Source organism: Pleurodeles waltl, chromosome 6 (assembly GCF_031143425.1).
Source record: "Pleurodeles waltl isolate 20211129_DDA chromosome 6, aPleWal1.hap1.20221129, whole genome shotgun sequence".
Lineage (NCBI taxonomy): Eukaryota > Metazoa > Chordata > Amphibia > Caudata > Salamandridae > Pleurodeles > Pleurodeles waltl.
The window spans coordinates 171,181,659-171,253,747 of record NC_090445.1 but is presented as its reverse complement, the minus strand read 5'-3'; the positions used below and the strand labels follow the sequence as shown (position 1 = coordinate 171,253,747).

Sequence of the window (72,089 nt, the reverse complement as noted above, 5' to 3'; positions counted from 1 at the left end):
GACACATGAGCCACCTGTTCAATGGTTACAACAGTTGAGGTCCCTAGCCTACCCCTCTCAGGAATGAAGTCCAAGTTGTAGGCCACACTGGCCCCACCGCCCTACAACTGGCCTGGTGTTGTTAAAAAGAATCTAGAGACTCTGCAGCTGCCATGCAGTTCCACATTGATGCAGTAAATTAATGATCTTTGATCGCCTCAATGACCAAGGAAGCTTGTTAGCAAGACATGTTTACTCATCTCAACCATTTAGCTGATAATGGGCATACTGTCTCTCCCGAGAAATTACAATACTGTCAAAAGGAGGTGAGCTACCTGGGACATCAAACAGAAAAGGGAGCGAGGCGAGTGTCTCATGAATGCATAGAAGTCGTTCTTAAGATGAAGTTTCCAATCACACAGAGAGAAGTGTAAATGTTCTTGGTCATGGTTGGCTACTGCCAACAATTGATCCCAAACCTTTCCTATGTTGGGAAGACTTTACTGAGGCTGATGCACATTGATGTTAATGACCTCGTACTAAGGGATGATGAAAGCATGGAAGCCTTACAGGAGCTTAAAAATCAACTTTGTAGTGCACCTGCTCATGGAATGCTAGACTATACAAAAGAATTCATGATCAGAAATGCTGAGCTAACATCCTATGTATGGATAAGCATGGTGATAGCTATATCACTAGCATTACAAACACAACGCATGTATTAACTGATCTAAAAGAGTCAGATGCCTGGGAAGGATTAGGATCTATATTTAGAGCCATTGGAAAGGGGCTTGAATCTATATTCAGTACTCATTGGAAAGGGATTTGCTGAGATAGGAGAGTGGCTTAGTAGCGCAGGCGGTGGACATTTTTAATTGCTTTTGATCCCTCTTTTGATTATATGAATTGGCTTTACATGTGTGCTTATTTTTATAAAATTTTGCTAAGGAATTTCATCATGGAATAGTATGGATTGTGGGTGTGAGAAGCTGTCTGCAATGAAAGAAAGAAAGAGAAAGAGACTTGATGTAAAGTTTTGTTGTATAGCTATTTTAACTGTGTTTTAGACATGTTGGGGGTCATTCTGACCGCGGCGGACGGCGGTCGCCGCCCGCCACGCGGTTCCCGCCGAAAGACCGCGGCGGTCATTCTGGCTTTCCCACTGGGCTGGCGGGCGACCGCCGAAAGTCCGCCCGCCAGCCCAGCGGGAAACACCCTTCCCACGAGGACGCCGGCTCAGAATTGAGCCGGCGGTGTGGGAAGGTGCGACGGGTGCAGTTGCACCCGTCGCGAATTTCAGTGTCTGCTAGGCAGACACTGAAATTCTTTTTGGGGCCCTCTTACGGGGGCCCCTGCAGTGCCCATGCCATTGGCATGGGCACTGCAGGGGCCCCCAGGGGCCCCGCGGCACCCCCTACCGCCATCCTGTTCCTGGCGGGAGAACCGCCAGGAACTGGATGGCGGTAGGGGGTGTCAGAATCACCATGGCGGCGGAGCGCGCTCCGCAGCCATGGAGGATTCTCAAGGGCAGCGGAAAGTCGGCGGGACACCGCCGACTTTCCGTTTCTGGCCGCGGCTGAACTGCCACGGTCAGAATGCCCAGCGGTGCACCGCCAGCCTGTTGGCGGTGCTACCGCCGACCTCCGCCATGGCGGTAATTACCGCCAGGGTCAGAATGACCCCCGTTGTTTTATGTTAACTAGGCCTGCCGCTGTGCACGTTAGCCCTGTTACATTTTATTCAGCATTGTTTTATTTTCCTAGTAATAGCAACATTTGCGGTGCTGTTTTATTTTATTTACCTCATTGTACTTTCGCCTAGGGAAGCATTACATTCTTAGTAGAACATTTATTTCACTTTGTGATTTCTTCAAGGCTACAGTCAGATAGGGTTGCCGACAAATGTGGTATGCTGTGTCTCCAACATTCACAGAAAACACTCACTCATACGTGGGGACTATTTCTTAGAATGTCCGCTGTTTTATTATAAAAACACCCCTTTGTCCCAGACACGTTAGAGGGAGATTCCAGCCAGTTGACCACGACTGCATGCTGATTGCTGACCTCTTCGCTGCAGCTTCCTGCCTAGACGGCAAGACCACTGATCCACATGGGGACGGTGTTTCTCTGGACCACAGGCTTCTTCCTCCAGGTATGAGAGATGACGTACCCCCAGGGGGGAAACCCAAAGGATAGATTAGGCTTATCACGCTGTGCTGACATAGTTTAGTTAGGAGAAACATATACATCATTCCTAGTGACAGTATGGTAGGACTATTCTTGTGTTTTACTCTGTTAGCCACCTGTTTGCTTTTATTGTGTTTTATCATCCTAGTTATTGCAATACATGCCTTTTTATCTAAGATGCAGTTACTTAAATAAATACTTATTGAACTATATCCTGCCTCTGTTGTCTTTGCCTGTATGAGACTCTTTGGTAACTGAGAGAAAAGGATAGGATCTGATCGACCACGATTCCTCTAAGGAGTCTTCTTGTCATGCGCCCGGTTGCCACAATCATCTTGGACAGAGATGAGGTGCTGCTAGTTAACTGTAGAACCTGGATTAGGCCAACAGACGTCATGTGGTGTGGAATCATATTTAGTACCCCCCATCAATGTGATCCTGTCTCCCAAATCCAGTAGCATCATTAGCATAATGAGAACCTACGCAACATGGCGCCATCAACATTTGGTCAGGCACTAACATTCGCATTCTCCTAAGTATCTCTGTCTCATTTAAGGTTAAAGACACCTCAATACTATATATGGAGACGCCTGTGGTATTGAGGATTTCCTCCTCAGCTAAATAGGTAGTACCTATCTTGAGCTGTAGGTTGTTCAAGCTTGAACTCTAAAAGAACTAATCCCCACTAGGTGTCCATATCTCTGAACATACATCTACCATTAAAATGGAAAACCCACAATTGCAGTAAATAAGCGACCACCCCTTACTGCACATTTATTGGCAAAAGGCCTAAGAGACAAGGGGGGTCCAGTTACATTCGCTGTTGTGGCTCATCCAGCCTACAGAACAGAATTTTTTTATTCTTGGGTCATCTTTCCAGCAGCAGATGGGAACATAAAATATATTTCGCCACTATACACCTGCAAACACACCTGCACAATACAGAGCTTATAGATATTTAGAAATACCTTTATTTTATCAAGACCATAATAACTGGCTTGATGGCACCCTACAGCATACAATATTACCTGTTAGGTTGGGTCCTCTGAGTAATGATGGCCTAATCTGGCCTTTATTGGCCACATATACACCACACCCTGATGCATCAACCAGAGCGATAGCTGAAGTTTGCTGCTTATATTTAGAGCTCACATTAATATACAGATTATTAGCACAGTTTGTCATGCAAACATTAAATACTAACCCAGCACGTGCTGCCCCAGTGCAACAACATGCAGCCACGCCAGGCATTAACCCTACGACTGTACATTCGATCATGGGTAAAGTACCCATCAAGCCCACCAAGCGGGAGGAAATTCCATTTTGGTTTACTCCAAAAATAAATGCACTGGAAGCAGTTTTTCCATCTACAGGACCTCAGGACAAACATAGAATTCTAACTATGTGCTTGCAGTTTGGGATGGATCCCACAGTTGAGAATTGCAATACTTGGGGCACGGTATTTGCCACGCTCTATACTACAGCACACAGTACACCAACACTTGCCAATCTTCTGGAGGTGTTAAAATAAATGCAAGATTAATATGGGGCAGCCCCGGTGTAAACATCTGGGAAACACAGACGTGGACCGGACGTACCCCGGGGGCACATTCGAGTCCGTCAACCCTGACCTGGAAGTAATCGGAGCAGCTACAGCCAATCTACAGGGGACGAACGCGGAAGGAGAAGGGGTTTTAAAACCTATGCAGAACGAACAAGAGAGAGAGGAGTTTTCTCCCAGAGGAGAAGAGGTTGACGTGTCGGAGTGTCAGACGGGCAGACCGAAACAGACAGCAGGAGGAAGCCGACGCTGCGAGGAGAAGCCGAGCAACCTTGGAGAGAAGTGGGAGGAAGGCGATTGGGAGGAGATACGGAGCTAACAGACCGGCCACGCTCTGAGAAGAACGTGGCACAGGCAGGTACGGTCCTAAACCAAAGCGGTGACCGGGGAAAATGGGAATTGGGTTTAATGTCAGACAAGGGAAGGAGGGAAGTGGGAAACTGTAACATTTTAACCTGGGCACATCCACCACTACAATTTAGGTTTAGTTGTATTTTTTATTTATTTTTTGGTTTCCTTATAACGCTCAAGGATTCACAGGGCGCTAGAGGGAATTCTAGAAAGAGAAAATCTAACAACAAAAAAAAAGGACACAAAGGAAAGGAAAGTTCACATATACAAAAGAAACTACAAGGAAAGACAGACCAGATCAGTAATATAGGATAAAGAGACAGAGGGGTCTCGAGAAGTTCTTGAACCAAGGGAAAAAAGAAAGAAGACAGAAAAACAGGAATAGAGAAAAATGAGAAAAAAGAAAGGAAGAATATTAACGACCTAAGAACAGACATAACAGAGAGGAAAAGATAAACCCAAATGGAAGAAAAGAGAAGGACCGAAGACAGGAAAGAAAAGGGGCAGATAAGACGTAAGAGAGAGAGAGTAACACTAATAATACCTACCTCCTACAACCATCCCTCTATGCTCTTCTTTCCTCCTATGTGCCTCCCGAGTCACTACCTGGAAAAGAAGACAGAACAAAGTAAAGAAGTTGAAGAATGTATGAGAGGAAAGAGAAGAAAAGAAAGAGAGAGAAAAGAAAGGAAAAGAAACATTTGTATAACAAAAGACTGTATCATAACTACACAAAAAGAAATAAAAATTATAAACCACAGTAACACCTATCAGCCTCCATTACTCTGACTCTGTCACAACTGGATCTGGGGATGCAATTAATGGGCAACTTTGCCACAGTATCCTCAATAATATTAAGTAATCTTAGAGGGGAAGCTGTTGCACTAGCAGTACGCATGCGGCTCCGTGATGTTCCTCCACAGGATCAAGAACTGGAGCTACGAAAGATTATCACAGAGACCTATTCTAGTATTGGTCGAGATAGTCTGAGGCCAGACCGATTAAACCACAATTTCAGGGCAGATCTAATAAAGATACTACCAACCAAGCACCTGAAGGTTCCAAAAAACGCTGGGATAAAAAACAACAAACACCTAAAAAAGAAAGGGGAGAATCTCCTCATGCGGAGAACCCACAAAATAGGCATACCCTTAGAAATAGGGATAATATAAAAACGCCTGACAGATATCAATATACTGATACACGCCAATCTCGTTCCTTTCAGGACTCACTGGAAAAATGCAGTGAGAGAGGTGGGTGGTCAGAGCAGCGAAATGAGTACGTGAAACCGAGAAAGGACTCACAACGCTCGTCTGAAGTTTCTGTTAAAAAAGAAGAGAAACTTCCCAGCAAAAACCCCAGTTTAAAAAGAAAAGAGTGGCAACAGCTACAATTCGACATGCCACTCAAGAAGAGGGCTTTACTGAAAAACATAAAGTGGGCACTGGCACTGTTTGACAGTGCAGCAGAGGTCACAATAGTTCACCAGGATCTTCAAGAGCATCTGGAGGTGAAAGCAACTGTTGACTTCTCACAAGTTGAGACTGGGGGCATGAGTGTCTCCGCACCCAATAGGGTGTATAGAGTAACTATTCAGGCAGAAGGGGACATTGAACGCATAATTGATGCTATCTTTTGGGACTGTGTCATCTCTATTTATGATATTTTGATGGCTGAAAAAGATTGGCCACCAGAATTCATCCGCAATCGCTCTTATGGAGAGGATGTGATTGAAAAATCTTTCTTGCCCCTTGTTTCCAGAAAGCTTGTTGAAATGCATGCCATTGATTGGGCGATGCCACAGGCACCTGTGTTATATCGCAACCATGTAGGATGGGACAAAGATTCCCCCTACCACATAATACCAATAAAATCCCAACCACAACTGCAACCGCAATACCATATAAAATATGATGCTGGAGCACCTGTGAGGGAAATCCTCAATCAATTTGAGTACCAGGGTGTAATTGAACCCTCAAACGCATCCATGAATAATCCATTATTTCCAGTCACTCAACCCGACCATTCATGTGGAATAGTCTTAGACTATAGACATTTAAATAGTCACACAAAAATAGTTGCTATACAAAATGCACATAGCACAGCACTTATGAACAATATAATGCGCAGAAAATACAAGACAACCCTGGATATATCCAACCGTTTTTTCTGCCAAAATATAGTGCCTGAAAGTAGGGACCTAACAAGTTTTAGCTCCCTTGGCTCTCAGAAAAAATTCTGCTGACTCCCACAGGGGTACAAGAACAGCCCAGGACTGTTCTCAGCTCATGTAACATCAATCTTACACGACATCGACCCTGAGGTGTTGTCATATGTGGATGACATATACCTCACAGACGATGACCTCATGCAACATTTAAGATGGGTAGCCCGCATTGTTGTAGGATTTGCCAAAATTGGCTACAAATTCAATTAAAACAAATATATATAGCCTTCCTTAGTGTACTGTTTCTGGGATACAAAATGCCGGATGAAGGCAGGAGCCTGGCGTCCCAATTTTTTAAAAAATGCGCACAATTACAGCCTCCAAACACAATACAGAAGCTCCAGTCAGTATTGGGTTCCTTAAACATACATTCCGGATTATGCACAATGCATCAAACCATTGAGCGACTTAATACGTCTTGATTTTGCTGGTAAATTTTGGACAGTCGAACACACACACATTCTAAAAGCTTTGCAAAAAGAAGACATGCTTGAAGCAAAACACCTGCATACAAGGGACAATAAAAAACATTTGGTCATCAGAGTAATTGCTGGTTCCATTGGTTTCACCTATGTGACATTTAATGAGGGAGAGACCGTCCCATTTGTATATAAATCACACTTATAATCCACAGCTGAACAACGCTTTGTTCCCACTGAGAAAATCCTCACTGCTGTCCATATGGCGGTCCTTAATGAGAGGCCTCTTGCCCAGAAAAAAGCGCATTGATGTTGTATCCCCAATTTCAGCCCATGAGGCTGTTACTAAAGCGAGTGTTCCAAACGCTAAAGCACTACATCCGCGTTGGATACAATGGCCAACATCTCTGACAGCCACTGATGTTGATTACATCTTTGACTCCAAATTACAGACCCAAGAATTCTTACAATATGAACTTGAGTATCCAATTCCAGCAAATACATTGCCTATCGAACAATATCATAACATTTTGTACACTGATTGTTCAGCCCAACCAGCGATATGAACAAAACATCAATACTCAGCTGCTTGCGCAGTCGTGAGTGGTTACATGAAGAAAGGCAAGTTCCATAAAGAAAACACTTATACGCAGACTCTAGGAAATTGTCTGTGATTCGTACTATTGTGTCCAGTCCTTCAATGAATACCTGCATTACTGGCGCCAAAATGGGGTCAGAGATTCAAAAGACAACACCGTTAATCACAGACTTCTGTGGGAAAGGTAGTGGATCTGAAGGAAAAGCTACCCAATGTCCATGTTGTACACACACTAGGACATCAGCGTGTTGGAATACACATTGAAGGCAATACATTGGCTGATGAAGCAGCCAAATCAGCCGTGGCTATGGCTTCTGTAGCTGCAGTAACTTGTTCTAAGCTAGGAGTGGATGATAAAACACTGGCAACCGTGGGAGCTTTGGCTGACGGCATGCCTTTTCCTAAAGCATATCCTGCTAAATATTCCGACCGGATGGCAGGCTTGTTTGATACACAAGTAACACTACCAGGTGTGGGAGTTCGAATAATTCCCAATAAAGAACTACAACCTGCGTTAGTAAAAGCAGCACATGAGGGAGTTGCTTCCGCTCATGCTGGTGTGGCGGCTACAATTTCAATATTACAATCATGATATTGGTGACCAGGTCTATACAAACAGGCCAAGCAGTATGTCCTTTGTGTGACATCTGCCAGCAAATAAAAGGGTGCACCAGGAAATGCCCACCACAGACACCCTTCTTGATTTCCAACAAATCATAACAATGTGTGTACTTGGGCCATTGTGGTCCCCTGACACCAGATAGTGCATACAAATACATCCTAGTTGCTGCTGACTCATGCTGTAGGTTTCTGTGGGTTTGGCCACAAAACTCGGCTGACGCTCCAACTGTTATTAAAGATTTGTGAGTCTTTATCGCACATATGCAGTTGCGGCTTTTCACTCGGACGGGGCCATGCTTTTGCCTCAAGGGCTTACAGGGATGCCATGGCTTCATTAGGGGACCAAATGCATTACTTGTCTCCATTTCATCCTCAGGAAAATAGTGTCATGGAGCGACAAAACCGAGATTTAAAGCAATCCTTAACAGCTAGAGTATTAGGCACGGCTCGTACCTGGCTTAAACACCTATATGGAGTCCAGAGAGCACTTAACAATCTGCCTAGAAGGTCCCTATGTACATCCTACAAATGCCTTTTTGGAACTCAAATGTATGTTTCAAGATCTTGATGGTCCTGGCGTGGAGGCGGCGGAAACACCGTTTGACATAAATGATTGTGTCACTGTCTTGCAGGATTTACAACAGTGATGCAATGACAACGCATCTGCCAATGCTGCCTCCTTTGGAATCAGGGATGTATCAGTAACATCTACCGGCTGGATTCCTAAACATGGGGATCTGGTACATGAAAAGATTGCTGTGAAAAAGGAATTTGGTCCTTCTTATCGTGCACCTGTTCCAGTCCTGGGAATACACGGTACCAGATCTGTGATTCTACCACGGCTACCTGGCTCTAAAGAAAATTGCTTTGTCTCCATCGACAATGTCAAGCAACACCATGTGGCCAATCCTGCACAGCAGACTTAGAGGACTCTTGAGTAGTACCCAGATCCTTCCTACTACTGACCAGGATGTTCCCCTACAAGTCTTAAATAGCAACGTTGATACCTCTCCTACCTTGGGGAGGGTGGAAAACGAGCTTTCATTGGTTCCACTGTCAACTACTTCTACATTGATTTCTGCTAATATGTAACAACTTTCTACAAATACTGCACAAACGGATATTGTAACATACTGTACACCACTGAGGGATACTCCAGCAGCTTCGCCTCCTGAAAATACATCTCCAACATTTGTTTGCACAGGTGATGGTTATTTTGTCGATGTTGACGACTTTTCTTCTGACTCATCAGCCTCTACTGCAACAAAATTGTCAAAAGCACATAAATTGATGTATTGGATTAAGATTAACTATTTTATTCATCCATGGATTTATCTATGGCTTTTATTGACTGTACTTTCCTTTCTCCTATTGATTGGATTTGTTATTTTCTTTTTATCATTATGCATGGTCATTTTCTTCCTGAACGCTCTACAGTTGAACTGGTGGATGACTTGTCCCTAGTGAACATTACAGCAATATCAATTCCGGATGGGATTTTTTGAGACAAAGTATTATTCAAAATATATGGGCCTACTGAGGTCATTCAAATACCATATGTATTCAAATTTTCCATGACAGATGTGATCACACCCGGAGTGGGTTCTGCTGATTGGGATGTGAAAACAGTTGATGCAATGATGTCTGATCTAAAGTATTATACAATATTTGAAAATGAAGATGTGTACCAATTTAAAGGTAATTATGAAGACATGTTCTGTTATAATTATTATGGACATTATTACATTCACAGAGCAAGTACCCCAAAGACTATTTTTAAATATACACAATGGGATCACTGCCCGCTCCACCAATAGGCAGTTCTAAAACGTGTACTGAAAAATGTGCATATTTTTCTGGGCATAATGTTGAGAATGCTGAGGCTTATTATTTTAAATTGCCAGACATGGAAAATCAAAATGTTTTGTTGACAGATACTAAATTAATTTACTCTGACTCCTTTGTTTCTCAATTTGCTATAGAAGGCTATGAATACTGGTTGAAGTCAATTCACTTAAAAAGTGTGTGGGAAACAAACAATTGGCAAATAGGAGGAAAAGAGGCTTTATTTAGAGCATGTATGATTCCTGTTCAATTTATATTCTCAAACGAAACAGTACAACGAACAAGCTGTTTAGGCTTAGCGAACATTAAAGCACTGAGTGCGCCCAGTATTCCCACCCCTGCTAAATTTTACAAATGGCAAAAATATATATATGTGTCCATAGATGAGCTTAATAAATGGGTCCAGAATGGTACATTTAATGCACCACTTTCACGTCCTGGTGGGTGGTTATTGTGGCCTGTAGACACTGATGGGTGCCATACGTGTTTTGATAACTCCTCTGGGGGTTTAAGAATGAATAGGCCGTACCCTCTCTACATGTCCTCAGAACACTCGGGTATAGTGACAACATATAGTGTAGGGGAAGTATGCTAGCAATGGATGAAGGTCTCCTTACTGGATGATGTCAAGGAACATCTATGTCTCCTGTCCAATAACACAGATTTACAGGATTTCCTTTTAGGCCCCAGAAGACAACTCAGAAAGTGCATCTTATATGCTGCATATAATGAAATATGGAAGCTTTCCTAACAAGAGGCGGCTGCCCGGTTAAGGAAAATAGATCAGGAAAACTTACAGAAAACATTAGCCATTGTAGATAATGGGATTAATACCTTGTCCAAACGAATATACACCTTAGATAACATTGTATCCTCTGCAATAGATATAGTACAGAGTGATGTGTCATTTTTGCCACATGGACAAAGTCAGCTAAGATCCATTATGCAGTTAGTTTGGACACTACAAACATTGAAAGCAGGTCAAGTTCCCAGGCAACACGTGAGTGCAAGTGAGATTTTTTCTACATTTAATTTAACACAACAACAACAAATAATGGCTAAGAAACAAGCAACATATGTCATGTTGAATACTGAAAAGTTAGAAAAGTTGCCTTTTACTGTGGCTGAAATACCATCTGCTGCATGGCCAATACATGGGGTTATAAATCTGCCCATTTCAACAATTTACAACCTGTTTAAAATACATTCCAGTGGGTAGATATGAAAGGCTGGGAGATAGTTACATACACAAAGTGTGGGAGCTTCCTTTCTAGTACAAATGCTTCAATGGCATGAAAGAGGTCTTTCTTAGTGGTAGTGAATGCGAGACTTCTGTGAGCCATTCGATGGTTTGTAAACAGCTGTCCTTGCACGGGGCATGTAATGCCTCCGTGGCAAACTTAGCTTGTTATCCAAAGGGAGTCCTAGTCCCCTTGATTAGACATGCATTCCAGGTGCTCTCCAATGGCAGCTATGTGCTCCTTAACAGTGAAAGCTGTTGTGGGATGCAAGCCGGAATAGCTTATGTTGTTTCTGTCTACCAAATTGCTACTTGCTCGGGAATGTTCTTTTTCCCCCTACGCAGTTTCAAGGAGTAGCAGACGTTTGGCCTCACATTGCTACTTCTTATGTGAATTTTGACAAGCTGAGCAGACTTAAGGCTTTATTGTTTCAAAAACATGTGGCGCTTACACCTGCATGTGAGACTTATGCGCTTCAGGTTGCGAGGTCATCGGCAGAGATTCAATCCCTTTTAACTACAAATTTTCTGAGACAGTTTGGTGAACTTGTGGTACGAATATTTAAAGCGTCCAGTACTACTGGAAAGGACCACCTTTTTAAGGTTGTTGGCTCTAGTTTTGTTCACACCTTCTCCTCTATATTTGGTTTAATACCATCAGCCATACATTCTATGTTTTCAAGTGTTTTCAGGGGATTTCCGATTACTTTGGCTATAATAGGTGGCAGTTTGCTGTTGCTACTTTTTCTGTGCAATGGCTGAACTGTCACAGCAAGGAGCACAGAAAACGCTACCGCCAGCACAACTGTGTCGTGAACGCATGATGCAGTATTTCGGAGAACCACTCCTGGAACAACTGGAGTGTGACTGGTCTTTGTCATTCCGACCGGATTTGGATTGTGTGCAGCCCGTGTATTGATGCCTCTGGTGCCTCTTTGAATGTGCACTGAAAGTCTGTCTTTCTACGCAGCGATTGCTTTCATTGGACACTGATCTGTTGATGTTCTCACTGAGAGCTCATTATCAGACATGTGCGTTTGCTAAGGGAAGCCATTTACGAGTTGCCTTTTATGGATGCTGCAACTCTTAACTATATGGAGGGCATGACACAAAATGCTGCTGCCTCAGTTGGAGCTCAGGCTTTGGAACACGAGTGCTCTGTGGCTTTAAGTGGATGTGATCTGGATATTTTACCACCTGCCAAAGTAGAACGTCACCTGGCTTCAATTGTCCTAGATGTAATTGGCGATTTCCAAAGTGACATTGACTATTGAATTTGGCTTGTTCAAATTGCCCTTTTCCTGCCACTGTGTCTCTTAACTTGTCACTATTGACATATACTTTTTTTTTAGCGTAAGAGTTATTAGATTTTTTCTTTTCTTCTTAAGTTTTTAAACGATTTTTGACCGGCAACAGGAGGGTGATGCATAGGTATTTTAGCCGTGCTTTAGACAGGTTGTTTTATGTTAACTAGACCTGCCGCTATGCACGTTAGCCCTGTTACATTTTATTCAGCATTGCTTTATTTTCCTAGCAATGGCAACATTTGTGGTGCTGTTTTAATTTCTTTATCTCATTGTACTTTTGCCTAGGGAAGCATTACGTTCTTAAGAGGACATTTATTTCACATTGTGCTTCCTTTAAGGCTACAGTCAGATAGGGTAGCCGACAAACGTGGTATGCTGTGTCTCCAACATTCACAGAAAACACACACTCATACGTGGGGAGTATTTATTAGAATGTCAGCTATTTTATTATAAAAACACCATTTTGTCCCAGACACATTAGAGGGAGATTCCAGCCAGATGACCATGACTGCATGCCGATTACTGACTACTTTGCTGCAGCCACCTTACTAGACAGCCAGACCCCTGATCCACATGGGGACGGTGTGATCATCCACATCCGGATGGTGTCTCTCTAGACCACAGGCTTCTTCCTCCAGGTATGAGGGATGATGTACCCCCAGGGGGGAAACCCCAAGGGCAGATTAGGCTTATCACGCTGTGCTCAGACATAGTTTAGGTAGGAGAAAAATATACATCACTCCTAGTGACAGGATGGTAGGACTATTCTTGTGTTTTACTCTGTTAGCCACCTGTTCGCTTTTATTGTGTTTTATCATCCTAGTTATTGCAATACATACCTTTTTATCTAAGGTGCAGTTACTTCCATAAATCCTTCTTGAACTATATCCTGCCTCTGTTGTCTTTGTCTGTATGAGACTCTTTGGTAACTGAGAGAAAGGGATGGGATCTGATCGACCATGATTCCCCTGAGGAGTCTTCTTGTCATGCGCCTGGTTGCCACAATCATCTCGGGCAGAGATGAGGCGCTGCTAGCTAGCCGGAGAACCCGGATTAGGCCGACAGGCGTCATGTGGTGTGGAATCATACTAAGTACCCACCATCCATGTGATCCTGTCTCCCAAATCCAGTAGCCTCATTACCATTATGAGAACCTACGTGACAGTTTGAAGAGATGCAAAGGAACTCTACAACACCTTGAAGGATCCTGAAGATAATGACTGATGTGTTGTAATAAAGAAACAAAATTATGCATTAGAAATCATCGGGATTGTGGGAGTTGTTTTTTCCTTTTGTACGTTAAATGTAAATGAACTGAGCTAACGCTAACCTAGACTTTGTTTACACTGTTCTCCATCTTGCACCAACATCACAACATATCGGGTGATGACTATCAGTGTTGTTTCTTGTTGTAAATGAAGAACTGCAAACTTTATGAACAGATAGCGTTCCCAGAGACTTTTCCCTCATTGTAGTACTTAACCAAGGACATCCCAACTGTCTCAGGCTACTGCCATATAATATGTCAACTAGCATGCACAAATACACTGCGAGAATATTAAATGAGAAAGATGTTGCTTCTTGCTCTCTTTCTATCGGTGCTGATACTGAGAACCAAGTACTTGTGCTGAATTGTATGAAATACTTTGTTTAAGACACTGTGACAGGACGGGTAGTTTTCTGTACCACAGAACCCCTCATTCTCACCTTTAGAAGGTGAATCTATGCTGGATTTCAGATAGAACTGTACTGAGTTCTTTCTACTTATGATTTGTACACTTTTCTGCTAAACTTGATGATGGTAGATTTCAAGTAATTGCCTATTAAATCTTTATGGAAAATCTCTAAATGACAATGCTTGTCTGTCCTTCTTACGAAAATGTTTCAGCATTCAGCTCTCTAATCTGGAATCGCAGCATACCTCTTCCCAAGACTACAGATCATTCAGAACGCCGCAGCTAGACTTGTCCTCAACCTCCCCCAACAGACCCACATAACTACTCACCGCAATGAACTCTACTGGCTGCCACCACCCAAGAAATGCCAGGTCAAGCTGTTGACCCACGCATACAAGGCCCTACACAACCTAGGACTGATCTACATCAACCACTCCCTGAACTTCCACCAGCCGCCCAGACAACTACACTCCGCATCCCTCATCCTCGCCCACACTCCCTGCATCAATGGAAGCACTAATGGAGGGCACTCCTTCTGCTACCTCAAAACGAAGACTCTATCTGTATCTCCCGACCTCCCCTTTTCTACCAGGAAACCCGAAAAGTACTCAAAACGTGCCTATTTGACTAAGTCCCTTGGACCGTGCAAGCACCTGGATACCCTCTCAGGTGACTATCTGTGCTATACAAATCGATTGAATGATTGATTGATTGAGCATTGATTATTGAACCTGATCTATTTGAAATAGTGATGGATCCAATTAGGGAGCACCAAAGTCCATGTAGAGTCTACACCGCTCCCGGTCCTAGCCGTGCCTCATGGGAAGAATCTTTTAGGATAAGTATGCATGTCAACACCAGTCAAAAACATTAGCAAAGACAATAAGTCTTACAAGCGAGACCTATTGGCTTAGGGCAATATTTCTTGAGGAAGGAGTTCGACAAGTATATCATCTGTACGATGTCTGGTTGTAAACTTCTTATGAGGGGTGACATTCACCTAGGTGGAAGGGAGGACTGAACCCGAAGAGGACATGGAATAACAGCCAGAGCTGCTGACTTGGGAAGTGGGAAACCAGGTTTGAGTCCGGTGTTGGCTCAACATCCTGTGAGTCTGGGCAAATCACTTAATCTCCATGTGCCAAAAATGAATGTGCGCTTATTACTCCTGATGGGGCATTGAGTAATGCAACTGGTGCCATACTTGCCAATAGATCCGATTCAGGTGCGAGACTTATGATTTTTGAAGCCAAGCAATGGCTTTATTTTGACTGTCTCCTGCATGAAATTGCCTCTGCTTTCACGGAAGTTAATGGTGGAAATATATTCTCCTGAATATTTTTTTATAAATCTCCATCTTCCCTCTTCTAAAATTCTGGCATATATGTGGTGCTCATGTAAAGCACTCCAATACCTTCGGGTCTAGTTCGTGCTATATAAAACTGCAAAAAATAAATGTGGGAATCATCTCGCTCGCAATGAGAAAGACCCGAGATTTCGGTTTATCTGCCACCTTGAATACAGTACTTCTGTAAGAAAGCCCCAATTGGTTACTATTTGTTTAACCCAACGTCATCATTATACCATATATCTTGTTTTGCCAGGGAGGGATGCTTGTTTTTACAGCCACTAGTTAACTAGGAAACCGGTGCCCTAATTGGTAGCTTGGCGTCGCGCGTTTCAAGCCTCGTTTTAGGTTGCAGCCGGTTTACTACACAAGAAATAATATGTGTGTAAAACAACGCATGTAACTCCGATATGTTAAGTGTATTTTCTAACATGGCATTTGCTGCACCTACAGTTATCTGTGAAAAAAATACATGCTAAAACGGGCTTGCAATAAAAAACGAGGCTTGGAACGCAAAGAGAAGCCGGATGAATAATAATAGAGTTCGAAAAAGAAGCTTGCAACCAGGAGGTGAAACAGCGGCAGCATGGCTTATGAATGCCAGAGAGACAGCTATGCCAAGGAGGTGATTAGGGCGCAAAGTGGGTGTATAGGATGAATGGTCGAGCTTGAGCAGGATATCGTTAAAAGAAGTGGGGAGGAGGGAGGCTATCAGTGAAGAAATTCATGGTGGTTGAAGACACAGAGAGAGGATGAAATATTCGGAGTGGATTGGTGGTGAGGATATCTAGGGCCGGGACGAGGTTTCTAGGAAAATGGGAACCAGGTTTCCACAGGGATGGCATGGAGGGGTTGACTCACTATGTAGCGAACGAATGACCGGAGAAGGGTGTGAAGGAAAAGTAACCTATCCAGACGTGTGGTTCATTGAATTCCGGTACTTATCGTTTGGGTTTTATAATAATGATAATTAGGTTAAATCTGCACTATACTAACTACTTCCACTGGATATGGATCATATTGGAGTTATTCCAGTTCTGCTTAATGTTGCTCATTTAATACCTTTGCAAAAAAGCCAATCAATGCATTGGTATTTTCCAGAATGTTGTGCTAACTTGATCGGGAGAAACGGAGTGTTGTACATTGCAAGAGAATGGGTAAAATTATAGCCATTGTAGTATGGAGCTGTGTCGGCTTTTGGCATTGATTTTCTTTTACAAAATAAGCACTGATTGTCGAATTGTGTTACGTTTAGCTAGAAAATTATTTTGTAAGTAGCAAAAATATCGTTATGTTATCTCGGCTATTTTGGAAAGTTTAACACAGGAGTGTCCAGCCTTTTCTGTAATAAGAGCTACTTCTGTTAATCAAGAATCATCACGAACTGCCAGTAGTATTAGTGTTGTAATAGTGATCAAATCAGAAAAGATTTCATTAGTAATCACCATGTCCACGATAGCCAACAGTGATCACCTCTGTGCGTCAGGAGGGTTGCGAGCAGTAATGTTAAAAATACTTTGTCAATTTGGAATGCCTATACATAGTTATTACATGCCAGCTGCAGTGCCCCGGTACAAAAGTAATCATATTAGTTATAAGTTTCTGCACATGATTTAACACTCAAAAATCACCTTTTAATATATTTTGGGAATTCAGCCATTTTTCTCCAAACATCAGGTTTTGAGTTCTGTGAATACACACATACATCTTGGAATACTCAATTTTGTCATAAATGTGTTTATTAGTAAATCAAGTCTCCTTAGAGCAGAACTTGACATAGCACGTTTGGGATAAGAAGTCATTTTTTCCTCCCTAAGTCAGTTTGATTTGCTAGTTTTGTTTATTTGTTTTGTGAACAAAGTAACATATCACCCAACTGCCAGGTAAAAGCTATTTTGCTGTAAGATGTACTATGTTGTAAACATATAATTTAGCCAAACAAACTATGTAATTTGTGTTGCAGCATAGCTCCCAAGTGGCCCTTGTCATGTGTAAAAAATTTTGCGAGTTCAGTCTTTTTAGCCACAATTCCACAGTTTTCAGGGCTGTTGAGCATGTCCATGTCTGAGTAGCTCCCTCAATCCAGGTTTTTAGGTCGCGCCTAGGCAGCGCACTTGCGAGGCCTCTCAACTGTTGTAATCTACTTCTGTGGGCTTTCACCACGCCCATCACTTTCTTTCATTCATTCCTTGGCCTGCTTTTCAAAATTCCCTTGATTTCATAGGTAAATGTCTTACATTTGTCCCGCCTTGAGACTGCTTTGTTACGGCCTTGGAGACTGACCCTGTTATATGGATTATTGCACGATCAGCCATATACCTTAGTGTGGCACACTTTTTGTTCTTTTGCCTCTCTGCTTCGCACTCTGTGCCATATGTTGTTTCTTCCCCTTCTTTGTTTTTGGGTATGACGCTGTTTCTTTGTGGTGTCTGCGTCCAAAGGCTGCAAGGTGGAGGGGGGTTCTTTTTTATTTATTTATTTTTTGGGAAGTTTCATATAGCACAAACTCTATCGGAGGAGAGCTTTACATAAGTACCACTTACGTGAAATTTCATATAGCACAAAAATGATCGGATGAGTGCTTTACACGAGTACCACTCACGTACAAGTTTAGCAGTTGAAAAATATACAAGCTGGCTCAGAAAAAACACAGAAATCCTCAATGCAGCTGTTCCGGCACAGAGGGAGAGCTGATAGTACAATATTAACTGCACTCGGGAAACTCGACCCCTAATGCTTTGCGGGCATTTCTTTTACAAAACATTTTGGCCCATAACTCAGCCTGTGGTGGCCCTAGGACAATGGGACCACCACCAAACTGTTCAGCATGACACACTCTTTTTGTCTAGGTCATCGCTGAGTCCCCACACCTCTCCCACCATTCAGTGTCTTTCTAAGCTCTCTCATGGCTGGAACTTTTGTTTTACAGCTGGGAGTAGCATGTGTTTTTAAGGCCCTTGTTTGTAATATTATTGCAGTAAGGCTGCTAGGCCTGAGAATGTGTAAGACACTACGCCCTCTGGGGGCCAACTATATGGTTACACTGCATTACTTTTTGCCATTCTCTTTTCAGGTGGTTATGCCCTCTCAGGGCCGACTATATGATTACATGACCAAGTTTCTTACAAATGCTATTTTTATTGTGGTGCCCTCTAGGAGCTGTTCTGAGCACTACAGTCAAGTTACTACAATATTCGCTGCACTCGGAAACTTGTCCCATAATGCTTTGCGGGGCATTCCTTTTACAATACATTTTTGTCCATAACTCACTGTGTGGTGGTCCTAGGACAATGGGACCACCATCAAAACAGTCAGCACGACATGTTCTTTCTGTCTAGGTCATCTATTGGTCCCCATACTAGGTTTGCAAGGACCCCAAAATAATAATATAAATATAAAAATAATTACAATATTTTCATTTTTTATTGCAGACCGAGGAAGAAGGTAAATGGATGCACTTTAGTTATATCCAGGATCACTGGGTTGACCAATTTATGTGGCAAGAAAAGTACAGTTATACATTTACAACACCAGTAGCTCTAACTCAAGCAAAAGTGAGACCTAGTGCATTGCAAATGCTTGGTTTTTCTTGGCCCCCACCTAACAGATCAGTACCTAACCTGCCACGAGGAACCCAACGTGGGCGTTCTTTTCTTTGGAAAGTTTTGTGTAGATTGTTTGAACAATGCCAAAGTTAATGAAAAATGCCTTTTTAATGGAACTCTGCCCTAACCATAACCACCCATGCACTACTGCCGCCTGTGTAATAAATATGTACACACACAATACATATGTCCATTTTAACTACTGGGTAGAAAACCTGCATTTTGGATCCACGTCCTACATTATAATTTTGATGCCCATTTAAAAAGCACCGATTGAACTGTGCACTTTCATTATGTCATCTACCTGGTGCTGTTCCAATTGAAAGTGTATTTATGATCGATCTGTACACGATTTGTAACTGGTTTATAATTGATGATCTGCCCACGATTTGAAGAGAGCAGTGCACTTTCCAGTTTTTGTGGGCTCAAAATATACATTTTGAAACCAAACAAATACCTTTGGAATGCACACACCTAAAGTTTCTAAAGCTGGGACTAAATATGCAAGGATCTTGCATCTTAGGAGGGCCACACTCTTTCAGTGTGTGCAGTTCAACTCACAATCAATTTAGAATGTTTCCACTTTCATACTTCAATAAAATATTTCGAACACAAAAATATTTTACTACTGGTGATGGTGTAGTAAACATGCTGATACATAGAGATATTTATAACCATTGTTGAGTGCGGGTAGGGGCCATGACTCTCCAAAGCCAGGCCTGAATTAGGTCATAATGCTCCTGCTCTCCCTTAGCAATGGTAGTAAATAAGACATCTTCATGTTTGGTTTAAGCCATGGTGTATTTCCATATGCAGTGTTTTTCTAAATAAAATAAAAAACTTGAGTGCAAAGGGTTTAAATATACGCAGTGTGATAAAATCACATTTAGGATCTTGTGAGTACGAGCATAGTTCCTTCACTGTACAGTCAATGAAACATATGCAGTCTGTGACGCAGTAAACAGTGTTTTTCTCGTTTCCATTTTGCTGAATTTTGCTAATAGCGTGGGATGTGACGTTTGCATTGTAGTATTAATTGCGTGAATGTGTGTTCAGTAGTAAAGTTGCTCTAAGTAATGCGTTTTTACGCCATATTTATTTTAGCTGACATGGCAAGAATTGTGTTTTGATATCCTTGCCACTTCTGCTGTTGTGTCTTCGTAACATCCTGAATTACTCTTACAGTGTAAATTAACAGTCACAGGTGCAGTATTTTTAGACACTGTCTGCAACATGGTAACCACTTTCCTACACTTGAAATACCTTAGAACTGGAAATCTGCTACTCGTAGTCTCTTATCAAATTCCTTGTGTTATTCATTCACATTTGTATTTTTGTGTTCCTCGTGTAATCTGTAGTGACACTGAAAATCACCATAGACCTGTTATTGTTGTGCTGATTATTTAGATAACATTTTGCCCCACTTCCATCACGTGAAGTGTTGCATGTTGAGGGGTTAAGAAGGAAAATGGGGACTAGAAGGGACAAAAGGATGGGACAAGATAGATGGAATACGAAAGAGTAGTAGTGCATTGTTGATAGCCATACATAGACATAAAACAGGCTTTTCGTAACATTTTTTATTTATTGGATAAATAATTTTTCTTTGACTTCTGCAGGAACACTGCTAGCCTTGTTCCGATTTTAATTTGTTACTAATCAGTTTATCTTTGATTTGCACAATAGTTGTAATTAATTGTAAATTATAGTACAAATGATGTTCCTAACTCTCATTTTTTAGTTTACAACGATAGTAGTGTCATGTGGACCAGCCGAGTTGAAATCAGATGTGAATGGGAAGAAGGAGACCTTACATGGCTTCAATGTCATTCTGAAGGATACCGTGCTCTTTCCTGAAGGCGGAGGTCAGGTATGAATGTAGGTTCTTCTGGCAGACCATTTACAGTGCTTTCCAAAATTAGGATGTTTGGTATCTTTGATAAATAATAAGGTACTATCCTCAACTAGTCACTGCAGGTCTTTACTAGTATTGAAGTTGTGTACATTTCTGAGATATGCCGTTTTACATTACACAATTTACAGCCTTTGGCTTCTTCAAAAGCTACTGCTATGTGGTCCCTATACAGTTCTTCCTGCTGATTACTTCACATAGGTAAATGGAAAATAGACAAGCCAATTGGTAGGCACATTAAACACATATCTGGACAGTTTGCTATTAGACAGTTCCATCTTAAATAATTTAATCCTCTGTGGGTAAAAGTCACATTTAATGGGAAAGACATTATGTGACCAGTTTTTGGGAAATATCTGTTAGTATTCTCCATTTCAACATCTAAATGTGCGTCTCTTCCTGACCTCCTATATGGAAAACAGTATTTTTCCTTCAGTCTCCTTAAGCAGATTAGACCTGTCAATGTGTTAGAATTCAAAGCTGATAAGGAATTTGAGGTTATTTTTTTTCTCCCTCGTAGCCAGATGACCGAGGTCTTATGAACGACATCCCTGTGCTCCGAGTGACACGTCAGGGTCCGGACGCCGTTCACTTTGTGCAGACACCCCTGGAGCTGGGTTCTGAGGTGCATCTGCAGGTGGACTGGGAAAGACGGTTTGATCACATGCAGCAGCACTCGGGTAACTTACAAAAATAAATATTCGTTATTGTGGGTCCTAATCATTCCGATCAGGAATAGGCTCCTGCATTGGCTGCTGATGTTCTGGTTACTGGTTTGGCTGAAATGGGTAGAATTACCCCAATCCCACTAAATACGCATTCATTTACCTAGATCCCTTAACCTAATTGTATATATTGATAAGCAAAAATGTTTGCCTTTTCGAGGTAGAGCTCAATATTCAAAATCACACTGCACCATAAATTATAGCAGCCAATGAAAATACATACATACCTTAGACTAAAATGTACAGAGACCATGAACCAAGTAATCTCCCTACAATGTATTCTACCCTTTCTGAAACTGATGTATGTGGCAACGTGTAATAGGTGGCATTTGTGTTTACTAAGGCACCAATCCCTGTTGCACAGTAAATGATATGAGAATGTGTCATGAACACTTTTGCTGAGTTTCTTAAACTCCCATCTAGGCACCTGTTGTTTTCAGCTTTGATACTATTTTGTGCAACTGAGGAGATACGGTGTAGGACCCAGTAGTAGTATTTTTCTGCAGCACCGTCGGAGCTCATTTCCGTCATGAAAAATAATATAATCTACATATTTAAACCCCCAATGAGGTTTATTTGCGCAAACGTGTAAGATTACAAAACCAACTGCTGAAAACAGGGAGGTTTAGTATTGTGCAAGAAATGTTAGTGCACAAAACCTTTATTTTGTCTTGTGTGCTAATAGAGCAGAGATACAAATACAGATATAGGTTTGATGCTCCATCTAAGAGCAGGTTTCCAGCAGCTCTAATTCTTCCTCTGCAGTAACAATAAATGTCGGAGGGTAGAACTGGCCATGCTGTGCTTACGAGTGGCCACTCCGAGTTTCTGTTTTCCTCTCACTGGAGTTCTCATGACTGGAGTCCTCTTGGCCACTGGAAAAATGGACTTCACCCTCCCTGCTACTGACAGGCACTTCTTTACAAAAAGCTTGTCACGTGCGCCTGCAAGCCACTTGCAGTCTCTCTGTTGACCCAGTGCTGTGTCACACAGACTGTCCATGTGCCCATGGCTGAGCACGTGCTGCCGTTTTAACCAGAGCTCCTTACCCTGCTTGGCCATGTGCATCAAGCACCTCCCACTGTCTTCAAATATGCTAGCGTTCCTAAATGTGTGTTCATGCGCCTAAACTGTATGCACTACATACCTGCAACACTTTTTATGTCAATAAGAACCCATAGGTAGGATGGCCTACCATATACAGGGGCGACGTGCACTAGGCACATTCATAGTCTAAGATGGAAACCACTGTATATTTTGAGATTTCACTGAGCCTCATAATAGCTTTTGTAGACTTAACTGTAAGCAGGTTTACAGATGCACTCAACTCCTTCCTCCTTCTGATTTCCACTCTTGCGTAGAATTACTTACTGGTTACTATAGTGTGGGAAAAGCTTGATTCTGGCTGTGTGATTGAGTGTGTGTTGGCATCTGAACATCCAATCGTTGTCTTAAACACACCTATCCATGGTGTCATTCCAGGAGACGCAATTGCCGCCTTCAGTAAGCTGAAATTAAGCACTTCGTTAGAGGTCACAGTTTCATATGAAAGGACGCTACACGGATTTTGTTTTACATGAAGTATATACATCCCATAGCAGACCAAATACTATCATGAATAATGGGTTAAAAAATATCTTTCTATTCTGACGCCTACAAAGGGAATTGCTTAAACCCTGAAGCCGTGGGTTGTGTTTGTGAATATCTGATTGCGTGCATAGGCGAACATGGTATTAGAGCAATGTGATTATTCTCCCGTCCTGTGTCTCAGGATTTCAATAAACATATCTGTATTTCATAAATAAAATGTATAAAGGCACGGTGAGTCCTGCATGCGATTGCCACAGTAACTGAAAACTTGAAACTATGCTCCCTCACATCTGAAATTATTTCTTAAAGAGTAGAGGTGTACAAATACTGATATACACCAATTATTGAGCCTCAGAACTCTGCTGTGTTCTTTAACGTTACTGATTGACCTCAGTAATTAAAAGGGCAATGCTTATGGGTGGGGTCCTCGTGTCCATTCAGGCACAGAGACATCATCCGACCGGAAGCATAAGTGCTTGAGGAAAAGTACAAGTGCATGTGGCGCTTCCTTTGTTCAATCTTCCTTGGAAACACTTAAACTACTCTGTCCAGCCAGACATGATTATGTTAAATTGACTGCATTCAAATTGCATGTTCTAAAGGACAGAATCACAAGACTGGTGCATTTCCTGCTTTGTAGGTTCCAGGAAATGAGCTTTGCATTACCATATACAACTGTTTGCACCCTACAGTGGTGATGTTCTTTCTATAACATTGTTCATATATTTCTGATTTTTAGGTCAGCATCTCATCACTGCCATCGCAGATCTCATGTACGGATTCAAAACAACCTCGTGGTAAGATGATGGTTCTTTTCAGTACCTCCGAGTTTGGATTGTGGTGTGGTGCAGCAAACGGTTGGGAGTGGAGATTGTTATATATGACAGTAAAGGGGAGAGCTCGGTGTATGTATTCTTCTGGTTCAGAATCTGATAATTTAGCTCAGTTGTTCGGATGAGCTATTGGGCTGGTAGGCCAATTGCCAGGTTTAAATAATAGTAAAGTGGTTCCTACAGCGGTCTGTATATCAGCAACCATTAGATAAAGCGTAAGTGGAACTATAGAGTTGATCTTTGATCAAATTTATGAATTCTCGTAGTTGCAGCCATGCATTCCCATTATTAAAATCTCATTTTTTCAGAGAAAGTACGGTTTTAATTTTTTTTTTAATTTTTTTAAAACACTATGAAGTTTGGTAGTTAAAGCTGCAGCATACATTTTGATATGTAAAACCTCACTGTCACTGCCTCCCATTCAGTGCAGCGGTGGTGAAGTCTTGTATTTGAACAGTTTGTCCTGTTTCTTTTTTCCTACAACTTCCCAAACTTCTCTACTAAATATAAAATGGATTGTGCATCATTGTCTGGGTTCTGTTCCCCACAAATCACACCATATTGTGTTGAATAACTTCGACCCTCAAATCATTCTAGCCAAGGTGCTGTCTGTAGCATATGCGCTTTTCTGTCTAGTTTTAGTTGGGTGTGCCAATACTTTACTTGGAGGCATTGTTAGCTGTTGCTCTTCTTGATATGCCCAACACGTGGGGTGTCCTGGTTGAATTTGTGCCTGAGTGTACCCACTGACCTATCCAGACGAGGCGGGCAGGAAATATACCATAATCCAGCACAGGTACATAAGGGAAGGCTTATGTGTTTTAAATACACATTATGATAATGCCTTAAATTCCTGAAAGCATTGTCCTTCCTTGAAGAAGAAACTGTTCCGTTTACTGAACATGTAACTGAACTCCCAACTCCAGCAGGCCTCAACCATTCCTGCTACACCTAAACGATTTCTTAGCGCTGCAGAATGTTCAGTTGGGGCATGATGCTGATGGGGTATATTTGAGCCCCTGTTGTACTCTCATACTCAGATGTCAAGTTGTGGCTTGATTTTGGAGTCTTTAGATATTCTATGTCAGAAACCTGATGGAGGTGGGACACAAAATCTTCGTTGTTAAATTACTTCATTTCCATCACCTACAAAGGACAAGTGAGAGCCCAGATCCAAACCTACATTGTGTCTAGTTGCCTAATAGAAAGCCATCGTGCAGTTTAGAGCATTTCAGCCCACTTATGCTGCCAGAGTATCCTTAATGGATGATCTCTGTTTGATAGATGGCAGAAGTGGTACTTGCTACATATGTCTGCGACTTTCAACCATGCTCTCCTCTCCCATTGATTCGCTGATTGTGAAATGAAAAACTTGGTGCTATTTTAAACGGCGTCCTTGCTGTCAGGCAAGAAACTTGCCATTTATATGTCTGAATGGATTCCGCTAGTCTGCAGTGTCAACACTCATTTAGGTCTCACCTGCAGGCAGTGAACATGTGTTGTCTCCTTCGATGATAATCTATTGTATGTAGAAAAGACCCCTAAAAAGGGGTTTTAGCCCGCCCGTTTCCTCCCATTCGCTTGCATTCTTATTACTCTTTGCTGATTTCTAATTTAGCAGCTGTGTCCAATGCATCGCTTCTGTTTCTTTGTGCAGCTCACAGACCAAGTACAGATTAATTTAACTTAGTCCATCTGCTGCATGAGTCGTGAGGTATTGTTTCTTCTTCTTTTTTTTTTTTTTTTTTATATATAGCGCGAATTCAACCCAATGGTACCGGTGCGCTTTACATGAGCACCACAGTTTCATTACACACGTTCACATTACTTTTATTTTTTGACATGGGATATTAAATGATTTGCCCAGAATCAAGGTTTTTGAACCAACACGAGACTCAACCTGGTTCTCCAGTTCCAAAGTCAGCAACTCTGGCTGTAGTGCCACATTCTTCTTCCTCATCTCACCCACTTCCTCTCCATGTGTGTATTGGCCGATCTTTGAAGGAGATGCAACAAATTGATTTTGGATTCAGCAAATCATTCCCAGAAATATAATTTCCTAACACTCGGACATTTCTGGCAAAACAACAAATGACCCAGCTGTAGAATGCTCTGCATTTTCGATTCATAAACATTTCATATCTTGGTACTGCCGGACAAAATGAAAGTTTGGCGAAAGCTGTGCTGGACTGCCCAGTGGCGGCAGCTACAATGTCAATTGGGGGCTGGGGAGGGTGGGGGGGGGGGGGAGATGGACGATGGGGACAGGGGAAACAATGAAAAAAAGTAATACAAAATAATAAAAACAACCCATGTACCTTTCCCACTGTTGCCCCTGACTCCTGCCGCCTCGCTCCTCTTCTTGTGGTGTCCCAGCACAGGCTCCCCAGCAATCCTGACGCTGCTTGCATGCTAAACCTATGACTCAGTCCTGCCCCTCCCTACACTGCTGGCTGAGCCAGCAGATGAAAAATAAAACAATAATAAGCTATTGTTTTATTTTTCATCTCCTGGCTCTTAGCCAGTGGGGGAGATGCCCCTCCGCCATTGCGGAGAAGCTGCTCCTGCATATGAGGAAGCAAATGTAGGGCCTTGGTTTGGAAATGGCAAATTTGGGAGCGGCGGGGGTGTTTAGAGCACCAGTCTGCAGCTGCAGAGTTATTGTAAAATGAATCTGGCTGCGTTAAAAGTATAGTACACTCAAACGTCTGAGAACACTTTTCACTTTGCAATCTCAGCTCAAGCAGCACCATGCAACCACTTGCATGGATGCACTTAGCTCAATGAGCAAAACGCAGCAAGCACTTTGCAGCAATTATTTCTAATTCAGGTCAGAAAGCACAGTCACTGAGCGATCCTGATAAATGTCAAGTAAAAATACACAGTTCCTCAAAGAAGCGGATTGGAGGTTAGCAGCGAGGCACAGGAGCATAAAGTATGGAAGTTGAAGCCTCCTGTTTCCAACGTACATTTTAAAAAAGGTAACGTCCACACACGGGCTCCTGTCAAGTCTTAATTGTAATTCAAACAAGCTCTGGCAAAGCCAGTAGTTCTTGGCTATGCGAGATCGTTTGGTTTTGTCAATCTTTTTTTTTAACTATGTTGAACAGCAGCACAGTTGCTGTGCAGCATGGGTAAACAAAAAGTGATGTTACATGGTCAAAGGTGGTTGCTATTTATAGTATTTTTTTTTTTTTTAACTTCCAATCTTAGTGCAGTTGTGATGGAGTAACCCGTCCTCCTAAATCTAAATCAGGCCCTTAGTTTAAACCCTATCTCTAAAATGATTAATCTCAGGAAACTTATTCCAATATGGCTCATAAAATGGGTTTATGTTACACATTTTTGCAGTTGATCTCACAACACCATTTTACTATCTCAAAGAGAAAAGCACACTTTAAAAAAATGATTCACTTAATATCACAATAACAGAGGTGTGTCAGTATACCTATGTGTTGTTAGAACAAGCAGTTGTCCATAGCCTCCGTCAAGAAATAGACTCTGCTTAGCATGGTGATAGTGCACAGTGGGGAATTGTGTAGCGAGCTGAAGACACCAGAGTGTTGATTGCATTAAAAATAATATGGATAGCACAAATTATCCGATTGGCAATGTAACTGATAGTTGTTGAACAGTTTGAGTTGTGTGCATGTTGTTTGTGATTAATGCTATTGGAGAATGAAATGTAGGTCATCCGTATGGCCATTGGGTTTCTGTTGGTTAAAAACCTGTGTGGTGTTGGTGCATTCACTGTGCTTTTTGTTGTATGAGTGACATTGGGTTGCAGTATAGGTTCAGTCTTTTATTCATGTTGGTACGTGTATAGCATTTCCTACAAAGAGCTGGGGGCAACAAGAGGGCAGACAGAGAGGCAGGGGGGACAGAAGGCACAATAGAAGGATGGAGAGAAGGAAAAATGAACATGATGTTATCTCATGATGTAAGTTGAAAAGCACTTAGTGCAATCCTTAGCGCTTCTGGCAGCTGGAGACACCAGAAGACACAAGATAAAAGAGAGACAGACAGTAAAGGAGTTTGTGTTATACATCACATCAGTTTAACTGCCAGGCCAGAATTTAGCTTCTACAGGAACTTGCCACTTAAATACTTTACGCAGCTAGAAAATATCATCAGATCTTTTCTGCGCCTGTGCTGTTATGTTAATTTTCAACAGGTCTCAGGCAGGGCCATTAACGCAAGGGACACGAGCTGTGGCTGGTGAGACTAAAAACTCACGAGAGTAGTTGTTTGCCCAGAGTCAGACTGTACTTTTGAAAGCCAAACCCAGAATCACAACGCATGTCTAAAGGTTCCGAGGCCTGCAACTTGGCCATTGTGCAACATATCCCTTCAAAAAGAGGACAGTCCTGTTGCTACTAGTAAAAATACATCTAAGAATATAAAGTGAGTACTTCCAATGACGCCGCTCTGTATGTTGTTTGGGCTACCTTAGAGCAGTGTTGCTACTTGTGTGGTGTTTCATTGGCAGGGAGCTAGGCCGTCAGCGCAGCGTGATTGAGCTGGACACGCCTCGTGTGACAGCAGCGCAAGTAGCCGCTATTGAAGCTCTGGTGAATGAGAAGATTCGTCTTCATCTTCCCGTCCATGTCCGGGTCTACTCAGTGGATGACCCTGAGATAGAACAGGTGAGTTTGAAGTTTCTGCTGCCTAATTTTATTTGTGAAACCTTCTTGCAGGTTGTGTCTTCCTGAAAACCTTAGAGTTGACACTTTTGGTGATAGCTAAACATGATGCTGTGAGTAAACATATCGATCTCTACAAGTTCACATGTCCTGATGCCGCAGGATTGATGCCCAATGGCATATGCTTTTGAACTATCTCGTTAGATTTCTCTCCAGCACTCTAAAGTGTTTCTAAATTTATAATTCTTTGTTTGCCCCTAGGTACGGAGTCGAGGGTTGCCAGATGACCACACAGGGCCTGTTAGAATCATCGACATTGAAGGCATCGATGCCAATATGTGCTGTGGTACCCATGTCTCTAACTTGAGTGACTTGCAGGTACGGCCTCAGTAATCTGCTTGAAATGTTCTTTGAATATGTCATCCCACGTCACATATGGCTGTATTCACAACAGTCACATATTTGCTTCCTTAAGATTACTTCCACATATGTGGCAAATTTGTGAAGTTTCAGTAATTTTAAAAGAACCCCAAATTCGTCAAACAGACATTTGAGACCAATATGTGTTTGCACATTCAACTTTTTTTTTCTTCCATGTGAAAAATATTTTCTCCTGTGAGTGACCGTTCCCATACAATGCCATTATATATGAAGCTATTGCCTCAGTAGTGCCACACTGGAAACACCATGCTTGTAAATTTTTTGTTTGTTTACATGTTGTAGTGAGAAACTACCAGCAAGCAGTATATGAGTTAAATGAAAAATTTCCTAGCATTTGCGAAGTTTCAAATTCTATCAAGGACACAGAGCTGAGGGTTATGCTCTGCTTTCTTTCTTTATTTAGCAGCTTCAACAATAACAAACTACTTTTCCCGTCAAGCCACAGGAAAGGGACTACAAAAAAACTGTAGACAGTCAGCAGTCCACAAGCCCTTCACCTGGAGCCTCTCTTGACGATGACTCCTTTTGTTCCTGCGACCTGCTACAACGTCCATAACTTCCTTAACACCTTTTGGTGTTGTCCGACCCTGAAATAATAAAGTCAACTCTGAGATAGAATCCTTACTAGTAAACACCAGAAACAAAACCATGAGGCATCATGAAACTTAATCACCAGATAAAACCAAGACATTTGTGAAAACAGGATAGAATCAAGTCATGTGCAAACAAAAATGCTGTATGCTTATACCTTACAGTGACCACTGACTGGTACGTGAGGTGCATAACTTACAGCGGCCTTGTGTAAGTGTGGGGTGTATCCCCAGAAACCTAGGGTGGAAATAATCCTCGCCTCCATAATAGAATTGAAACTTTCCTTCACGAATGTGTCAGGACTGGAGGCGAGGACTATGCTTGTTCAAAGCTTGTCCACCACCAAAGACGCATATCCAAATCCGGCTTGAAATTAAACCATTTGAACATGGAGTCTGAGGACAAATCAGCTGCATTAAGGAGTAAGCGGGTCCTCCAGGCGAAGGCCTTTGAAGCCATAGCACCTCCCACTGAGTACGCGGCAAACTGTGACACATCAATGCCCGCTTCTGTCACGAGTCAGTGAACCCATGGTGCAATAGTCAGAGAGGACATCACTGTGAAAGATTTCTAAAAGGGATATCAACAGTGTCTTTCCCCAGGAGAGTGAAACTCATCCGTAACACTCTTGTAAGTTTCTGTGCACCGCACCACACACAAGTTTGGAACCTTATCAAAGGCTGGGTAACAATTCACCCTGGAAATACATTTTGTTGTACGGGAAATGTGGAACATGACTCCAGGTGTAAAAAAAAACATTCCTGTCAAGTCCAGAGCCCGGACATCCGATACCCTGTGGCAAGACACCAGACACAATAGCATAGCCAGTTTTCCAGATAACTGTTTCCTAGAAAGTAAATCGTTGTGTGGCCAGGATTTAAAGAGTTGCAACACCTGATTGACATTCCAGAGCGTTGAATATCTGGGTTCCGGTGGTAAAGAAAGATGGATACCCCGCATTAACTTACCAAGGGGTGCTCATCTACCTGTTAACCCTGAACTGGAACATGACCTGCAGAGATAGCCAATGGGAAGGTATTCACAGCCCTGTAAGCCAGTCTCTGCAAGGCCAAGGATGCCAAGAAAATTCGGGACGTGGACAATGTCCGACACCAAGGTATCACAACTTCTCTGTATACACCAACGTATCCATCGAGACCAAGCTCACCTGTAAGGTTTGAACCATAAAAAAACAGTGGATATGCTATAAGGTTCGCACATCCAACGTATCCGTAGAGTTTCCAGGGGAGATTATGTCCTTTTAGAGTGGAAATTGTTCAGTGTGTGCCACACTAGTTTTACACCCAACCACCAAGGGTGTAAGCTGCGGCGACTGGAGAAGCAATCAGAACCGAAGTAGTTATTACAGAATGCCAGAACACATCAACATAGTCCACAAAGTCCATGTAAATAATAGAGCATAAGAAAAAGTCCTGAACACTTCTTGTGATTGGTTAAGATTTATTCTTTCCAAGGCACGGTGCATCCAAAAAGACAGCCGACACGTGTTTCATCATCTAGACTTTCTCAAGGCTGCAAGAATCAATATGAAGAAGACGGTGCGGTAAGATGTAATGACAATAACAGGGAATTATAGCTGTTATACGGTTCTATAATGCAAAATAATGCCAAAATTTTAGTTCCGTTGTGCATTTACAAGTAACCAGTAAATAACCCCCTAGATTATAACAATTTAAAGACAAGAGGAATCACACACCTATTGTGAATAATGAGTACCGAAATTCAAGGTAGAAAGTGAAAATACCAATATTGTGTGCGTGCAAACCACATACCTGGTGTCCTCAATTTGGTGAACCAAAATACCCATGTGTCACCAGAGCCATATGTGGGAGTGAGGTTAGTATAAAAAATCGACCACAATACTGAGTGGTGCATATATTGAGCAGTGGGAGTATACAAAGAGAGAGACACACTATATATCAGTGACGACGGCGTCCAAATGTATTAGGAAATGCGCATTTTCTCAGAGTAATCTTTGGAGAGAAAGGATAATATGGGAGTAGACCAAGGATCCCTTAAGTTGTGTCCATATACTTGCAATAGTATCTCATGTCTAGGCACAACACACCACTTCCGTAGACCAAAGGATTAAATAATCAAACTCTAGAAGAAAGTAGAAAAATCGTATTTATTTACCAATAGAATGCCGCATACAAATAGTGGTATCGGAGCCGTTCCTAGACATAGGAGTTGGTTCAAAGCAAATTGGTTTGAAAATAGGTTAAACAAAACTCGGGAGAAATTACTACCACACGTGTTGCAGTATAAATAGATAGGAAAAAACATACCTTTTAATAGATTGTCTTCCCAATACTGGAGATTTTGAAAGAAAAAAATTCAAAAGGAGATGGCCATGATAAGCCTGTGGTAAAATAATAGCCAATATAAAGAAATATCCAAAAAGATAAAGCATGTAACTGTAGTTATGTGGAAATGTGTGTGAAACCAGGGAAAAACTGAGAGTTTGATGATCTCCGTGGTTCATTTAGCAACATGATTTAAAATGAAACATTATATGGGAGAAGAATCAAGTATAGCATGTACCTATAGTAAAAGGACATTAAAATTTTTCCCAATGTGTAAATAATCCTATATCGTGTACTGAATCAAGTTAAACGGCTGTGGAAATATACATGGACAAAAGCATGCCTACCGTATGTGTCCCAGTTAACCGTATATACATTCCTACTAAATATGGGTGGAATCAAATATGGCAAAAGAAAACCGATCTAGACGAGAGATGCATCGCTGGATAAGACTTACACGTAAAATGACTAACACTGCCAGACAGTACCAATGCGATTAGGTATACAACCCGGAGACTGCTTGAGTTCCTTGGTAAGACACTGCACGGCACTGACGAGAGCTGAGCTGTAGAACTTTGACTGTCTGAAGGATCCATTCATCTGATGTTAGTTGTTCCAGATTGTGAAGGAATAGTGCCAGCCGGCCATCCACTTTTTGTTGGAGAGATGAAGAGATACTCACCTGTCTGATTTCCCTGAAATGGCCTATGGAGGAACCTCTGCTGCGACCTCTCTGGCCTCTCCGGGAGGTAAAGAATTACCCTGATCGGGACTAGTGCTGCCATTAATTTCTGTGGAAGCCTTGGCCTTCGGAGGTGGCTTGCATGTAGAAGTGGCTGGTCGAGCACCCCCTGCCACAACCGACCCTCAACAAAACTTTTAGGGTTCAAAGTCTTTTTCATTAAAGCCTGAGCCTTGTCCAGGGAGTTAAAAGTTGCAACAAACTTCCCCAATTATTTTATAAATGGGTCCCCAAACAGTCCACTTGGGCCACCTCCCCACTTCGGTAGATGGTAGACCTCCCAGCTTAGGGTTGAGTTTATTTAGAAGCGAGAGCTTGTCTAGCTGTAGAGAGGGCGCAATTGCCATGCACCCATCCTGACAGGGACTCTGGGGAGACAAGGTTGCCTGTGGGTTTTGCCTCTTACCCCAGGTCAAGCAACTTGGTGAGGGGTCCTAGGACATTCAAGAGCTTGTCCTGACATGACCTCCAGGACCTGTCTGTAACCTTCTTAAGGTTGTGAAGATACTTTGCTAAAAAGGTGGCCAGGTGTGAGAGCCACCTTTTCCGCCAGGGAGGCGAATGGGCATTCAGCCTGTGGACAGGTATTCACCTCTTTCTCTAGAGGTTTACAGATGTATTCCGCTACATACTTAGCAATCTTGACAGATGGAACCCATTCCGCTGATCTAGGGTGTATAAGGTCATCTGGATTCAGCATTAGATCCTTCGGTGAAAGTTGGGAGATCATTAGGTGCAGGTCCCAGAAGTGCCCCAGGGTCCTCATCAAGGGATGGTCTAGATAGAAAAGCCTTTTTCAAACATTCAAAGGCACTCATATTAATTTGCCTATCCGCCTTGCGTTTAATTGGGTAGCCAGACAGCGCAGAGACAGCCTCCATGTTGGGGAGGGTTAACCTTTATGTTCAATGGTACAGGGCAGGAAAAAGTAACAGGTGCTGCTCTAGTGCAGCAATAGCCGAGGCTACCATCTGTAATGTGGGCCCTCGCCCATCCCCACGAGTAAGTCACGGCTACACACATGAACGGCTGCACACAGGACTGCCGGGTCAGCAGCCCCTCCTTTATTTATAACCTAGGGCTGACGCCCACCATCTTGCCCTTAAAGGGCAACAAAGTATGGGAGATTCGGGGTGGCTCTCTACACTACCTAATGGATTGAGTCATTCACTGTCTCACAACATTCCTCATCTAAGGTGAGGACCGAGAGGGACTCCTCCTCAACATATTCGGTCTCCATCTCAAAGGAACTGGAGGTAAGAATACAGGTGTGTATGAGTAAACGCTGTGTTGTGCTGTCGGACTTGCAACAGAATATGTATGGATGGCCAGATATAAGCATTGCCTAGTGCTCTCAATGTGGGTCTAGGGCGACACCAGTGCGAGTTTTGGCGAGCCTAGGATGCGCAGAGGGCTTTGCCCTGGGTCCCCCACACCCTCATATGGGTTATAAGGGCAGGAATTCACACCTGGGCCAGGCCCCCTTAGCTGCAGCAAAGACGGCGCACTAGCGCGGTAAAGGCTTACACTACAGACCCTGTATGACAGGTGTCAGGCTGTTTGATATGCACAATTACAGACCCCAGTGGCGCATATCGGGCTTCCAGGGGTCCCGTGCAGGGTGGCATGGGCTCTGCGGTGAAGGCGCTTCACTTTTGAAATGCGCGTCACCCACTTGCATTGAGATGGTCATAGTGCGTCTCCTGTAACTATGTGCCCTCTAGAGGACAAAGTCTCTCACTGCACTCGCACGGCCTGGTAATGAGGAAAGGAGCTCTGAATGCGTTCCCATGGTCTTGTGGGAAATTCACAGGTAATAAAAACGTTCAATCACAACAAAATACGCTTTTAGATACTTAAAGCTTAGGAGAAGAAAAATATACTTATCTTTCCACCGAAGCAGGAAAGAAAGAGTAAAAGTGGTCAAGAGAGGCTCCGGATGAAGGGCTTGTGGGCTGCTGATTGGCTAACTTTTTTACTGTAGCTCCTTTCCCTTGGGTTGATGGGAAAGGTAGTTTGTTATTGTTGAAGCTGCTGGAGTAAAGAAAGAAAGAAAGAAAGTGCATAATCCTCGCCTTCGGTCCTGACACAGGATCCTATTTGCATGGATACAACTAATTCAGTCATCATTGTGCCAATGAGGATTGTGGTTTTGCCTTTACTAATGGATTTTTATGTGCACATATGTTGAACTTGGGTGCACAAATACTTTTGTGAGTGAAGTTGTTTTGCAAGGCATTAAGAGCAATATTATATCAAAAGGATTTTCTTTGCTCAACCATTAATCAAACTGTGCTCTTTTTAAAAAAAAAAAGAAACTGAAATACTCCGATTTAGCCCTAGGGATACTTGTCCATATTTTGCTGATTATATGTTTTTGTTACATAAACCTTAGCAAAACCCTACCCACCTATATGTCATAGAGGTATTTGTATTTTTCCAACGTTTTGTCTTTTTTTTTTTTTTTTTTTTTTAAAGAGTTCCCATCATGGTGCTCACCCCTTTGATGCCTTGAGAAGAAGCATTAAAACGTTATGTTCCTGGCATTATTGTTTCGATTCAGAAATACGATGTTAGACCACATGATCTGAACTAAATTAATAAAAGAAAACAAGCTCTGTCTCCACCAGGCATCTATGCAGCATTTATGATGTTGGTAGGACGGGTGAGGTTTGAGTTCCGGAAAAGGTTATTTGGAATGAAATAAGACACTTGATGCCTCTGTTCTCTTGCATCACCTCTCACACCCTCTTCCCCGAGACCATGATCCAGGCATTTGTAGTGTTGTAGCTCTTATAAGAGCTACAACACACGTTTATCAGGAGGCGCGTATGATGCAGTAAATACACTCACGGAGACTTAGCGTTTGTTCAATGGACCGGCGTGGTCCGACAGGGGCCTCGGTCAGGGAACTTCCCGACAGCACAGCGTCCCTGTGCTTACTGCGTGGCAACTCCCTGAGAGACCACGCCTCCTCTTTATTTTATAGCTCCGGGCCGGAGGCCACGGAGCAAACCATACACAGCACACAAATAGGTGGAATCCCTCGGAACATCTGGGGATTCCACACATAACGCATGGCACGCCTCACCACACCCCCATGCTAAGACTTTTATCGGCTGGCCTGTTGCGTCACAGGCCAGCAACATTACATTCCTCCAACAAACACAAAAACAAAAACAAGGCATTATCAATCAGTCACACAGGTGGTCACGGAGCCTGATGGAAGGACAGGGGTTACTGCGCAGACCATACCGAGCAGACCCAGAACGGTGGGACAACGACTCCAAGGCAGGTCCATCACGGGGCTGCCCTACCTGGACTACAGCTGGAACGCCACTTCGCACACCACCGGAGTCACACGATGAACTCTCCAAGGCAGGTCCTGAACACACCGGCCCAGCATCGTCAAAGTCCACAACCGCTTCATCACCATTGCTTTCCAACGAATGAAACCTCTTAAAGAAAGAGACGTTACGCGTCACAGTCTCTGATCCCCGCTGGGCAACAACAGCAGACCCATTTCGCTGAACAATCTCCCACGGGACAGAATCAAACGGCATACGAAATTTACTCCCAGGCAGGGACTGCTTAAGCAATACCTGGTCGCCCACTTTGAGGTCAGATAAAACCGCTCGTCGAGTCTGGCTCGCTCGCTGATTGGACATCCGTCTCTTCTCTTGAGCAGAACTTGGAGTCAGGGGAGGAGGATTCCACGAGGGATGATGAGGAATAGCATCTACAGACGCTCGCCCAAATGCCAGGTGACTAGGTGCTCGATTCGTGGTAGAATGGGGCGTTTGCCTATAGTTCCGGAGAAATGAAAACATGGCGAATTCCACAGCCTGACCTACAGCTAGTGCAATTCTAATTACCTTATTTAAAGTCCTCATAAATCTTTCTACCTCACCATTAGCTTGGGGCCAACGAGGGGTGATTCTGCGATGACGGGTTCCGGTACTTTTCAGATATCCATCCAGTTCATTACTTTGAAAAGGCGGTCCATTGTCTGTTTTAATCTCTGCTATGAGACCATGAGTGGCCATGGTTTTTTTGATAACTGAAATCACCACTTCAGCAGTGAGTGCAGGGATGATCTCTACTTCTGGATATTTCGAGAAATCATCAATGATGACCATTGTGTGGCTTCCATCAGGTAAACTGCCAAAATCCAAACTCGCTGAGACCCACGGACCAGTCGGAGAAGGCTCAGTTTCGATGGGAACAGGCCTACTGGATTCACCAGTGGCCTGACACCACCTGCAAGATCTTACCAGGCTCTCAACCTGCTCATCCATCAGGGGAAACCACACCTTTGATCGGAGACGGCTCTTGGTTTTGACCATCCCTTGGTGGCCATTATGGGCTAACTCGACAACTTTGGAGGTGAGGGATGATGGAATAACCAGCCGATTTCCCCTCAGGAGACACCCTGTAGCATCCGTAGTAAGTTCATCCTTAACACGGTACAGACTCCCAATGATCCGTTGAGACTCTGCATTCAGCAACGGCAATTGTCCCTTAAGACGATGCCATTGATTATTCTGCATGGCCAATAAAACCTTCTGCAAACATTCATCACTGGTGGTCGCTTGTACAATTTCATCCATGGTCATTGGCAGTGGCAGGGACCGATCAGCGACATATCGGACATATTCTTCAGTTTCCAGAGCCTCCTCAACTTCTGTAACAGATGCAGCTCTCGGATGCCTCGACAAATAATCTGCCGGATTTTCAGATCCTGGGCGATACTCTAAAGTGCACCGATAGTCTTGTAATTGCAACATCCATTTCTCAATTCGCGGAGGTGACTTGGAAGCAGTCCCATTAAAGAGAGGAAGCAAAGGTTTATGATCAGTTGTTCCCACAAACGGGCGACCGTAAACATAGATGTGAAAATGCTTACAACCCCAGTGCACAGCGATTGCTTCTTTTTCGATTTGTGAATATCGCTGTTCCGTGTCAGTGAGTGACCGGCTGGCATACGCAACGGGGGACCAGTTTCCCTCTCCTTGATCCTGTAACAAAACTGCACCAAGGCCCTTTGGCCCAGCGTCAACTGCGAGTTTGGTATTTTTCCTCGGATCGAAGTATCTTAGGACGGTTTCACTAGACAAAGCATCCTTGATGTTGTCAAAGGCAGTTTGCTCAGCAGACCCCCATCTCCACGGCTCAGACCCTTTTATGAGAGTTCTTAGAGGCTGCGTAAGGTTGGACAAGTCTTTCATGAATCTGCCACAGTAATTCACCATCCCTAGAAAGCTCCTCACTTCAGTGATGTTAGTGGGAGGAAGTGCCCTCTTGATGTCATCAACCTTGGCTGGATCAGGGGTTACCCCACTGGCGGAAAATGTGTATCCGAAGAATTGTATTCTGTCCTTTAGAAATTCACACTTTTGACGGTGCAGGGTGAGTCCCGAATCTTGAATTCGCTGGAGTACCTTCTGCAACCTGGAGTGATGTTCCTCAATAGTAGGGGCATGAACAAGAATGTCATCACTGACATTGATAGTCCCCGGCAGACCTTCCAACATCTCCTGAACGACATTCTGGAACACCTCCGCAGCACTGGACACTCCAAAACTCAAACGTTTATATCTCCGGAGCCCCACATGGGTGGAGAAAGTCGTGATATACATGGATTCCTTGGCTAGTACCAATTGGTGGTATCCGGATCGGAGGTCCAATTTCGAAAACCACTTTGAGTCACGAAGTTCTCCCAATATATCATCAATAGTAGGGGTCAGATGTCTTTCTCTTTTTATGGCAGCATTGGGGAGGCGCATGTCCACACATATCCGCACTTCACCAGGCTGTTTGGGTTTCCTGGCTACGACAATCGAAGATACCCAAGGAGTAGGCCCAGACACCTTCTCAATGATTCCCGCTTTCTCCAAATTATCCAACTCTCTTTCCACTTGTGGTCGAAGGTGGAACGCCACCCTCCGATGGCGGAGGGCTACCGGTTGCACAGTGGGATCGATGTGTAGTTTAATTTCTCGGCCTTTTAGACACCCAATGCCCTTGAATATCCCATCATATCGGGAGACCAATTCCGCCACGGATTCTTGGTGAATGCTCAACGCAAATGTCACAATTGCTAATTGCTCCGCCGTCTTGCAACTTAACAGCATGCCCGTTCCCCCTTCTGTCACATATACCTTAGCAGGTGTGGATTGTGATCCATGAGTGATAACTGTCTGGAACATGCCTCTCGGAGTTAGCGGGGTGCTTTGCCCATAGGCATATACTTTAACGTTCGCCTTGGCCAGTGCCGGAGTTGGTAACATCTGGCAATGTTCCTCAGCAGGCAGTAAATTTATGGACGCTCCTGTATCCACCACCGCGACGATCTCATGCTGGCCTACGAGGATCTGACACTTTGGAAGCTGTGACGGGCGATGACTGGATGGTCGGACGGCAAATAGAGAGTGTACAACATGGACTACAGCTTCGTCATCATCCATGTCACTTCCCCGCTCCGACTTTTCTGGAGGCGTCTCATCGATTGCAACATTGACAGATGCACTTCGAGTGTTTTTCGATCTGCATACCTTTGCAAAATGATTTAACTTTCCACAACTGGAACACACTTTCCCTCGAGCCGGGCACTCTGATGCCCTGTGTGGCACCCCACCACAATATCCACACTGTCTTGTTCGGGCCTTATTCCCCGTTTGTCGGGGTCGACTAGTAGGTGCCATGACCACATTGGTCACCTCTTCTTTGATGGGACGCTGTAAGGCTGCTTCCATGTGCGAAGCTCTGGCTCTTGACAGTTCTTTAGTGCGGCCCAACTGTAGGATATCGGGTAAGGATTTTCCAGATTCCTCGAGGATACGCTCCCTCAGCCTAAGGGACGCACACCCTTGGATAAGCTGTCCCTGGACTTCTTCAGTCTCATCAGTGAATCTGCATGTGCTTGCTAATTCTCTTAGTCTTAGGTGAAAAGCTTCTAGCGATTCTTCCGTTTGTTGTCTTGCCTGTCGAAATATGAACCTTTCATAGTCCGTGTTGACCATGGGTTCAAAGTGTCTGTTGAGCGCTGCTATCAGCGTAGCATGTGTTTTGGGCTCATTCTCCACGAGATTTTTCACTATCTTGTATATGTCTTTACCTCCTATGTGGATTAGTAATGCACACTTCTGGTCATCTTCTACTTTGGTGGCCTCAAAGAACAGGAGTACTCTTTCTACCCACTCTTTCCACTTTGGAGCCTGGGCAGATGGCGCCCCCTCTACAATGAAAGGTTCGACCGGGGGTATTGCAGACATAGTGACTTGTTGGGCTTAATCCTCCTGTGTGGGCACTAGGTGTATTAGTGTTCTTCTGTGCCTCCAACACTCCCCTATCAGCATTGATCTGTGTACAAGAAACCCCTTGCTGTAGTTTGTTTTCCTTTTTTTTTCAGTCTTGTAACAGTTTTTTTTTTTGATAACCACCACCAAAAAAATATATATATATATTTTTTTTTTCTAAATCAGCAGGGGCTACTGGACCTTAGAAAGTGCTTTTTCTTTGCCCTTATTCTCAGAGCCGGCACGAGCACCGTGTCCTGCACGGCCGCCGCTCTGTTTCCTTTCTTCGTAACTATTTCCTTTAGAGCCAGCACGAGCACCGCTTGCTGGGCGGCCGCTGCTCTCGTTTGTTTGGCTTCGATTATTTTTATTTTTTTAAGGAGGCTGTACCTCTATCGCGCGAGCACCGCGTCGGGCACAGCCAGGGGCGAGAGTTCGCACAGCCTGGTCGCCAATTTGTAGTGTTGTAGCTCTTATAAGAGCTACAACACACGTTTATCAGGAGGCGCGTATGATGCAGTAAATACACTCACGGAGACTTAGCGTTTGTTCAATGGACCGGCGTGGTCCGACAGGGGCCTCGGTCAGGGAGCTTCCCGACAGCACAGCGTCCCTGTGCTTACTGTGTGGCAACTCCCTGAGAGACCACGCCTCCTCTTTATTTTATAGCTCCGGGCCGGAGGCCACGGAGCAAACCATACACAGCACACAAATAGGTGGAATCCCTCGGAACATCCGGGGATTCCACACAACGCATGGCACGCCTCACCACACCCCCATGCTAAGACTTTTATCGGCTGGCCTGTTGCGTCACAGGCCAGCAACATTACAGCATTCTCAAATTGACGTAGTTTCTACAACGTGGGTGAGCACTGCTAAATGCATAAAAACTAGCTGGGAAAGAGTCATTTGGCTGAACTGCCATGTTAGGATTTAGAGGTCACAGATTTGAACCTCTGCCAAGATCTTCTGAGCTCCAAAGAATGAGTACACCCTTCGAGTTGGGTAACAGTAACTACTGACATTCACGTGCCTGGAAAGATTTCAGTTCAGTGTGGTGTATAAATAATGAATATTATTTGTATGACTATTATCATCAGTACTGGTATGAATTTTAATGTACTTGAGCTGCGGCAGAAAAAAAGTGGATTTTTCAACACTCATAAGGTTATTTAGACTTTTGACCTTAGCAGGGCGGACAACTCACATTTGCACCTATTTCTCTCCAAGTGTTGCATCCAGTGTAAGCAGTAGTTTAGAGCCAATCAGCATGCAGATACTTTGTGCTTTTTAGGAGCCGAGGTCCTTTTGATCCCGGAGGTTTTACGATTGCTGTTACCATCATCCACAGATCGTGTTAACACAAATTGCTTGTTCTCAATTTGTAGATGGTGGTAACACCGATCATAACACCTTTGAGATTAAAAAGAGCTCCGCTTAGTTAGCACAGAATAATTTGCTGCTAATAACAATAAGAACAAAATATGAATAATACAGAAGCACCTCGTAAAATAAACTCAAATAACTTTTACACGTGCTATTCCTAGTTTTAGCACATACCTGTAAACCGGGTTCCTAAACCTGGAAGACATCTAATGCTAATAGAATAAGCACTGGAGTGGTTTTGCATCGGGGCTTTTTTTTGTTTTTTTGTTTTTAATAAAAAAATAAATTAACAAAAATGAAGTATAATGATTTTAATACATTTTTCACAATTAAACTTTCTGATTTACTGTTACCTAAAAGCTAACGCTAGTGGTAAATCACACGGCATAATACGTGGAAGTGATCCTATTTCCCCCATCATGTAATAACTTGCAAAAAAGCAAACACTGGCTAAACTAATAGGTCTCGGTTATGAAACCCTTTGCCAGTCCTTATTTGTTGTTCCAGATAGCCGCCGAAAATGTGCATGCATCTGCAACTGACACCTTTGGATGGAATTTGGTTAAATATTACAAAATGCTTTCAAGATTGTCCCTGTCGATGCACGAGCATTCACAGCAGCCACCTTTGAAATAATGTTTTTATATTTTAAGAAACCAAGTTTAAAGATGGCTACCTAGTAGGTAGGTGTAGCAGATATTGCAAATTGCTTTCTTTTAAACAATCCTATTTAGAGATGGCCATATAGATCTGTGCACATTTGTTGTGCCCATCTTTGAATGGGATTGGGTAAAATAAAACAGCAGCCATTTGAAGATGCCCAGCGTGCATGCATATGTGGCCACACTGGAATGGCCAAAAACATTTTAAGTTGGATTCTTACTGATAACAAGGTTGCTGCTAAAATCAAGCAAGGAGGCAGGAGGTAGCTCCTGGAAGGTTGGTTAAAAGAGAGGAGAGGGGAATTAGGGGTGGGAGAAGAAACGGCAACAAACTAACACATAAATGCAATGCCATCCAAGATCTGACATAAGCAGTGGAAGTATAGATTACCAAATCAAAACACTGTGATTGAAGTGATCTTGGGTGAGACAAGAAAAAAAATAGGGAAGAAAGCCATCGAATCAACAGCAACGAAGTAAGATAGACAATTAAGCCATCCAGTCACAAGCAAGGGGCTGACCTTAAGACTATTCTATGTATAAGTAATGTATTGCAAATAATAGGTCTTCAACATACAACTAAAGCTGTCTGTAGCCAAAACCTAAAGTGGAAAGAAACATGTTGCCCATTTTTAGCTAGTATGTAAACGACCCCTGTGTTCCTATTAGCGTACAAATTATCTGACAACAGATACCTTTAACCTTAGGCGCTTAACTGGCTTAAGTATACTACAGATATTTTCAGGCCACTTAATTGTGATGCCCTACTTTGATCAATGAACCTCAGCCTTGCAGTAGTCTGGGTCTGGTCAGCTATCCATTTTTATTTAAATTCGAAAGGACCCTTGAGAGCATACTTGCCTTGTAACTTGAATTCATTGTGACTTTTTGGGAACTGATAACTTGTGTAGCGCTATCCATTTCTGATTGCCTCCTGGCGCTTTTTCTTTCCATAACTAGCTTAGTAGGCCTTTAGAACCTGTGTAGACTCCCGTAAACGTGCCATGTTGGGTTACATTAAATGACCAGGCTGTTCTTCTTGCCTAAAAGTGTATAATGAGTCTTCAAAACCCACTCACGTGGACGGGAACATGCTTTGCTCTCGGCTGCAGTAACTCTGTTTTTTTTTGTTTCAGGTTATTAAACTCATTGGTACTGAGAAAGGGAAAAAGAACAAAACCAACTTGACATTCTTGGCGGGTAACCGAGTGCTGAACTACGTGGGGCGCAGCCATGCCACGGAAAAGGCACTAACTTCCCTTCTCAAGTACGGAGCTTGCTTTCTTTTTTAAAACTATTTAACCTGCATCTGAAATGTACCATCTTTTAAAACACATAATTAAATGTATTTAGTGACTTATAGCCAGTGCCCCAGGAATTGGATTAAAAGCAATTCATAGAAGACTTTTTGGTGCATCCCTGTTGAATATTTCACCGGAGATTAGGCAAGTTTACACTAGCTTTTGAAAGTTTCTAAAAGGTCTGTACAGCAAAATAAACCAGGAGGTCAAGTACCTTTGCATAAAAACCTTAGCAACATATGTTTTTTAGTAAACCATTCCAACCTTATTTCATTCATCAGAATCTTACAACCTGTATATTTATGGCTGGATATGACTTGTGCTCCGTAATTATTTACAAATCAAATTCCTTCATTCACCTGCAGTTTTACCAGTACCAAAGATATTCTCCCAAGCAGTCCTCATTGCTTCCAAGCTCGTTTGTGAGCATGCTGTGGGCTAATTATTTATAAAGCCTATTCCATTTGCGAACCTCATAATTTACTGAATTGAGTAGTGAGGCAGTAGAGACATGAGGAAAATGATGACCCTCAATCAGAACTCATAGTTACCAAATTATGAAGACCTTGACATGGTCTACAATGATAGATTATTATTTTTTGTTCTTTTCTGTATTTTCTTTTAGGAAGAGGTTGATAGTTTTAAAATGTAGCTGCTCAGAGCGGAAGACCATTCTCTTTGGTGGCTGTAGTGTCTTGCTATTTTCAAGACTATTGGGGCAAGAGAACCTTCATTCATGTTTGCTACCACCCCATTTTACAGGACATTTTTATTCTTTTAGATATATATTTCCGTTTCAGAACCGGGCCAGAAGAACATGTTGAAGCTGTTGATAAACTGCAGAAATCTACAAAGCTCCTTCAGAAGGTAGGTTGTCTCTGGTTGGTCTTCATTTTAATTAGCAGACGTCTGTACCGAATGTTAAGACGAAATATACAAACTAATTGAAATGGAAGGAGGGGCTGGTGGTTATTGAGAAACACATGGGTCATTTACAGCTCATTTATACAATTAAATGCTGAGTAAAAGATTAAACAGAGACAGAAATCTAACTGTTCAAATGTGGGCTTGTGTGAAAATTGCATATTTTTTTTTAACTTGTTTACAGGAACCAACCTGCATTTTTTATGAATGGGACGAACTGGTCCATTATTGCCAGAACACATGCTTTAGCTGTGACCCAGTCGTCTCCGTTCGGCCCCTATGAGCTTTCAGAGTCAACAAAATGTGTCCAAAAACAAGGGCACGCAATCTGTAATTCTTTTCGAAATAACTGTTTATATCTTACTTTATCATTTCTTTGGCAGCCGACACATGTTTCGCGCGAGGATGCTTTTTCCAGGCTTGAATCTAGAGCAGTACAGAGAAGTGGCTGCAGATTAGAAACCGTGCACACTTCTATGTTTTGAACTGCAGCGTTGCTTATTTTTGGAGAAAGTTACTGCATGCTTGATAAGTGCGTTCAAATTTAAAAAATACAAATTTTGGGCCAATGCCATTCCTAGGCAAATACAATCTGACTTTTTGAAAGTGTCTGATAAGCAGAGCATGTTGTCACTGTTTTTGAGAATTCATTTTTCCGTATCCATTCTAAACCGGTCCCTAACTTCACTGAATCAATTCCGTAGAAGGAGACATTTTGGAATGGCTCATGCCTATGCCGAAATGCAACCGGTAATTGAAGCAGAGAACTCGGTGCTAGAGCAAGAAACCAAATCGGCGAGATGCCAACTGCTAGACCTAATCTTTCACTTACTCTCAATTCAACTAGTCCTGCCCTGATATCATCCAACCATACTAGACAAAAAATTCACACATGGACATTCATGTAACCCCCCCAAACCGTGCACGGTGCACACACATCATAGTTTCCGAACACTCTCCGGTGTGAAGATGGAATACGCTGTCTGCCAGCAGATGATGCTGTGGATTATAGATACCTTTATTAAGATCACTACCTGGTACACTGACATTCGAAATGCAACCATGCACAAATGTTAAGACATCTGTGACAAACGATCACTAGTATGCATCATCTAACATACTTAAATAAAAATATCTTGCTTATCCTAGTGGATAACTTAACATAGCTTTATTTGAAAATAATTATCTACCTGATTTTGGGCTCTTGGAATTTCGGGTTTGTATTTTTTTCTTTGGTATAAATGAGCTGAGCTGATTTTTTTTCCATGTTCTACACGTTGTGAGAGTCATATGGATGAAACATGTTGGCTTGTAATTCCCTTCACTGGAAGCTAGCTCATTACGCTAACAAGGGGCTCCTGAGATCGGTGTGCTGGTCTCTTGGTCAAATCTCATGGGGACTTAGTTAGCCTTTCACCTTTTTGAGATTGAATAAAGAAGTACAGTTGAGCCTGCTAACCGTGAAACCTCCTATTTTCAGCTCTGCACAGCTGCATGACTATGGCAGTAAACAAACAATTAATTAAATCAAGTCTTTATTTTATTGTTTTATAATGGAGAAAAGTTTGTGGGGTGTTAGCAGTAGTACGTTAATGCTGCGAGAGGGGGCAGTATTGTCCGGTCAAGATGGCACGCTCCATGCTAACCTTCAAGGCCTAAGGCGGCGGTGTTGTAGCTCTTACCAGCTCCCATAGAAATCCCCAGCTGGAATCCTGGCCAAGAGTACCGTCTAGTTACAAGATTGACGGCTTGTGGAAAGGACAACTGAGGTACTTTAAAAGAAAAACAAAGATGACTTGATGTCATTCACACGAGTGATATATTCTCCAAAACATCAGAAGCTCTAATGTGCCCCGTTGATCCTCTTGTTACACTCCACCACCAACCAAAGAGGCCATGTATTTCACCAGTGGCAATTTATGATGGAGTCCTCGGTCATCCTAATGATTTTGGGGGCCCTAAGCAAGATATATTTCGGCTGCCCAAGTACAGAAGAAATGTGAGTTTCATTACCCTTTTACCGCTAATTCAAGCCCAAGATTGAAAACAAATCTAAATTACATGTTAAACTTCAACGTGGTGAAACATTAACAGTTGAAGTATGTCTTGTACTGGACCCCAAAAATCCTCCAGATAAAACAGGCTAGAATGGGGGTGGGGTGGGGGGGGGGGGTCTCCACCTTTTGTCTAATAAGAGCTACTTCTGTTAATCACCGCAAACTACCAATATTATTAGTGTTGTAATAGTGATCACATCAGACAAGATTTCATTAGTAACCACCATGTCCAAGATAGCTAACAGTGATCACCTCAGTGCATCAATAGGGTTGCGAGCAATAATTTAAAAATACCTTGTCAATTTGGAATGCTGATTCATAGGTTTTACATGCCAGCTACAACTGCGGTGTCCCTGGCACAAAAGTAATCATATTAGTTCTGCACATGAATTATCACTCAAAAATCACCTTTGAATATATTTGGAAATTCAGCCATTTTTCTCCTAAAATGAGCTTTTGAGTTCTAGGAATACACACATATTTGTCTTGGAATACACAGGTCTTTTCATACAGGTGTTAAACAAGCCAAACGTTGCAATTGAGAAGGCTGGGGTGCACACAGGAGAGCTACTGACATAAAGGTGGAGAGCTACCAGTATTTCGTGAGCTACTTGTGCTAGAAACCTTGGGAAGAAAGACCGAGCCAGAGGTAGCGATAAGCATAGAGGGAGAGTGGTTTAGATAGAGAAATAAACTAGAAAGAAGTCAAATATAGACAAAGTTCACTTTTCCAAGGTGCACCTTGGATGGTAGGGTCCCCGGGCAATCTGCCACTTTGCTTATACCTTAAAAGTTTCTGTTGGGGTCATCAGTGACATGTGGTGCCCATATGAAATTCACTATTTGGTTTTGTGGAAAATGTGTAATTAAAATTGGCTAGAGGGAGCGTTGAGGAGTAGAGACTGAGAGGTGTCAGTAGAGACAAGAAGCGAGTATTGCATACATCGAGCATGCAACGTGGTCACTTTTCAGACATGCTGAAGTATATGAGTGACAGTCAGCCTGGTGACTGGTTTGAAGCTGCCATTTTAGCAAGAATTGTTTACCTACAACACATTTCTCCCTATTTAAAATCCTGTACTGGTGCCTTTTGATCTGTCTGCAACCCACAACATTTCTCACGCAAGCATGCGCTTGGTAGTTGTTCGAAAAGCTGTTATTCTCAATGGTCACTCCACTTGATCCTTTCTGGGCAGTGCAGTAATGCAGGTTTGTGTACGTTCACATAAGCCTGGAGCTGCCCAGTTAGAACAGGTTATTGTAGTTCTAAATAAGAGTGTGCAAAGGACACGCCCACCAGGAGCAGACTTGCCAGACTCTGGGCTACACTGATCCCCAACCATAGACTTCAGTCGGTGGTGGCAATGGGTAACAGCTGCGACCAGTAGTATATCCCTTTTTACCCTTGGCCTCAGTTCATGAAGGCAGTGGCAGAAACAGAAAGGGGGTTCCTCAGATGACCAAGGGTGTGTGATGTCACAATTTATGAGCATTCACTTCTGGATGAATTAATGTCCATATCTCCATCTCTTGTCCCGGAATATTCCCTCCTGAACATTAATGACGTCAGAGAATTGAACCACAGGCGCATGGACACAAATACTGGCTCGGAAGCTGGGCCGCAACACACACATTGTAAAGCGTGCGTTACTGAAAGCCTTTGCATGGCCATTGATTTATCAAGGGGTCAGCGCTGCACCCAGAGCCACCCCTGTTTGCCCTTTAACTTCCATTTCCTTTGTTGAGGTCTACAACAATCCCACGGCAGTAGTACAAAATAGAACTTTGCTGATCTAAAGCTTTTTATCAAGTCCGCGTGCTGCTCTCGCGAGAGGAACAATTGTTATAATAAACAGGAAGAGATGCTGATTGAAAAATGCTGTTTCTGTCTTTTTCTCAGAACAACTTGAATTTGCTTCGAGACCTTGCTGTTCTTATCGCCCAGAACTTCAAAAGTGGGGCAGAAAAAAGGCGGTTATTCTGTTTACATAGGTAAGATGAGCTCTACCTTTGCAGCTCTGTTTGCAGTGTGGCAAGGGGCATCATATTGCGTCATAACACAGTACAAAATGTACGTTCTTCTTTGATGTTAGCAATTTTAAAGCTTTTTTTGGGATGTGCCCAAAAAATAAATAGTTTTGCAACCTACAGTTCATTCTAATTTAAACAGACCTCTTCAAATGTATTCATGCCTTTTCTTCAGCTGTGTGTGCTTCTGTGTTGGCTGTTGCTTTTCTTTTTGAGTTTTCATAATTTTTGTTTTCTTTCTGTAAAAGCAGCACCCAGTAATGCCCCTTATTATGAGAACCCCCTACAAACATCCTATACATTGTGTGGACAAAGATATTGCCTACATTTCTTCCTCCTGACTCCATCTGCCTCCAGCTGGCAGAAGCATGTGGAAGTTAGCAGAAGACATGCTGTGTTGATGTCACATCTTGTGCAAACTGTAGTAATTGCAGTTACATTACTTTCCTCTGGTGCATTCTCAAAAGCTTCATCTTCTTTCATTTTCTGCAACAAATGGCAAGTGCAATCACTCTTTAAACAATTATGTAAAAGAAAAGGGGGGTATTGTGGGCCCGCTCTCCCCTCGCTATTACAGACCCCTATATCCTGAAACCTAGGAACAGCAGTGAACCTCACTTTCAGCTGCTCCACCAATGCTCATGAATGTACTTTCTTGTGAATCGTTTCTGGCATGTAAGGGATGTAATTGCTCCCTTCGGCAGCTAATCTGCTGCCAGTTACAGTTGCTTAAAATGTGTGTCCCCGGCATCTCTCATCAAACAGTTCCCTTCTTGCACTGTGTATCTGCTTCATGGGTAGCAGTGATGCCTGACAGCTCTTAGCCACCAGTGTTTCCTCTGTATAGAAAGAGCTTCTGAATGGTCCAGGTATGATAAAGGAATCTGATGTTTCTGGTTCTATGGAACAGATTTTTCTTAAAGGAAACAGGCCTTGCTTACCATATAGAGTGTTCATCAAAGGAGGCAGAGCCTGCTTATGATAGTGTTCATCAAAGGAGACAGACCTTGCCTGCCATGGAGTGTTCTTGAGAAGGATTCAAACCTTACTTACCATAGAGTTTCATCCGGGCCCTTGTCCATCCAGCCCTGTGAAGTCTGTTAGAACGCATGTGGATGGCCAGGGTACCTCTTCTAGCTGCTGTGAACCAGTTACAGCACGGAACAGCTCTCCACCCATGAACCCAAACATTTAAGAATGCAGTCTCCGCAGTTATCACCAGCCCAGGATTAACTGGCGGCGCCTCCTCTCTAGGAGACCGTCATGGCTTTGGAGACTTTACTCTCCTTTTTCCTTCCTCGGGATGCTTTAGAACTAGAACAGACACCGACATGAGCTTCCTAAACCACAGGATATTGATTTCTGAACTAGGTCCGTCACCAAACTCCGTACTATAGGTTCGTGCTGATAGAGCAACATGAAATGTGCACCTGTGAAAACTGTGCACATCTGCTTCCTGGCACTTGCACCAAGTGATATTTGCCCACATTCTTGTCTGGACCACACTGACTGGCACATGACCTATACCCAACAGTACTTTAATCTAGAAACCTCTTCACGCACTAGCACTCGTTACTAGTTGCACTCATCAGCATCTGCTGTCATTAACGCCTGCGCCCAGTGACACCAACACCCACTAGTTTGTGAACTGACCTGCACCCACACCTACAGGCTTGTAGACACGCATAGGTATGTGTTCTGGGTGTTAGGATGGTTTAGTTCATGAGTGCTGGGCTTAGGGGTTTGCAGACCTTGGAACAGAACTCATATACACTAGTGGGGTTTGTGCATGCTGAACCATGGCAGGGGCTCATGGATGCTAAACCACGGCAGGGGTTTGTGGATGCTGGGTCGGGACATGATCGTATGGGTACTGGTCCTGGGCTCGTGGACGCTGGGCCTGGGCAGGGGCTCGTGGGTGCTGGGGCCTGGGCAGGGGCTCGTGGGTGCTGGGGCCTGGGCATGGGCTCGTGGGTGCTGGGGCCTGGTTAGGGGCTCGTGGGTGCTGGGGCCTGGTTAGGGGGTCGTGGGTGCTGGGGCCTGGTTAGGGGCTCGTGGGTGCTGGGGCCTGGGCAGGGGCTCGTGGGTGCTGGGGCCTGGGTAGGGGCTCGTGGGTGCTGGGGCCTGGGCAGGGGCTCGTGGGTGCTGGGGCCTGGGCAGGGGCTCGTGGGTGCTGGGGCCTGGGCAGGGGCTCGTGGGTGCTGGGGCCTGGGCAGGGGCTCGTGGATGCTGGGGCCTGGGCAGGGGCTCGTGGATGCTGGGCCAGGGCAGGGGCTCGTGGATGCTGGGCCAGGGCAGGGGCTCGTGGATGCTGGGCCTGGGCAGGGGCTCGTGGATGCTGGGCCTGGGCAGGGGCTCGTGGATGCTGGGCCTGGGCAGGGGCTCGTGGATGCTGGGCCTGAGTGAGCAGGGGCTCGTGGATGCTGGGCCTGAGTGAGCAGGGGCTCGTGGATGCTGGGCCTGAGTGAGCAGGGGCTCGTGGATGCTGGGCCTGAGTGAGCAGGGGCTCGTGGATGCTGGGCCTGAGTGAGCAGGGGCTCGTGGATGCTGGGCCTGAGTGAGCAGGGGCTCGTGGATGCTGGGCCTGAGTGAGCAGGGGCTCGTGGATGCTGGGCCTGGGCAGGAGCTCGTGGATGCTGGGCCTGGGCAGGGGCTCGTGGATGCTGGGCCTGAGCAGGGGCTCGTGGATGCTGGGCCTGGGCAGGGGCTCGTGGGTGCGGGGTCTGGGCAGGGTCTTGTGGATGCTGTACCATGGCAGGGTCTTGTGGATGTTGGGAATGGCCTCTTGGATGCTGAACGATTGATGGATGATGGGCTGGGGTGCTTATATTGGACCAGAGATGGGTGTCGTTGGTGAAGGGTGAGGATGGGTTTAAGGATTCTGTGTGGGAGGTCACAAAATATGGATGGAATGTGGGTCCTCAGGTGCTCATCCTTTCGAGTTATGGATACTCGACAAGGGGAAAGGCACAGTCGCTGGATAAGGGAGTCATGGTCGCTGGCCTTTGGCCAGGGAAAAGCAGGCATTGGTCCATGGAAATATTTTTGGTTGATTTCTTTATTTATACAAATTCCAGTACAAACAATAACAAGCCTTTTGCACACTTTTGTCATTTTCTTGTTTTTCTCTCTTGTTTTATTTGTGAGTAGTATAATGTATTACGTGGTCCCACTCCTTCGATATCGCCCCACCGCCTTCCCTACTGCCATCACTCATCATCCGAGCTCTCACAGTGTATGAATAAGTACAATTATTAGTATTCAACAGCCATAGGCGGTGCACTCATTGTAGCCAAATTGTCCAATGTTAAGTGCAGATTTTATATAAACGCGTCCCACGTTCTTCAACCCTGTTGCATGTTCAGGTTGAGTCGTTAGTGCCCCCTTGCCCCTCAGTGCCCCCTTACTCAGCCAAATCCTCAGTAATGGCTCCCCAAGCTATTAAGTCATCCTGTACGTTTTTTGGCTCCCCTGCTCATTTGTATATGTGTTTCTTCTGCCAGGGACCATTCCAGCTTGTTTTGCACCCATGACTCAATACTGGAATGGCACATATCTAGCCATCCAGTGAAAATTCGTTATTTTGCAGAAATATGTTTTGCATTTTGCCCTTTCGGTCGTTCTACAAGACCCAATAAAAGTTGGCAAGGTTGCAATGACAACAAGATTCCCGCCGGCCCCTGCACCACCTTCCCCTCTCTGTGCCAATATTCCAAGACATCCGGGCAGGACCAGCAATGAGTAGGAACGTTGCTTCTTCCATCCCACATGGGGGGCAGTCGTGAGATCTAGTCGGGTATATGTTGGTTAATGTACTTGAGGTCAGATACGTGCGATGAAGAAAATTGAAGTGTATTATTTAAGCCATTCATTCCCTGATACTTTCTGCACCAGCTTGCTTGTCCTTGCCCACTGCCTATTTGTCAAGAGCATCATAGTTAGTTTTAAGATAATCAGATTTCAGTGCCCTGTATGTCAGTGGTATCAGGTGGTGTCCCATGCTAATCTGCATTGAATTTCAGTGCCCTATATGTCAGTGCTAACATGTGGCGTCCCATGCCAATCTGCAAACTACTTTCTAGGACGTGTGTTGTGGTGGGAATCGGGGGGTGCAATGGGGGAAGTCCGTCCACACCTCCCTCGCTGTTTTAGCTAGTTTAGCATATTGCAGAAACTGCCGATGGCCAACCTGAAAGGTGACAAAAGCGTCCCCTGGGTATAAGTCACCAAGTAGTTGGCATCCCACTTCTTTCCAGCAGTCGTCATGTCAGTGCTGATACAACAAAAGGGATTCAAGTCCCAAACATTTAAGTCTCTGGCAAATGGTGGATGCCTGACAACTTTCTTAATAATTTGCTCCCATATTTGGGCGGTCTTATGAGCAATGTATGGCACCGCATACCCTAAGCCTTCCCCTCTCATCAGCCGCACTGTCACTGACTACCCACCGCACGTACCCCTCTGTGATCATTTCTCCCAGTTGTCCTCTTCCACTCGCCACTGGGCAGCATGCTGGATGTGGGCTTCATAATAATAAAATTAAAGGTTCAGTAGACCCACACCTCCCAGCTCCCTGTCAATTTGAAGCATTTCCAGCGCCACCCTAGGACACCAACCAGCCCACACCAGTGATAGATGCTATTTAACTACTTAAATACTTCTTCCGTTAGTGGACAAAGAGTGTTTTGAAGGTGTTATAAACAACTCAGCAGCAGCACCGTCTTGGCTACTGCCGCCCATCCCATAATAGGCAGTGGAAGCATACACCAGAAGCACACTAAGATATGCAGCTCCTATATCTCCCTTCCCACATTTTAGGCATATTGACGGTCAGCTGTTAATGCAGCTTTAACTCCCAGATATCGGAACATGTCTACTTCCCACCATAGTCTCAGATTCTAGAGTCTCCCCCACCCCAGCTTGGCCAAACCCCCTAGGGAAAAAGGAGAATCCTGTGGTGATTGACCTGAAAACCGGATATCCCCCCAAACTTCTCCAGCACGTGCACTAAATGGCCATAGAAACATTGAACTGGAACAGGGAAGTCCGGATCCAGTAACAATGTAACTCTTGCCCAGAGGGAAACCAATACTTGAGCGAGTAGCCAGGACCACCATGTGACGGAGACAGGAGAGGAATTGGAAGACATCTACACTGGGACAGATTATACACATGGAGATTTAGAGGGGCAAGGACACAGGGATACCACCTGGATGTACAGACAGGAGGAGATGCTTAAGAGACAGACATAGGGAGACAGAACTAGTTTGACACAGATACAAGGAATCACGGGTGACGGAGGAAGATACAGACCAAGGAAACATAGAAAGAACACTGGAGAGAATGACACAGGGTAACACCGGAAAATACACTAGGAGAAATCTACACATGGGACTTGGAAACAAATACATGCACAGAGACAGAGTCACAAACACTGAGTGATAGACACTCTGATGCATTGGGAGAAAGCAACAATGTGGACAGCAGGAAAGATGAGAGACACTGCATTGGAGATAAATGTAGAAATTGAAAGACACATATACTGAACTCACCAGCAGATTGTGGTCTGCAGGAAATCTGCAATCACACTCCAGACAGCCCACAGAGGTTTGAAGGCACAGCAGTGGCTGAAAAGGAACTGACAAAGTAGGCACACCAATGCTAGGGTTTGAGTATTTCACAAGCTTGGTAAAACCTGCCCCTCCTCTAGCCTGCTGTCAGGTCTTCTCTTCTGCAGCAATTGGGTTGATTCAGAGGAGACAGTAGGAGTTTCAGCAGTTATGGGCACTGAAACTACCAATGGCTTCAGTGAGACACTAAGGCCCTCATTACGAGGCTGGCAGTCTTACTGCCACACCCGGCGGTAAAGACCATCGCATTACAAGCTGTAGGGTTTGGCATAAGCCGTACCACCGCCTGGCCTGCCGTACGGTTGCACAGATGCGGCTGGCAGTGAGCTCCTCCAGCACGGCGGAAGGCCTCTGCCTGCCTTCTGGCCGGATTATGAGGCTACAGACCACCAGGCTTTCCATGGCGGTCACACCTACTCACTCGCACCCGTACAAGCCCCCTCCCCTCCGCATGCATGCAGACACACCCCCCTAACCACACGCATACATCCAGACACCCCCACTTGCTTGCTCACAAACACGCAATCAGACACCCCCATTTGCACACATACATGCACACACCCAACACGGCTCGTAATATGGCAGGCGGAGTCTTGCTGGCATGGCTGCGCTGGTGATGCAACCGCCTTTTCAACTCCGTCAGCCAGGCCGACAGAGTTGGACTCCCGCCTATAAATGGGCAGACGTCCCACCACAACTCCTAATATGGCGGTCAGCAGACTGCCAGCACCTACGTGGTCTGTTGGCTGCAGCGGCTTCAGCGGTCTTTGGTAAAGACTGCCAAAGTCGTAATGAGGCCCTAAGTCTAAGTCAGGCCTAACACCAAGGGAGCCCTCCTTTATCGGACGAGGAAGAAAAAGAACTGAAGTTGCCTTTCCAAAAGAACTGTTTTTTTCATTTATACTACTGTTCTTGTGCTTACAGTTGACCACACAAAAAGTGGCTGCCTGAGGCATGCCTCAATCTATCAAAGAGTCAGAAATCAATGCTGACTCTTCCCTGTAAGCATCTTCTTATTTCCCAGTTTGCAAAGGGGTAGAAAAGATCTGATTGCTCTTCAGTTCATCTAGCTTAGAAGATTGTGTCCCCAGATGTCCACTTCATGTCAGTCTTCTTGGCGATAGTCCTATGTCCCCATCTTTGGTGTGCCACTGTTTTTAATGGGGCGAATGCCTCTTAAATTCCCCGAGTTAAATGCACAATAAGACCACAAAATACTTTGTGCTGCAATTTATTCTAGTTTTCTATCCGCAAAATACAAAATAGTGATTTTTGAAAAGAAGCATTTTGGGAGTAAAGTTTGAGGTTGTGCAAAAAGATTGTGAACTGGCTGCATCTGCTACAACATGTGGAATAGCGGCAGCTAGAAAAGGAAGTGAAGTGGCAGCTACTGGCACAGCATGTGGAGTGGCAGCATCTATAAAAGCAAGTGAAGTGGCTACAAATGAAGTGGAAACATCTAAAAAAGAATGTGGAGTGACATCATCTAGCAAGGAGTGTGGAGTGATCGCATCTAGAAAGGGATGTGGAATGGCTGCATCTAGAAAGGGATGTGGAATGGCTGCATCTAGAAAGGGATGTGGATTTGCTGCATCTAGAAAGGGATGTGGAGTGTGGCATCTAGTGAGGTTTGTGGAATAGCAGCATCTAGTATCTGTGTAGTCTGCTTGGGATCACTCAGAGGTGTTGAGAAGAAGCCATGCCACCATTTCAATACAGAGTATCTTCCTTCTTCTTAACGTGACATCTGAATTTTTTGTTTCTTTCTGCTGCAACACAGGAAGGACGGGGATAATGAATTTATGAACATCATTGTCAATGAGATTGGAACGGAGGTGAGTCGATTCCCACTTACTAGGTTTGTACTCCTGGCTTATGGTTTCTTTTCACTGTATTCTGAGACAGTGGACATCTCTTGTTGTCCTAATGATGTCATGATTGTAAGCATCCCAGTGTGACACATTGATCGGTGCTATCGCGAAAATGTATACTAATGTATCATAGTTTTCTTCACTAGGCCACAAATGTTATGTAGCAATCTTGTGTTAGTAAATCGGTGTCAGGACTTTTTAACAACTGGCTACTAGCTTTCAAAATGTGGTGTATGAATAACATGTTTTGCTGAGTACAATGACTGATTTGGCTTCCGGTGGATTGACCTATCAAACATTTACTGCTAACTTTGCTTTCTCTAGCTGAAAGCAAACCTTTGTTTATTGGCTGAGCACAGGGGTTTTCAATCAGCTGAAGGTCCTTCGGGGGGGCCTTTATGTTCTTTACTAGATTGAAGAGGGCGAAATGCTGCACGTTCTGTCCTTATTTATGTTTTTGATGATTGTTGCAAAAATATTATTTCATATAAAAAAAAATATTATCGGATTTAAACACATACATGTTGTTTAGTAGCAACAGAAAAGCGCTGTACAGAGTTGAGGAAGAATTACTTGCACTGATGCAAAGAATTGATGTATTTAAATCTACATAAATCGATTTTGCAGTGTGAATCTAATATAGATTCACATATTGTGCATTTTTCCACCATTCAGTGGTTTGATATATTTTTTCAAAGTCTAAACGTTTTAGTGTTGTCCATAGGCATGTACTGAGATTTGTGTAGCTCAAATCTGGGCATTTGGCCGCTGTTTGGGACTGTAGTGTCATTGTTGGTCTGTTGTTGCCTTCCCAAATGACCATTGTTCCTGTCGGTGATGATGCTCTGTGTTATCCTTCATTTGTTATGTATTTATTCATGTTTTAAAATGAATATTTATGGAATGCCTACACCAAATAAAAGTTGATGGGCCATGTTAATAATGTATATCGGAATGTATGCAGAGGATTTCACTCTACAGGGTAATTGGTATGTTGAAGTGGAGGTGCTATGAATATATGATGAGTAATATACTTTTAATGCATGATCCCATATTTTGGCTCTGGCATCTGTGACCCAAAGTTGTATTCTAGGGCTGCTTACATTCACTCAAACAGTCAGATACCCTCTCCTGTTTACCTGGCAGTGCCGTTTTCCTGCGAAAAGTGGTACTAGCAGTTAGAGGTTTGTACCTTGTATAGTATCTGATATGATTGCCCGTTGAGTCTCTGCTAAAAAGTGGTTTCTGTGCCATGCAAAATATCAGACGATAAAGAAAAACGTGTATACTTCTGCAAACAAATCTTGAAGCATGACACGAGTAAATACTAGTATTGCATTATTATAAGGACAGCTTAGCAAATTGAAACATCTAGATAGTGCTGAGAAATGTTTAGCAGTTTTCAATACAAAAAAATCCTTACAAATATTTGTGGCCTCACTCTGGTCATCATTTTGTTTCTGAGAGGACCAGACCCCTAAAAATCATACTCACTAGAGCTATATAGATGAAAATACAAATTTGTAGTGGTCATATCGAAATCAAAAATATGAAATTGTCATAGAAAATAATCTGATCATTTAGCCAAGAAAGTAAGTAGAAAACCAAAGTACATGCAAATAAATCTATTATAAGGACTTGATCACAGCAGCAGTAGATTTCACAAGAGAACTCTTGAAAAGACTTAATTCCTCATTAAGAGTCATTGGTAGTCTTGGTTCATTGGTGAACCTGGTACTTGTAGTTACCAGGATTACGAGTAACAGTATTTCTGGAAGCCAGAATTATGGGAGCCATTAACGGGTCACTCATAATGAAGGCTTTAACGGGGACTCAGAAATGTGCCTCTGCCCTGAACAAAGGCTACTCAGTGGAAAGTTCTTTAAAATTCAAGAGTTGTCCATAAACAAAATGGTTAACATCAGGTCTGAAATCATGGCTGATATACCTTAAAAATGTTATTCATAGTTAGGGGCAAAGCCATTGTCTTGTGAGCTCTGCGATCAGATTCAGACTCACAAAATCGAATGTCCCACTTAAATGTGCATTAACCAAGGTCACTCCCGCGGAAGAGTGCCATGCTCATAGTGGAATTGAACACCATGCATTGCTCAGGAGATACTTACTAAATACCTGTCATTAAAGAGTGTACACCAGCATATGCCAGAAAAATAGTCCTGTGTCTTAAACCAGTATTGAGCATGCCTGTAGTGCATCCAGCGGACCTACCTAGATATTGGCCTGTTGCCCAGCACCAGTCCTGCCAAATGTCAAAGGATAGCAAGCAGTTGAGCTATCATCTAGAAAAGTACAATCAGACATTATAAGGGTAGAGAGTCTGCTGTTTTCAGTGTGAAAGAGTGTTTTTTACGGTAGCAGAGGAGCAACTTCACATTTGGTGAGCTGAACCAGTGTGCTGCATTAAATACAGGTTTGTCCTACAGGACTTGAATGGTATCAGGTGTAATGATTGACTGGTTTAGATCTTTTCTGGCAAATAGGATGTTGGAGGTTAAACAGAAAGAGTTCTAAGGCCTGTAAATAGCATTAAACAGCGAGCTTGACTTGGTTACCTACCTAGAGCACCCTTTGCACAAGTTAGTGTGTTGACATGGGCTTTGCTTACAACTTCTGATCTGGTGTGGCAGTGTAATAGATTGACAAGATCAGTGCTGGTTTAGTCTTTTCATGTGTTGGAATAGCTTGCTCTCACCAATATGGGCTCAGTGACACTAAAGACAAAGTTCCTCATTACGAGTTTGGCGGTCCTAGGACCGCTAGACTTGCATTGGTGGTCGGACCACTGCCAGTTCGCCGGTCCGGCCTCCACATTACGACTGTGGCGAACGTGCCAAAGTCGGACCGCCGGCACCACTTTTCCCCCACCCGATGGCCTGCTGGTGCCGGCAGTCCCATTCCGCCAGGGCAGCGCTGCAGGAAGCGCTGCCATAGGGATTACAAGTCCCCTCTCCACCGGCTTTTACATGGGGATTGCACTGCCATCTAAAAGCTGGCTGAGACAAGGTGCTGGGGGCCCCGTGGGGGCCCCTGCACTGCTCATGCACATGGCATGGACATGGCAAAGGCCCTCATGGTCAGCCCTGTCTCTCTTTTTACTGTCTACTTAGCAGACAGTGAAAAGCACAGCTGGTGCTGTTGCTCCCGACGCACCGCAACATTGCCGCCGGCTCGATTACGAGGCGGTGTCAATGTTGTGGGCTGTTTCCCACTGGCCCAGTGGGAAACTCGTAATAGGGGCTGTGGGAGGGATGCCGTATAGGCAGTAACCCGACCGTGGGAGTTTGGCGGGTGGGCTTTTCCACCCGCCAAACTCATAATAAGGTCCAAAGTCTTACCTCACAAAAATAGTCTCTTTCAAGAGCAGTGACGGGGATTTTTTAAAAGGCAGGATTGTCTCTCCAGGAGTTCTGGTAAAAAAATAAAAGGCTGTGGTAAAGTGTCGTACCGTGGCCCAGGCTTAAAATCATAAGTGAGTGGAACTGACGTTTCTCCTTTTTTTTTCTGCGCGGTTTTTGATTAATATTTGCTGTTGACCTAGTGCAAAAAAAGCAGGTTCTGAACATTTTGTGGGAAAGTGTTTAGTTTGCAAAAAGAACAGAAATAATACCTGTCTTGCAGTTGGGCAGGAGTATCATTGATGAAGCAGCGCCTTTGTTCTCTAAAGAGAGGCTCTCTTAAACAGTGAATATCATGCAAAAGATACACGTTTTGAGCATAAAATTATTTACTTGTTTTCCTATTGTCTTTTTTACCATTGTTTATTCACAGGAAACATTGACGTTCCTTACAGTCGGGGATGAGAAAGCTGCAGGATTATTTTTGCTAGCGGGACCCACCGATGTGGTGGAAAAATTGGGACCCAGGTAAATGATATCTTAAATTCTGATGCTGTTAATACTGAATGCCGAGCCTGTCTTCTTGGGATTTGAGCTCATGACATGATTGGACATGATTTTTCAGCAGTAAAAGGTTAGCAATTCTTACAGCATTGTACAACGTAACAAACTCATTTTGTGAATGTTGTTTGTACTAGTGCTGTTTTTTCGTGCCCCTAAAGGAATTGAGGCTGAAGTAGTTGAAAATTACATAATTGGGTGATTTTGAAATTCAGCTTCATATGCACATTGTTTTGCATATACTTTCGATTGGCCTTAGTTCCAGTAGGCTTCCTTCATGGCTGTCTTGAATTTTGCTGTTGCTGCAGCAATTGGGTTTCTCCTTAATCAGGAGACCCACTTTGTTTCTCAGTGATTTAGTTAAGTACTTTGTCAGTTTTTCTGAACTTTAAAAACATGAAGATTAAAACAGATAAGCTTGCACTGTACTGAGCTACCTTATTCACAAAGCCATTTGCACATCAAAGTTACATGTGTAGATGTCCTGCATGAAAGATGTAAATTCACCTTTTCAATTGAATTGAAAAAGTGTGAATTTATACTGTTGTCCGCTGGTGAGGGCTAAACTGGTTCTTAAAGGCCCCGAACCTGAGTTGGGACATATACCGAGGGAGAGGGCTTTTAATAATCAGCATAGCCTGAGGCAGAAGGGCTATAAGGCTACTAGGAACTTCCACCCACTAAGGGTAGAATTTCCTAAATTAAAAAGGGAGAAACATAAAGACAAACATTGGAATGTTGGAGCAGAAGTCTTATACCAGCCATTATAAGCCCGGAGCTACTCCTTTTCCTTCAATGGAGCTCAACCTTCTAATGTTGTACAAGCTAAGCAGTAGTACTCACTTAAATATTTACACCAGTCAGGCATACTTTTACGTTTGAGTAGATTTAGATGAGTAGTTTGCAGGCTGGGTATGCCCTGTTAATTAATTTTCACAAACCTTTTACAAGGCATGCGTTCTTCCCTGGATATGGTCACAAATGAACAGTTGTCAGTCGAAGGGTGGAAATGGGGAGGGAACATAACCAAAATTGATGGGTGTGCAGGAAAACGTGTTTCTCCATGGGGAAGGATATTTTTCCCATGTGGGGAAAAAATTAAATTGCCCTACTTTGATCTATTTTCAGTAGCATAAATGTGCACTTTCTGCAGCTGAGATATTTAGTGAATTTGCATGTAATTGTATATTTACCTCTTCAGTGCATTCCGTGCAGAGGCAGTAAAGGCATAGAGATGCCGCCAGGCACACAAGCCCCTCGAGCTGTGGTCGGTGGTCCTCAGCCAGAGGAGCAGCAGCCAGGGCTTCGGCTGACCTATTGAGCTACCAAGCAAACCATAAATGATGCTGATAGTCCCATCAGCCTGTTCCTGATCCAGCCCAGATTTCAAATCAGGAAAGAGTTTCTAAACTTAATATAGTGCACCTTTCAGAGGAACCCTATTTTCCCTGTAATAGGATCTCATCTATTCAGCATCAAATAAGTTATTCTGTGGGGTTTTTTCAATGGTGCTATGGATTTTCGTTCTGTGAGCCACCAGACTTTCTTGAATGATGGAGAATTGTGGTTTGTGTACTGTGCTCAAAGGTGTGAGTGGCAGCGGGAACAGGGAAATAAAAAAAAAAAACGTATCTGTACCTTAGGTGTCATACTCTTTACACTTTTGGTTTCCTTTCTTTGGGACAGAGTGGCAGAACTCCTGGAAGGCAAAGGAGCGGGCAAGCGAGGGCGCTTCCAAGGCAAGGCCAACAAGATGAGCCGGCGCGCTGAAGTGGAGGAGCTATTACAGCAATCTGTAAATGAGCTGAGCACAAAGGAAGAATGAGCAGGACATTCAAGGAGCATGCAGAGGACTCAATAAATACAGCACTTAAGATCTTGCCCAGGTGTCTCTAACGTGAAAGTCCTGGTGTCGTGTGAATAGGAAGATTCTCAGGAAATAAAAACATTTCATTTTTAATTTACTTCTTTATGGTTAGTTGGCAAATTATTTTACTAAGCTTACTTTGTTTACAGTTCCTGTTAAAAAAAAAAACAAATAAAACACTACTTTGTTGTGGAAAAATTGCCATCTCTTTTTAATTCTTTGGTCAGAATTTCAGCATCACATAAAGTTACCTTAGTTTCTTTTATATATATACAAGTGTCAAGTCAACCTTTTTGCCCCTGTTGATATCTGTAGTGTTATACATTACACAGTACAACCTTCATGATATCCTGTTTTTTCCAGTAGATGCCGTATTGAGAGATGCTTTCCTGAGACAAAACCAGGTCCTGTCAGTAGACGGACACAAGCACTGGCAAAGCCAATAGGTTTAGCTTATGTGAGATCTGTTGGCTTTATCTATGTTTTTCTAGACATGATGCGCAGCTGCACTAGCAGCTGTGCAACAGGGCTTAAAGTAAAGAAAAAGTCCTGGAACGCGACCAGCGTTGACTGCGTGATATCGCTATTATTTTCTTTAGTTTCAGCCATTTTGCACAGCATCATGCGCTGCTGTGCAACATCCCTAAAAGAATTGACATAGCCAATAAATCTTGCATAGACGAAACCTATTGACTTTGCCAGTGCTGGTGTTTTTTTTCTAGCTAATGCATAAACAGTTCCAAATGTGAAACCTTTGGGGTGCATAATGGAACAATGACTATGCCCTTATCCTAGGCAGGTGGCACAAGTTAGTAACGACCTGGAAAAGTGATGGCCAGCAAATGGAAAGCAAGAACATGTGAGTTACAAACCCAATGGCAAGCAACGGGCAGATTGCATTCCCAGATCAGCTTTCTGAATGTCCCCGAGATGTCTTTAGCAAATGAGAGAGGTGCGCTGTCTCGCAGGCTGCAACCTGAAAACCGTTCTTCTGTAGGTGCCCAAGCACAGACAGGACGCAGTACTTGGTCAAAGCTCCACAGCATGGGCACATACAGAGCCTAGGGAGGAAGCCGGAAGCGAGGAGGAGGCACTGTCCAATAAGAAGCAAGAAAGCCAGAGCGACATGGGAGTAATGGATGGGCTCTAAGCCCCTTTTAAGATTTTTTTTTTTTTGCCACAGGAGATTTTACAAACACAACACAAGCACAGTACAGGCGAAACCTAAAAATTGAGTTTCCAATTTAGTCCTTGATGACTATACGTATTTTCGAGACATAGCAAAGTGACTCACTGGCAGTGAGTTCCTGAACATCAAGAATTTGGTGCGTTTGCTTTGTATTTAGAACCCTAGTATCCTCTTAAGAACCAGGCCAGTAAGCCTCCTGCGTCCACATTGTGATGTTGCACCACTGTAAGGGGGAGTGGCATAATATGGGCTCACTGGATTCACATTCCACTGTGCCATGGGAAAGTGGCTTCTGACAGGTGGCTGCTCTCAGATCGTTTGGAGTTTAAGACAGCCCAAACAATCCAAGATCTCCCACAAACAATCCGAGAGCACCCATCTGTCAGAACCCACATTCCCACGGCACAGTGGAATGTGAATCCAGTGAGAATGCAGGGGTAAAGTCCATTAAATTTGTTATTGTTCATAAAGGTAAATAGGTAATTCCCAACCACCCAAGCCATTGTCCCCGTGTTCATCGGGTGCATATATCTCCCAGAAGCAAAAAGGAAAAAGCAAGGCACTGTGACAGAGAACAGAGCATAGCAGAACAGAATAGAGAATAAGTGTACAGTCAAGATCATTGTGTGTATTTGTTGTCATTTTTATAAAATAATGTTGATAAGTATACTTTTTCAGCTAAAATATATTTGTGGCTGCTAAATCCAAGTGGTATAAACTTGTGATGACTGTGCAGTCCACGAATCCGTTTTCCTGGTGACCTCTCTGCCCCATTACACAGTCGCTTTTAGGTAGTAGAGCTTCCTCTCTGGCCACCACCAAACTGTGGGACTCGCTTCCACTACGTAAAGAATCAAAGGCCACCTGTGCGAAAACACATTATAAATGATCAGAAAGTGGCAGGAGGATTCAGTGAATATTTCACTATATACGTTTTTAACATGATTTAAAAACTATTCGCAAGTAGGCTTAAGCAGGCCTTAAAATACAGGCACGTGCGTTGGGACCACCCCCACACTGAAAGAGAAAGGGTTGTTTTAGCTTCGATCTTAGGCATTGTTTATAAGCTGAACACCACCTGAATGTGCCCCACATTGAATCTAGCAGAGGATTCCCTTCAGTGCAGTAATATGCTTGTGGGACAGAGCATCTGGGATAAAGGTGGTAAGGAGAAGGGACAAGGCGCTATAGACCCAGGCTAGGGTTGATCATTGGTGTAAAGGCTTGCTGATCCAAATTGGCACTTGAAGCAGCCACTGCCAGCACGCGCCCACTTGCGTCTGTGCACAAAACAGCAACACAGAAGCTTCAGTACTGGCATTAAGCCACGAACCGGAATTCTTATATGTGACGGGATCCCTCTCTATAGAGAGACTGGAATAGTCTTCAGGGTCTGAATCTGGGTGAGAGTGGTCCTGGGTCTCAGTGAGCATCCCACGGCATGGCCTAGAACCAGTGCTTTAAATGGAAAAAAATAAGTGCAGGTACTCATTACATTGAGCTGGGGGCGTGGCTGGGGGGGGGGGGTTAGTGTAGGAGGCTGGCCTGGCTTGTAGTGGGTACAAGAGGTACTTACACCTTGTGCCAGGTCCAGTTATCCCTTATTAGTGTAGAAGAGGTGTTTTTAGCAGCTTAGGCTGATAGAAGGTAGCTATGGCAAAGCAGCTTAGGCTGAACTAGGAGACATGTAAAGCTCCTACTATACCACTGGTGTCATATGCACAATATCATAAGAAAACACAATAGACAGAAGTACTAAAAATAAAGGTACTTTATTTTTATGACAATATGCCAAAAGTATCTAAGTGAGTACCCTCAGTATGAGGATAATATATATACACAAGATATAAGTACACAAACCAAAATTATGCAGGTAATAGCAAGAAAAGTAATGCAAGCAGTGTAAAGTTACAGTAGATTGCAATAGGAGCACATAGGTATAGGGGCAACACAAATCATATACTCCAAAAGTGGAATGTGAACCATGAATGGACCCCAAACCTATGTGAGCTTGTAGAGGGTCGCAGGGACTGTAAGAAAACAGTGAGGGTTTGAAAAATAGCCCAACCCAAGACCCTGAGAGGTAGGTGTAAAGTGCACCTACTACCCCCATAGAGCACAGATGTCGTGATAGGGGGATTCTGCAGGAAGAACAAACACCAGCAATGCAACAACAGTGGATTTCCGGACCTGAGTACCTGTAAGACAAGGGGACCAAGTCCAAGAGTCGCGACAGTGTCGAGAGTGGGCAGGAGCCCAGGAAATGCCAGCTGAGGGTGCAAGGAAGCTGCCACCTGTTGGAAGAAGCTTGGAGTTCTGCAAGAAAGAAGAGGACTAGGAACTTCCCCTTTGGAGGATGGATGTTCCACGTCACGATGAAGCTTGCAGAGGTGATCCCATGCAGAAAGACCGCAAACAAGCCTTGCTAGCTGCAAGGGTTGCGGTTAGGGTTTTTGGGTGCTGCTGTGGCCCAGGAGGGACCAGGATGTCACCACTTGGATGAGGAGACAGAGGGGGTGCCCAGCAGGTCAGGGAGCCCTCACAGAAGCAGGCAGCACCCGCAGAAGTACCTGAACAGGCACTAGGAAGAAGAGTCCACCCGAAGTCACAAAAGGGAGTCCCACGACGCCGGAGGAGAACTCATAAGGTTGTGCACTGCAGGAAGGAGTGTCTGGAACCCAGGCTTGGCTGTGCACGAAGGAAATCCTGGAAGAGTGCACAGGAGCCGGAGCAGCTGCAAATCACGCGGTACCTAACAATGCAGTCTAGTGTGGGGAGGCAAGGACTTACCTCCACCAAACTTGGACTGAAGAGTCACTGGACTGTGGGAGTCACTTGGACAGAGTTGCTGAGTTCCAGGGACTACGCTCGTCTTGCTGAGAGGGGACCCAGAGGACCGGTGATGCAGTCTTTTGGTGCCTGCGGTTGCAGGGGGAAGATTCCGTCGACCCACGGGAGATTTCTTCAGAGCTCCTGGTGCAGAGAGGAGGCAGGCTACCCCCAGAGCATGCACCACCTGGAAACAGTCGAGAAAGCCGGCAGGATGAAGCGATACAAGGTTGCTAGTAGTCGTCTTGCTACTTTGTTGCGGTTTTGCAGGCATCCTGAGCAGTCAGCGGTCGATCCTTTGGCAGAAGGTGAAGAGGGAGATGCAGAGGAACTCTGATGAGCTCTTGCATTTGTTATCTGAAGAATTCCCTAAAGCAGAGAACCTAAATAGCCAGAAAAGGAGGTTTGGCTACCAAGGAAGGAGGATTGGCTACCAAGAGAGGTAAGAGCCTATCAGAAGGAGTCTCTGACGTCACCTGCTGGCACTGGCCACTCAGAGTAGTCCAGTGTGCCACAAACACCTCTGTTTCCAAGATGGCAGAGGTCTGGGACACACTGGAGGAGCTCTGGGCACCTCCCCTGGGAGGTGCAGGTCAGGGGAGTGGTCACTCCCCTTACCTTTGTCCTGTTTCACACCAGAGCAGGGCTGGGGGATCCCTGAACCGGTGTAGACTGGCTTATGCAGAGATGGACACCATCTGTGCCCATCAAAGCATTTCCAGAGGCTGGGGAAGGCTACTCCTCCCCAGCCCTCACACCTATTTCCAAAGGGAGAGGGTGTTACACCCTCTCTCAGAGGAAGTCCTTTGTTCTGCCTTCCTGCATCAGGGCTGCCTGGACCCCAGGAGGGCAGAAACCTGTCTGAGGGGTTGGCAGCAGCAGCAGCAGCTGCAGTGGAGACCCCGGAAAGTCAGTTTGGCAGTACCCGGGTACTATGCTAGAGACCTGGGGGATCATGGCATTGTCCCCCCAATGCCAGAATGGCATTGGGGTGACAATTCCATGATCAACACAAAAGAATGATGGACGGAGTGCTGACAATGCAAACACTCTCCCCCAGTCACAGATCTGGGTTTAATCCATCGTTTTTTTGCTGCCCATGCCATTCCAGTTTGGACCCAGCCATATGCAAATCAGTCTCGACCCTGTTCCCCATGGGAACAGTCCAGCCCGAACTGCCAGGCCAGGTCTTCCCTGGACTGGAAACAAGCATCCTGGGACCGGTTTCGGGGTTTCATCCCTCATCAGCCAGGCTAGCCTGAATCCAGTGGCATGGGAAGCACGGGACCCACGTCTGGGCATACCCTTCCCACTTAGGGCGACATTAACAACACAAAAGAATGATGGACGGAGTGCTGACAATGCAAACACTCTCCCCCAGTCACAGATCTGGGTTTAATCCATCGTTTTTTTGCTGCCCATGCCATTCCAGTTTGGACCCAGCCATATGCAAATCAGTCTCGACCCTGTTCCCCATGGGAACAGTCCAGCCCGAACTGCCAGGCCAGGTCTTCCCTGGACTGGAAACAAGCATCCTGGGACCGGTTTCGGGGTTTCACCCCTCATCAGCCAGGCTAGCCTGAATCCAGTGGCATGGGAAGCACGGGACCCACGTCTGGGCATACCCTTCCCACTTAGGGCGACATTAACAACACAAAAGAATGATGGACGGAGTGCTGACAATGCAAACACTCTCCCCCAGTCACAGATCTGGGTTTAATCCATCGTTTTTTTGCTGCCCATGCCATTCCAGTTTGGACCCAGCCATATGCAAATCAGTCTCGACCCTGTTCCCCATGGGAACAGTCCAGCCCGAACTGCCAGGCCAGGTCTTCTCTGGACTGGAAACAAGCATCCTGGGACCGGTTTCGGGGTTTCACCCCTCATCAGCCAGGCTAGCCTGAATCCAGTGGCATGGGAAGCCACTTAGACATGTTACATGGCCATGTTTGGAGTTACCATTGTGACGCTGTACATAGGTAGTGACCTATGTACAGTGCATGTGTGTAATGGTGTCCCCGCACTCACAAAGTCCGGGGAATTTGCCCTGAACGATGTGGGGGCACCTTGGCTAGTGCCAGGGTGCCCACACACTAAGTAACTTTGCACCCAACCTTCACCAGGTGAAGGTTAGACATATAGGTGACTTATAAGTTACTTAAGTGCAGTGGTAAATGGCTGTGCAATAACGTGGACGTTATTTCACGCAGGCTGCACTGGCAGGCCTGTGTAAGAATTGTCAGAGCTCCCTATGGGTGGCAAAAGAAATGCTGCAGCCCATATGGCTCTCCTGGAACCCCAATACCCTGGGTACCTCAGTACCATATACTAGGGAATTATATGGGTGTACCAGTATGTCGATGTGAATTGGTAAATTTAGTCACTAGCCTGTTAGTGACAAATTTGGAAAGCAGAGCGAGCATAACCACAGAGGTTTTGGTTAGCAGAGCCTCAGTGAGACAGTTAGGCATCACACAGGGAACACATACAGGGCACATACTTATGAGCACTGGGGCCCTGCCTGGCAGGGTCCCAGTGACACATAGACTAAAACAACATATATACAGTGAAATATGGGGGTAACATGCCAGGCAAGATGGTACTTTCCTACAGTTAGGGACAGGTGAGATATGATGATACTAGGATGCTTCTATCGAGTCTGCATTTTGCCCATGCATTGCCCTTGATAGTTGTCGCAAAGGTCCCCATTCCATTGGTTATAACTTGTGTTAGTACAGTAGTGGTGCAATGTTTTTGCACAGTTATGTTTTTTTCAAGTGCAGATTTACCATCATAATCAGCTCTATTGTGTTCATGGTTCTCATCGCCATCTGGCCCTTCCTGCCACACTGAACACCCCAAGATTACCCCAAGTGCAGCTTGGCTCTCTTAACAGTAACATACTCTGGAATGAGGACCCAACGAGTTGTGACTACCAATATTCACAATTGTGATGTCCAAGTCTCAGCAGATCTCAGCAGTAAACAAAAGGTCAGAAAACTGAGTAATATTAAATTGGGTATTACTGAAACAGACAGTGCTTAGATTTGGCAAACAAGAAGCATGAATTGATATCCGATAGTAACTTATATGTCTACTCATCCATTCTCTACAAAAACACACTAAAGATAAGCAGGTACGCACATCAGACAAGGTGTCAGCTGTAAGATATGCTTCACAGAATATGAATGTAGAGCAACTCCACAGCAGCTGAAAAGTACAGCCAATGAGGCATATTGCTTCGTCCCTTTTTCTCTTATTTCTTACTTTTCATCATACAAACACACCTCTCTTTCTCGTTTTTGTCGCTCTTCCTTTTCACCATCCCCATTAGTGTATTTGCATCTCTAGTCTCTCAAGCCCTCCCCCACACACTTCTGCTTTTCTCCCATTGTCTCTATTTCCTTTTGCTGCCCCACTCACTATCACTGTCTCTCTATCTCTTTTCCCTTTAAACTCTCCCCTGCTCCTTCTATCTCTACCCCCTCACTCTTCAAATTCTCTCACTTTCTTTTCTCTCCTCTCCCGTGGGCAGAAGGCCCCACTGTCGGAGAGCTTGGAGTGGTAGATACTGGGCACTGCAGGGTCCAGCACATGTGCAGAGTCCAGCAGGGTAGAGGTTAGGAGAAGAGAAATGCTGTCCTCTGGTGGAAAGGTCATTTGACATCCACCCAGCTCCCCTTGGCTCGAAGGAGGCCGCTTAGCCACCTCCAACACCTCGTCAATGTCCCAGCAGGCGAGCGGAGGGGGATTTGCAGTGGCAATTGAGTCAGTGGAAAGACAGTAAGACCACGGGAAAGCGGTCACTCATGCTCAGTCCCTCTCCCCTCCCACTCATTCAACCTGCACACATCAGTGTGCCCCAGGCAGCCAACGTTCATAATAAGAAAACCCAGCAGGGAGGCCTGGCAGGGGGCTGGTGAGGAAAATTAGAGTTTCCATTTGGGTGAGGATGGAGCAGAGGCCCACTTGCCCCTGCAGCAGACCTCCAGCAGACCATTCAGGCTCCATCGGGCGCGTGCCACAGATAAATGATACACACAGGAAGCCCTCAAAGCACGGCCCATCATCGCTCAGTGCCCACTTTATCAATCTGATCCTGAGTACCGGTACTCTCTTTGGGAGTGGAGAAGTGCCGGTACTCAGCTCTGTAAAAATAAGAAGTGCCGGTACTCAGTGCCTGTGAGTACCGGCCCATTTAAAGCACTGCCTAGTACCATGACTGTACCTGTGACTTTACCAAGATAACTGCGGGCACCATGCAGTGAATGGGATATAGTGAAGGAGTACAGGTCTCTGTCATTGTAATACACGGTTTGCATTGTCGAGCTGGGGAAAGTGTTTCCAGCTTGCAACTCCGGGTGTACCTGAGCAGTACCTGACCCAGAGGTAATTCTGCACTTGCAACAGCATCAGTGCTTTATTTGTAAATAAAAACGTGCCGGTGCCCAAAGCCCTCCTCTTAAACACGCGGCTGCTGCAATTAAATGCGGGAACACGGAATACTGAGGGGGCGTAATCCTGAAGCCATCTCGGTCCTCCCTGCCCTTTCAGCTCACTCTAGCAGCCTCCTACTTTCTTCTTTTGTGACGCTTTTTTCGTTTTTCTCTTCCTCCGTCTTTCCAATATGTGTCTTTTGCTCTCAGCAAATGCTTGAGGCAGAAGAATAAGCCCCGGCCCTCAAAAATAAGTGCCGGTGCTCCGCACCGGAAACAATAAGCACAAATTAAGCACTGCAACAGCTCCTTTATTGCTACAGTTCAAACACATAGGGCCAGATGTACGAAAGGATTTTACCCATTCTGTGTCTACGGGAAAATCCTTTCGTACATCTGTCCCATAGTGTCAATTCTAAGGTCTTTTGGTTTTGCTAATTGTCGCATAATAAACTCTAATTGCCTCTAACTGCTGTGCTGTCGAGTTGAGCATATAAAGATATACAATTATGTGGTTAGCGCAACTATGCCATGCATACGTCCTCTTTGTCACTAGGTTGGCCACAGCAGTACTGTGCATAACTTACGTTGGTCCCAAACAACAAAGATGAAAACACAAACAAGTCTGTATCCGTTTCCTGAGGTGGAGATTGTCTCTAGCGCCAAATAACACCAAGCGCTGCAAGTTCCATACAGAACCAAACAGGAAGAGTAAAGTGCAGCTGTTGCTATTTTTCCGAGGTTCCCATGAGATTCAGCTTCAAGGAGCACTGCTGAAGGGCTTTGGCTCCACCCAGATGCTGGTTTGCTTGAGTACAGGATTTGATGGAGCACACATTCTAAGCCGACACCGGAAGAGCATATGTTGTACTGTGATTCTGTGACTGGGCCAGATGGTTCAGATTTGTAGTCTCTTCTTCACTTTTTATTTCTAATAGCCAAATAGCTAAGAACAACAAGTCCAATGACGCCAATAAACAATGGCCAATCAACTCTCAGATGTTCATAAAAACGACTACTAGATAAGGTCTGCCGCTTGATGCTGTTAGTTCCCTCTGTTATCCAGAAACTGTATCATGGTTTATTGTTCTTGCTGCTGGTTTGGAATTGAAGTAAACCCAGTGCTTAATTAACTATACCAATATATGTTTAAATTTCAAATCTAGGGCAGGTAACAATATACAGACACATTTAATATCAAATGCATATTACTTTAAATACGATAAGAATATTTTTGGGTGGGATAATCCTCCCCACTGTGTCCTTAATAGAACTGAATTTTTTGTTTTCCTGTGTGCTGTAGAATTTTCGATTCTATGATAGAACCAGGGTTTCGAATTATAAGAGTTTAAAGCTGATCGATAGTTAAAAGAAAAAGAATGAGTTACTGCTTTATAAGGAGAATTCCTTAAACATTGTCCAACGAGCACTCTATAAAATATATCGAGTTGAAGTGGGACAGGAGCCCAGGCCATAAGGCTAGAAAAACAAAACGAGGCATTGGCTTGAAGAATCTGATTTGAGATCTGTGGTGGTAGTTTCATAATCTCTTAAACATTATACCACTCACAATTTATTGTCTCCTGGAAAGGCATAGAAGGAAACATCAGGAAGCAGAGTTTGTCCTCCAAAATATAGGAAAGCTCACTCATTCGGAGAAAAGTACGTGCCTGTAAATTGTAATATTCGAGCATCTGGCACACTGTTACAAGAGGCCAGACAAAGGGAATTGCCAGCTGCGCAGACCATTGTTTTCTTGATAAATATTTTTTTATTAGGCCAGGCTTGGAGAATCTTTCGAACCATACAGGGATATCCCATAGTACAAATTATTTAGAGCAAGGGAGAGTAAATAGTATAATACCCAGCAATACCTTACCAACCAACACATTTTCTGCAGTAGGGTGATCCACCACTGGAATATACC

General features: G+C 44.0%; 1 protein-coding gene across 2 annotated transcripts; it reads left to right on the top strand.

Moving 5' to 3' along the window:
* The first annotated feature begins 15,843 nt into the window (after window positions 1-15,843).
* AARSD1 (alanyl-tRNA synthetase domain containing 1) lies at window positions 15,844-61,906 on the top strand. 2 transcript variants are annotated; one of them, XM_069237748.1, is made up of 12 exons: window positions 15,844-15,983; window positions 20,705-20,833; window positions 21,396-21,555; window positions 23,930-23,987; window positions 28,513-28,669; window positions 28,928-29,044; window positions 43,250-43,380; window positions 44,215-44,281; window positions 48,296-48,387; window positions 55,834-55,888; window positions 59,714-59,808; window positions 61,528-61,906. In XM_069237748.1, the coding sequence occupies exons 1-12, from the start codon at window positions 15,945-15,947 to the stop codon at window positions 61,664-61,666; spliced, it is 1,239 nt and encodes a 412-aa protein (XP_069093849.1). In that variant the 5' UTR covers window positions 15,844-15,944; the 3' UTR covers window positions 61,667-61,906. The 2 variants fall into 2 exon arrangements, with proteins under 2 accessions (XP_069093849.1, XP_069093850.1); XM_069237749.1 differs by lacking the exon at window positions 15,844-15,983 and adding an exon at window positions 16,172-16,295.
* Window positions 61,907-72,089: the final 10,183 nt, after the last annotated feature.

Coding starts and splice junctions, on each gene's coding strand:
- AARSD1 (XM_069237748.1), top strand. CDS start 15,945: ATGGCTTATGAATGCCAGAGAGACAGCTATGCCAAGGAG. Junction 23,988..28,512: donor GGATTCAAAACAACCTCGTG/GTAAGATGATGG, acceptor TTTCATTGGCAG/GGAGCTAGGCCGTCAGCGCA. Junction 48,388..55,833: donor CGGTTATTCTGTTTACATAG/GTAAGATGAGCT, acceptor GCTGCAACACAG/GAAGGACGGGGATAATGAAT.